At 39.1% G+C, this 72,089-nt stretch overlaps 3 protein-coding genes across 5 annotated transcripts; 1 reads left to right on the top strand and 2 right to left on the bottom strand.

Moving 5' to 3' along the window:
- Positions 1 to 7,687: 7,687 nt before the first annotated feature.
- LOC140233022 (uncharacterized) lies at positions 7,688 to 15,968 on the bottom strand. 3 transcript variants are annotated; one of them, XM_072313130.1, is made up of 6 exons: positions 15,789 to 15,968; positions 14,007 to 14,215; positions 13,034 to 13,208; positions 11,948 to 12,144; positions 10,502 to 10,670; positions 7,688 to 9,192 (listed from the first exon to the last, which is right to left on the bottom strand). In XM_072313130.1, the coding sequence occupies exons 1-6, from the start codon at positions 15,874 to 15,876 to the stop codon at positions 8,540 to 8,542; spliced, it is 1,491 nt and encodes a 496-aa protein (XP_072169231.1). In that variant the 5' UTR covers positions 15,877 to 15,968; the 3' UTR covers positions 7,688 to 8,539. The 3 variants fall into 3 exon arrangements, with proteins under 3 accessions (XP_072169231.1, XP_072169230.1, XP_072169232.1); XM_072313129.1 differs by having other exon boundaries at positions 7,689 to 9,192; positions 10,502 to 10,673; XM_072313131.1 differs by lacking the exon at positions 14,007 to 14,215 and having other exon boundaries at positions 7,690 to 9,192; positions 10,502 to 10,673.
- A 6,816-nt stretch (positions 15,969 to 22,784) lies between these two features.
- LOC140233183 (acyl-coenzyme A diphosphatase FITM2-like) lies at positions 22,785 to 24,140 on the top strand. The gene has a single exon (XM_072313299.1). It carries the CDS (start codon positions 23,112 to 23,114, stop codon positions 24,015 to 24,017), a length of 906 nt encoding a protein of 301 aa, XP_072169400.1. The 5' UTR covers positions 22,785 to 23,111; the 3' UTR covers positions 24,018 to 24,140.
- Positions 24,141 to 32,054: 7,914 nt separating this feature from the next.
- Positions 32,055 to 56,734, bottom strand: LOC140232622 (cytochrome b5-like). The gene is given in 6 exon segments (XM_072312722.1): positions 32,055 to 34,757; positions 38,023 to 38,063; positions 39,449 to 39,478; positions 52,147 to 52,238; positions 55,228 to 55,264; positions 56,569 to 56,734. Coding segments are annotated over 6 exon segments (423 nt in total). The 5' UTR covers positions 56,707 to 56,734; the 3' UTR covers positions 32,055 to 34,672.
- Between the last annotated feature and the right edge of the window lie 15,355 nt (positions 56,735 to 72,089).

Raw genomic sequence — 72,089 nt, 5'->3', positions numbered from 1 at the left:
ACTATTGCTACACTACACAGGCTATAGATACCGTCTACGGGTAGGGCCCATAGGGGTCTAATAAAAGGGTTACATTGCCCAACTAACGTTACTGGATACTGCGTTCTTATATCAAAACCTGACATGATGGAAGAATATCTATTCCAACGTTAAAAAATGGTAACTTTCTAGTTCTAACAAACAGTTCGTCTATCTATTAACGTTTAGTACACAGCCCAGTCGCTGTAATGTTACTGTCGTTAGTACAATAGGCCGTCTACTTCGCACAGCGTCTGGTCGGGCTAATCTAACGTTGCAAATGGCAAATGCAGCTCTTTTGAAATACAGAATGATAGAAACTCACATGATCCTGACACACTGCATTCAATGGCAGGGAAAAGAAGCAAACACCTTAGAAGATGAAGGATATCCATGTTTGTTGAACCCTTCTCTTTCAGCACAAGGCATTTTACGACCACAGTTAGCATAACTCGACTCGACTCGACTCGGATCGACGCGAAACACGTCAAGTTACGAAATGCGCCATGCCAGCCGTGTGCCGCCGGGCGTGCGCCGGCCCTGGCCCTCAGTAGCTTGCACTAGTATAGCTAGACCGATTCAAGCAACTGTTCATGGAAGTGCGCCCTCTCAAGGCGACGCCATAATTGTGATAACTGGGGGCCAAACCACCGAACTAAAACATAGTGGAATGCGTGTCCCTATTCCCAACATACACGAGACCGTGCAGCCAAATTACCGTGTTGCGTCGCCATCTTGTTCGGGCAATTTTTCCTTATATGGAGTGCACGCTTTGGCGCGGTCAGACTGGGCCACTGGTACGCGCGCAAGCAAGAGTACGCCGTCCAGTGGCTAGTGATTATGACGTAACAATGCACGTTTGTACATGACAATGGTCAATTGCGCTTCGCCGCACTCCATATAAGGAAAAATTGCCCGAACAAAATGGCGGTGGTAGCAAGTTTTGGTGGCTGCGTATTTCCTGGGTGAACACGCATTCCACTATGTTTTAGTTCGGTGGGCCAAACAGGCCGGGTCGGCAAGCACCCTGCGTGCGTGGCAAGGGTGCCAGCGGCAGCCAGTGCTTTTACCACCCGGCGCCAGCCGGCCAGCTAGCTATCTCTGGCGCTGGCAGCGATCGACGCATCTGGCTTTGTGACAACTAGAGTCTACAATTTTTTTTTCACTAGCTAATTAAAAATAAATGAAATTAAACAACTTATACCGACTATGAGCGAATGGGTAGACGACATACGGCTGTAGCCAAAACTTGAATTTCAAGGTAAATATTGGTACGATCCGTGAATGTTTGTAGACTCTATTTCTTTGGCGATGACTTGGGTACTCGCGTGTAAGCCCCGTATATTCACATTTGTGTAAGAGAATAAAAACCGCTGGGGAGAATTATTGCTAGGCGCTGGCAGACGTCTTGCTAATAAGCCTAGGCTGTTGACAAGTTAACTGATATACTTAAATACAAATAATGAATAAGAATCTTGAGCTAGATATGGCGCAATAAATTGCAAGTTATCAGTTAACTTAACCTTTTTAGGGCAGGCTTTTGCCTTTACTCGGGAGTGTCGGGCCAGCAGGGTAGAATCTGTCTAACGTTAGATCTTGTCTAGAAATCTAGGCAAGAGTCCAGACTAGATCTAGACCTATTAACTTCTAGAACCCTACATCCTATATCATTTTCGCGTCGCACCAGGCAAGCCTAACTAAGTAAACCAAAAGGAATACAAATCTAGGCGTTTCTAAGCCGTATAAACTTAATTTACGTTGCCTGATGTCAACAACCAAAACTACTCCGTAGGGCCTACTATTTTAAGTCTAAGTAACCTTGCGTAACATCACGCTAATGCCTATTATGATCTACAAAAGTGATTTTCAAATCATACTTTGTTAATTATGATTATGAAACGGATGTTTGCCACCATCCATGGTTTAATATTCAATAAGTATCACTTTATCAAAAGTCAAATTCAGAGTTCCAGGCCAAAATTGAATAGGCCTATATATGGTCAATTGAATATTCAGTGCTGGACATTGAAAAAGTGAAAACAATATAAGAATTTAACGCATCTTGAAACATTTCATTTAGCTGTAGTGTATGCTGTAAAAAATTATGTTTGTCATAATAATAAAGTCTAGCCAGGAAGTGTAAACTTTGGCAAGTAGGACGCCAAGGATAAAAAAAAAAATAATAATAATAATAATAATAATAAATCAGTGAATTATCAAATTCTTTTGATCTAAACTTGTCTTCTAAGATGAACAACATACCTGTATTTTCCGAATATGCAGTGATAACCTAATTGAATAGAGAATCTAGTAGACACTCTAGTTCGTTTCGAAATCTGTGCATTTTTATACCGTTGTATTTCACTTGTCTTTAAATGTTGCCTTATTTTATCGTGCGTCAGCGGTGTCTGAATTTCACACACTGCCGTGAAGCTTCCATTTCCATTTTTTTCTGTTGTTTGTACACCCAACAACTGCACAATGTGTTTTCCTGATCCTTCCTTTGAAGCTTTCAAAGTAGATCAATATGTCTGAATCACTCAATTTGTCCAAAAGAAAGGCATTAAAAGCCGCTGAATGACTTTTCCAGAGTGAGTAAACAATCACAATACTAGTATTAGCGCGGCGCCGGCGGTCAGCGGCCGCGCCCGGCTAACTATGCGCGATGGGTACGCAAGGCTGCTGAGCTGCAAGTGCAACTCGCTGGGTAGCTAGCTCGCTGGAAGCCCTCGTTGGCCCCCATTGGCCCAGTTATGGCGACCGTTATAGCGCCGCTAGCGGCGGTAGGTGAATAGGTCATCGAAATTGAATCGTAGAGCACTGTATTATGTACATGTAGGTTGTACTTTGGTTGCACGATCGATCCCAAGCTATATTGACCGATTCGGGTTCGTTGAGGGCAGCAGACATTTTATGGCACTGGGCGCAGCCATGAGCTCAAATTGCGGTGTCTCAGCCGACCCCCCCTGCTCTCCCCCACCCCCAGGGCCGGTATTCCATAAACTAGATAAGCATGCTTAAGTCAGAAAATCTAAGCAATTTTGCTTATTTTCTGGCTAAGATAAAATTCTTAGCTTAAGTTCGTATTCCATAAAATTTGGCTAAGAATTTGTCTTAGCATTTTGCTAAGAATTTTGCTAAGAATTTTGTCTTACCTAAGACAGATTTCGGCTTGCTGGCTAAGCATATTTTCTTAAAAATGTGCCGTCGGTATTCCAAAACGACATTTGTCTAAGAAATTTACCCTAAATCTAAGACAGCTATTGAGCTGTCTTAACTTGGGTTCCAGTAAGAAAAAATTATGGGTGTAGCATAACAATGTAGAAAAGATGGCGGCTTTAGCTCATGATTTTTCATCTTTTTGCTAAATAAAGAAGTTCATCAGTAATCAGTAATGTAAATGAAATGAGTTCAGGGTTTGACGAAGCGTCTCGTTTGCGTCTCGTGGGAACTTGCACAGTAACAATACGGTAGAAACTCGGTGGGCCATGGCCACGGGGAATCGGGGGGGGGGGGGTATGTGTTGCGCGTATACTACGCGTGCCCTCGACCTCCTTCTCAGCGCGCATTAGCGGCGGAGTGGAGCGCGCAGCTAGAGGAACGCACATAGCCGCCCGGATATAAAGTCTACGTTTATGCCACAACCCACTACATTACGTAGACGTATGCCCTAGCTTGCTTATACACGTGCGGCTATCACAGTTTGTGTATCGAGACAGGCGAGTACTGTCACAAAGCGTCCTCTCCGGCTCCGTGGTACGTTATACCGGATCGGTGAGTACGGACTAATTATCTGGGCCTAGTAACTACGTTAGGGTGTAAACATAAGTACTCGCTTTGATTTTGATTCTCGTGATTTCATGATGTTTCTTTTTTCACTCGGTGTCGTACTTGAAATGTGGTGTGATGTGATTGCGGTGTGAGTCTCACTTATAAGGCCGTAACTTTGGCCGAAAAGATCCAAAACAACACGTAACTGTTAGGTCTATGTTGCCTACTACTAAATAAGTAGGCCGTTTACTGACATTCTAGACACTGTGAGACCTAGAGTAATATGGAGACGTTGCTCCTATATAAAAAAAAAAGCCTCTGAAAAAGTGTGCATTAGGCCTAGGTATCTTCTTCCATGGGTGGCTAGGTAGTTGCGATTGTTGCTTAAACACGTAAAATACATAGACTTTCACCGCGGGGCAGCTGTTCGCGAACAGTGATGACATGAATATCTTGCTTATGTCAAATGACGTCATCAGAATTTAAGATTTTTGCTTAGCCAAATCGCCCGACTTAAGAAAAATGCCTTACAGTTTATGGAATACCGTTAGGGCGATTTTCTTAGCTAAGCAAAAATCTAAGACATATTGCTTACACTTAAGCAATTTGTCTTAGAAGTTTATGGAATACCGGCCCAGGGCAACATGTTTATCGCGTACTTGCAACAAAGGTTCGCGCACTAAGCAAGCATTCGCGCACTCAGTACGAGACGTCCATTGGCTAAAGCAACCATGCATCAGTTTTTCATTCTGCGCGCGTGCTAATGTAGGGAGAGGGGTGGGGGAGTGGGAAGGGGGGGGGGGTGGGGTCGGCTGAGACACCGCGTAATGGCGCTGCCCATGCCAAAAATCAAAGATAGTAGAGATATAAGATACGAAGGCGCGCGATAAAGATGGACACAAAATGGCTACCCTACATGACGATACAAAAGAGAGCTAAGTACAAACTCAGTACACCTAGAAACATCATTCATTTCCAAAGGTAGTGGTATTCTTGTCATCTTAAAAAGATTTAAAAATTATAGTCGTAGCTTTTTATCGATTAAGGGGATTATTTTGAAGAACGAGATTTTAGAGTAATAAGGATTATTTCGTGGAGGTAAAAATTTGGCAACAACATGATCTCACAATCAAAAACGCTTGATAAACAACAACAACATCTGCAAAGACAGCGCGTCTCAGGCAAAGACACACATCACCTGAGACGCGCTGTCCCTGAAGCCGCTGCTGTTGTTTATCAAGCGTCAAGGCAGCGCGTCTCAGGTGATGTGCGTATACGCTTGAAGACCGCGCGCTGTCCATTTGTTTTGTACAGGATTAGCGCGCACTTTCGTGTCTTATTTATTAAGCGTCTTTGCCAAAAATACACATAGCGCGTCACAGAATCGGTCAATAACCATATACATTGTACGTACACTCATCTGGCGTGTTAATGATGGCACGCGCCATGATGCATTGCGCATTGGCATCACCGAACTAAAACATAGTGGAATGCGTGTCCCTATTCCCAACATACACGAGACCGTGCAGCCAAATTACCGTGTTGCGTCGCCATCTTGTTCGGGCAATTTTTCCTTATATGGAGTGCACGCTTTGGCGCGGTCAGACTGGGCCACTGGTACGCGCGCAAGCAAGAGTACGCCGTCCAGTGGCTAGTGATTATGACGTAACAATGCACGTTTGTACATGACAATGGTCAATTGCGCTTCGCCGCACTCCATATAAGGAAAAATTGCCCGAACAAAATGGCGGTGGTAGCAAGATTTGGTGGCTGCGTATTTCCTGGGTGAACACGCATTCCACTATGTTTTAGTTCGGTGATTGGCATCCGGGTATCCGTGTGTACGTACGTCCGTGCTTGGCTCAAAAGTGCTCGTACAGCAGGCAGGAAGTGTATGGTAGGGGTCCAACCCACCGACCGGGTCCATAACGACCGGCCGCGCATTATAATGGCATTGCGCGTACAGAAAGAAAATGTACGCATGGGACTACGCGCAACGGTGTTCGATTCTTCACTGGGCTACGCTACCGAGTAAAATGTGGCGAAAACAACTAAGTATTCCCTCTAAATTACCGAAATTTAGCAAAATCGAATAAGGTTTATCGTGTAACTACATATAACTAGGCCTACCTTTGCTGACTCGTTGTTAGATGTAGAGGCGTATCCTTCCGTAATAAATTTGACGATTTTGACCGCAAAATTGTCACCGCCGCTTGTACGATCGTGCACAGTACGTTACACATACACATGACATAAACATTTTGTCGCCCGCTTGCGCTACGACCGTACGAGTTGATGCAGAAACGAGAAATGAATACCGTGAAAAAACAAACCGACTCATCTAATTTATTTCAATTACGATGAAAAGTTTCCTAATGAAAATCAAGTCAAATTCATCAAACAGTCCTTCAAAAGTAATATCGAAGGATTCAAAATATATTCAAATATTATTGGGGAAAAAATTACGACTAGAAAAAAACAGCAGCTTGTCGATAAAACGCGTTTAAGTACGCTTTATACGTATTGTCAATAGAGGGCGGGGTGGTCGGTCGATATGAGCCGGGCAACTGAGTGCGGAAAAAATGACACCCCACGCGTTCGAAGCCGCCATCTAGAGCGCGTACCTCAGATCGCATTTTCAGTGCGCGCTTGTGAATCCGGAGTATTTTCTCCACACGTGAGTAAAATTTCAGGCAAATTGTGAGATTTTTCACGTTTCTATTGATAGAAAAACGTTAGGTGTCCGATATCATGGACACCCAACCATACTATAGATAATAATTATCTAGTAGGCCTACTAGAATGAAAAACAAACAAAATCACAGCGTACAATCAATATACGGTTGTACGTGTACTCAGTATACTAGTACAAATTGTACTACGAGTAGTAGTCGCACTGTATTATCATAAAATGTCTTTAAAAAGTGGAAATTTACAGGTATGAACATGATTTTGTAAATAAAAGTTTGTCGTTTTTAAAGAGGAATGTCGTGTAGTAAACTTTGATGGACTACTATTACCAGTATATGTCACGTATACAGCGAAAGAAGTGTACTGCATTGTTTGAAGATCGTGTGCACCATCTCCACATCTGAAATATAGGTCCTAGGCCTACAATCGGCTTGAAAACACCAATGGTTGTTGTAAGATCCAAAGCGTACATGAGCCTTGTTCGACCACAGCTGGAGTACGCTTCTGAAGCCTGGAATCCCTACACTTCCAGTACTGCTGAAGGCTTAGAAAAAGTGCAGAAAGCAGCTGCTCGCTTTGTCACCATGTTCTATAGAATACATCATCAGCTATAGTCAACTTCCATCTTCCTCACTTCATAACCCAAGCTCCTATGTCAGCAGAAGAGATCATGTACTCAAGCTCACCGTCCCCATGTTCTTATAAATTCTCATTTTTATCACTGAACCACTCGCATCTTATTCTGGAACCAGTTGCCAACCATGGCAGTGAGTAAGCATGCCCCAACAGTAGCTGCCTTCCAGAAGGCTGCCCTTCCTGTCGTCAGAGGGCTGAAACCTCCTGTGGGTTCCATGTTGCTGTAAATCGTACAGAATTTGTAGTATGCACATCGCTATTTTAATTGTAAATATGCTACGACTGCACCATCACCTACTGTCACAGCACATCCCATCCCAGTTTAGTTCGGAAATAGCTGCTTCAGGGATTATCTCATCAAGGTTCAAGGTATGGGTGCAGTGTCAGGTATGCCCTATGTTCCTTTTCCATACAACTTGTATACATCTCCTAAATTAAGTTCTTTCTAGGATTTTCCCTAGTAACCACTGCGCATTAAAACATATAGGCATAGTGTAAATTGAAGAGAGATTACAAAATTCCTCGTTTTGTTAGCAACAGCGTGTAGGATTGGTTTGCATTGCATTCAGACACCTGCTAGAAAAGTCACGTGACAGATGATACAATTTATGACATGGAAAAAAAAAATTGACAAGGATGTCCTCAATAGTTATTTGGTATCGTGATGTTCGCATTCATTGGGAAGGAAGATTCTTCGAAACTCCCGCGCGGAGAAAACGTAAATTTTATATTTCCCACCCCCATGTAAAGGTATGTTTCCCAGCTCTCTCCCTGTCTGGATATTCAGGGTTCGGCTTGTTGGCCAGCGAGGGTCACTAAAATGAATGTCGGGTCGCAAAATTTCAAGAAAGATTATCTTTTGGTGGCCCGATTGGGCAACGATATACTAGGCCCTATGCCTATGTTTGCGAGCCACCAAAATATTGTCGAGCCCTGATATCGTCAAACCGCCAATCATATAGGCCCATTCATGTTCAGTGATCGCCATCTTTTATTCTAAACACCACAGCAATTCGTTAGAAATATAGTCAAATATTATTCTGTGTAAGATACACAGTCGGCATCGCCAGGTTTATTTTCTATGATATTCAAGTCCTATTAATTTTATTCATGTTCGATGTCCAATTTTACAGGCCGAAAAAATCAGCTTTACAAAACATGGACGTCGTGAGTCAATCCTGTATCATGTGGTCATTGTTCATAATGATCTGACATCTGCTCGGAGTACTCGGTCTAGACAATCCAAAAGGGTCATTACAAGCACGTGGTTTTCGTACGTTAAAGTTGGAATGTCGCCTACAAGACGTATCGCACGCGTCCGCCATTAGGCAACCTGCTTCTATTTCATCTACCAAAAATTGGACAGTGCCTGTGTAAATTTTGATTAGATCATGGTGACTCTATAGGACTCATTCACGTTCCATCATGATTGGCTGCTGTTTAAAGCCTCGTCATAGCTCGGAGGTGGAGGCAAGTCGCTCATTGGCTGGTATTGCGTGGGAGCGGTGACTCCGTTAACACTCGGTACACCTGAAGAAGGAGGTGGAATCGTCGTTGGCAACCCTGACAGATATGTGACATTGGCAGGTGGCATACTGGCGACGATTGTAGGTACAGTAAATATTGGTTGACTGTGAGCATCGTTTGGTGAGTGATACGTTGTTGAATAGGTAAAGTTGTCCCCTTGAGCGGCGTCTGTTGCATCACATCCATCTCTCCCCATCTCGCTTTGTTCCTGGAAGTCGCTCCGCCCAGTCTGTGGCGCGGGATTTTGGTACGGAGGTGGTTTCGGCGATACCACTGGACTGTGGCTGACCGTGAACGGAGTAAGAGATGCCGGATGGAGCGAGGCACCTGCCACTGGAGGAAGTGCAACTTGTTCACCGTCTGCCTGAGCTGAAGGAGGAGTGTGTATCAGCTCTGGATCTGAATGTGATCTGCTTGCACTTTGCTGCTGGAGACGGAAAGTCAAATCGGCATGCCGTGCGGCGCGCCAGTGCTTAAACCTGTAAACCACGGCGCCGCAAACAAACAAAATTATTACGGAATAATACCACTCGTAAGAAAACCCGTGGTCTGCTTGTTCACGTTAAATCGGTTTGTGTTTATAAGCATATTCATAATTCATCAGTGTAAATGTTATGCAATAATGCATCATCAATTTTGGGCATATTCAAGATGACAAATTTTATGTGTGTTTGTGTATGTGTGTATGTGTGAGAGAGAGAAAGAGAGAGAGAGAGAGAGAGAGGGAGAGAGAAAGAGATGATTACTGACATTGATGCACCACAATGTCATGACCAAGACAAAATAATAATAATGATCTGTATCACACGATTGATTCGGGGATTATATTTAAGCCTTAATGGGAGTTCATAATTATGATAGTGATTTTTCAGGACCTTTCACAATAATAATAATGATAATAATGATTATGATAATAATAATAATGATAATAATAATGATAATAATGATAATAATGGATAATGTTAATAATGATAATAACACCAATAACAATAATATTAATAATAATTTTATGCTAAAACATTGGTATATAATTATGTCGTGTTATCATAAGCATCATGGCTGTACATGGGACACAACAATCACTATGACGATGCACTCGAACACAACATATATTAATGATGGGTATAATGATTAAATTCTCGTACAGATCAAGTCCATAATAATAATAAGGTCCTGAAAAAACATTTAGTATACTAGTATACAATATAGCGACGAAGTGTAATACTCTGTTTACTTCACAAATCACAATAATGGAGGATGGAACAATTGGGGCATTTTAGCTTGTTTTGCTATAGGCATGCACTGGCATAATCCAAGCTTCTTATTTCATGCTCTTCGTCTCTCTCTCTCTTTCTCTCTCTCTCTCTTTGTACTCTCTGTTTCTCTCTCTCTCTCTCAAAAAAAAAAAAAAACCCACAACAAATATATATATATCTTATATATATATATATATATATATATATTTATATAATAATGAAATAACATTATTATATATATGTATATAACTATCCATATATAATAAAAAAAAATTGATCACCAAACGGGATAAGCGTCACTTTAAACATTTTTAGGCAATTTCACCATCAGATACAGCGAAATGAAACTATTCCAATGATGCCTCACGAATTTGTAAAGAAGGAATATTTTTGAAGTTATGTATTGATTGATATATATTATGATTGAAATATCAAATATTTTCTTTTTTCTTTTTTAAAGCAGGTTAACTCGAAAATATCTCAAATTGACCCAAAGAATGGAGTTAACTCATTTTGCCAAATTATATCACATTATTGCACATAATATGAGAATAACATTATACATTTTTATTGTGTGTGTGTATGTATACCTTGTCACTCACCTTCCGAACCATAAATTTTGCATTTGACTCCAGCCAGCTTCCCGCTCTCACAGACAGAATTGGGGTTGCCAAAACCGGAGTGATGGCAGTCCAGTAGTCTCGACTCCCAGCCCTCACAATTGACGTCATCCAGTAGAATCAGCCACGGGTTGGCGTCCACGTCGACGCTCTTCTGTCAGTGTTGAGGGTATGAGTAAAACAGATCGTTAGATATAACGGGCAGACATCGGGTATTACAAATTGTCAGCAATGTTTTTGATCAGGAGAACATGTTGATCTTGTAATATAGAAACCATGGATGAGAGGGAAATGAAACCGCAGTATATTCATGTGGATTATAGGTGAACGCTGTAATATGAGAAGATCACATTAGCTAAAGTTTTGAAGAAAATTGGACAATCGTTCAAAAGTTATTAATAAGTTTTAGTGTCGTCATCGCTTGATTAAGACTACTACAGTTCGTGACATCACATACGGAAAATGATATAACGAAGATATAAAGAGAATTACGCATATTTTTTAAATGAAAAATACACATTCAACCTGGCATGTTACTAATTTATTTTTTTTTAAATGTTAAGCGTAGTATCATTCATCTGCTGTAAGTGTAAGAGGTATAATATTAAGTGCTCTTTCATTTTGGTAGGGACGTATTATATAGAAAAATGAAAATAATATGTTGAATTTTCTTTTAAAATTCAATTAGCAACCGTGTGACGTAGATGTTGAGAAGCTCTCCATGATTTACAGTAACAAATTTTCATCATTTTTTTTTTCATGAGAAAAAAATCTTCAGATTTTTTCTTGCATCATAAAGAGTAGTTATAGTTTTTGCATGTTCTCAGCATATGACTTCTGCAACCATGTATGTGCCAAAATATTTTGAAAAAAAAATAGAATTAGTAAAATCTTGTGTACAACACATGGAGAGCTGCTCATCACCTACTAAGTACATCATCAATTTGCCAATTTTTCTAACTTTCTAATCTTCATCAGTTCATATATTTTTTTTTTGTGTGCCTAATTTTCCTTAAATTTTCACTGATCTATACTTCTCTGATTTTTTCTGTTTATACAATACAGCATAATTACTATCAGAATGGACTTTCCCTTTAATAGTTTTTTTTTTTTTAATCTTGGGTCCGTTTTATCAAAAGATGTAATCGATTCTAAATTTCCTTAACACACAGGCTGTCATGAGACTTATGCTAGAAATAAATTATATAATCAATTATAACTCTTCATAAAACAGGGCCCGGTCTATAGTAAAGTGCATGCAAAAGCAGGGATTTAGACGTTTCAAGTGCCTTTATGCTAGGGTTAGTGCACGGATGGAAGTGCACGGATCCGTATCCGAGTCATCCATTCATTTTAATTGGAATTGTGATGGTGATATACGGTAAATTATCAATCATCTCATACGGCCTAATAAATGGGAGATTATACCGGAGCAGTTTTGGAAGAGGCGCCATCGAAGCCCAGCTGCATGCAGACAACATCAGCATTGGTCCAGGTCCAGCCATCGCTGCAGACACCAGCCCACCCCACTCCTCTCTTCAAGATTTGCACTGTTCCAAAGCTGGCTTCGTCCTTGTCGTTCGGACCAGGTTCAAGACGTATGTCCCCATTATGATCCCAAAAGCCTTCACGGATGAAAGCATGGGATTAGTATAGAGAATACAACGTGGTAAGAAAACAGATAAACAAAAGCAAAAACGATATATTCTGTCATTTCTATGTGCAACGCAAGATAATGAAGATTTGTTATCATTACTTAGAGCGATAATCGGGCAGCATAATGTAAACTGAATCATAATCATTGAGGATATTTTGCTTGACCTAATCTTTTTTGTGGGTCCCTGTAGCAGCTACTAATAATACAGAGATATTTGGCAGAAAAAAAGAACGCGTAGGCCTATACTATTCAGATTTTAAAGTCTTTCTCAAGATTGCTAATGCTGTGATCTATTGCATATACATCGATAATGGTGTCATTCCACTAATTGATAAAGCAGAAATTATAATAAAGTGCCATAAAACCCGCATTAAAGAAGCGAGGCTTTATAAGACCATGGGATAAAATAGTGCAATCCCATCATTATTGTCAGTTTGAATATTTTGGTACTTTAGTGTTCAAAAAGAGCTTAATCCATTCGTTGAGTAGATTCCCCGTGTAATTTTCGATGAAGATTGCCAATCGGATTCGGTTTTGATGAATGACTTCTCTGGGCCATACAATCAATAAGCCTATCAGTTTAGTTCATCGTATCAGCTGCCACAGAATAATTAGTTTAAAGATTCAGTGATCATGGAGATGACAACTACTGATCACTGTTGAGACATACTTGTAGCTTTTTGATTTCATGAAGCGAATCGAATATACATCAATTTGACAAAGATTGACTGACCATATAGGTTGATATGAGGGTTATACTTTATCAATAATGTCCGCTCTTTCTCATTCTTTATATACAAAGGGGAAGTATGACGTGCAAACGATTGCTACAACAGAGTTTGTTTCAAACCACACACTGATGTATTGTTGATCCACTTTGGCTTCGAAGCAAGTAACCCCTGCAGCTTTCCGCGTTTCGCAGTCGGCATTCCGTTGCAAGCTCGAGTGTACGCAGTCGATCAGTTTTGTCTCGTCCCCGTTACACTGGACATCCTCGAGGTAAAACGACCACGAGCTTGGGTTGATATCATTCTGTCCGCAACCACAAAATACAAAACAAAAACGTGAATATCTTTTGCTGCGAAAACGGCTACGATTAAGAATTCTATACTGGCATGCGCCTGCGGAAGACAATCTTTTTCTTTTATAGTCGCCAACACTGCAATAAAAATGTCTGAAATGTTGTCCGTGACTGTTTTCACCTGCAGTAGAAATTTAATTGTGATTTTCTCTTTTTTTTTTATTAGATACTAAAAAGTAAACTTGATTTTTTTTTTCTTGATATAGGTCCTATAGAGATGACAACTGCAATTTACTTATTAATTGATTTACTTTTTGTCATTTTTGATTTAGCAACGACTGCTCTCTGTTGATGTTAGCTATACGAAAACAACAACAACAACAACAACAACAACAACAACAACAACAACAAAACGGCTAAACTTTGGAGCGTGACTATTTAGCTGAAAACGGGAAACAACTTAAAAGTCAGTGGTTGTATGGGAGTGTATAATGTTAATGGGATACACAGGTACCTACAACTGTACAAGGTGTGGTATGACTGTCACGACTGTGTACAATAGCAGAAACTGCATGTGAACCACGGTTGGTGCTGTAATAAATAGCTCCAATCATTAAGAACAGCAGGTGATGTCTCCGTATTATCAACACCCTCTTCTCAACAACTACAATACTTGCTATACAAGTGATAATTTAAAGTGTAGTTTTGTTACAGCAAGTGAAGAGTACTAGCTTAGCGTCCCAATATCAGCTTTGCTGATTATGGCATGTGATGATGGACACGACAGCGAAAAAGACGTATGATAATACCAGTGCCGAGGTTGAAGTCGCTTGACCGTGGTGGAAGCCGAGCTCCTTGCAAGTCACTCGCGCCTCCGTCATAGACCAGTCGTCGCCGCATACCGCCCCCAACGTCCTGTTATATGCAATAAGAACCACCTCCTCCTCCGGTGTCGATGACGAGGAGGGCGTTGGCGAGAACGTTGTGATATCGCCGTCGGTGAGGTTTGTGGCAAATTCTACGCGAATAATAATCAAATAAGGAAATCACGGGAGTTTTGCAAGGTAGGTGAGAAGTCCATTTTGCGCCACTACGCTATTTCTCTGAATTTCAGTACGGCCCTCTGAATGAGATATTTAGTATCTAGAGACAGCAATTATCACAATATATGACATTAAGGTTGTTGTTGTTCTTCTTCTTCTTCTTCTTCCTCTTCTTCTTCTGGTTAAGTCTGCCCCTTAAATAATCAGCTGAAGATTCTTGCAGACTGTGTTATTTATGTTACCGTTTATTTACAGATATAACGAGCACATCAGCATAGATAGCAAATATGAAGAACAAAGACTATCCAGTCACTGTTATCAACCGCCAGAAATGCTCCCACAGATAGCGCCGCAACAATTTCCTAGACTGTCTAGGATACGGAGTCCAGCTCCTACTGTTCTCGGAGAGAACGAATGACGGTGCAATTCAGTTCTCGAGTAATATGGTATATACGCTCATCATTTCGTTTAATCAGTTCCAGTAAAGACCTACATTTCCGTACTCCTATAATTTCACCAAAAACAAAAAACAAAAAAAAAACGGTCTCCAATGAATGAACGAACATTAAAGAAAAATCATCACTTCATGGGATTTAAGTTTATTAAAATTAACAACAAAGAAAGTCATAGAAAGACAATAACACAGCTTCGTATAATACTAGTATGGTAGGGGTCCAACCCACCGACCGGGTCCATAACGACCGGCCGCGCATTATAATGGGATTGCGCGTACAGAAAGAAAATGTACGCATGGGACTACGCGCAACGGTGTTCGATTCTTCACTGGGCTACGCTACCGAGTAAAATGTGGCGAAAACAACTAAGTATTTCCTCTAAATTACCGAAATTTAGCAAAATCGAATAAGGTTTATCGTGTAACTACATATAACTAGGCCTACCTTTGCTGACTCGTTGTTAATGTTAGATGTAGAGGCGTATCCTTCCGTAATAAATTTGACGATTTTGACCGCAAAATTGTCACCGCCGCTTGTACGATCGTGCACAGTACGTTACACATACACATGGCATAAACATTTTGTCGCCCGCTTGCGCTACGACCGTACGAGTTGATGCAGAAACGAGAAATGAATACCGTGAAAAAACAAACCGACTCATCTAATTTATTTCAATTACGATGAAAAGTTTCCTAATGAAAATCAAGTCAAATTCATCAAACAGTCCTTCAAAAGTAATATCGAAGGATTCAAAATATATTCAAATATTATTGGGGAAAAAATTACGACTAGAAAAAAACAGCAGCTTGTCGAAAAAACGCGTTTAAGTACGCTTTATACGTATTGTCAATAGAGGGCGGGGTGGTCGGTCGATATGAGCCGGGCAACTGAGTGCGGAAAAAATGACACCCCACGCGTTCGAAGCCGCCATCTAGAGCGCGTACCTCAGATCGCATTTTCAGTGCGCGCTTGTGAATCCGGAGTATTTTCTCCACACGTGAGTAAAATTTCAGGCAAATTGTGAGATTTTTCACGTTTCTATTGATAGAAAAACGTTAGGTGTCCGATATTATGGACACCCAACCATACTCACGGTTGCCGACCAGTGATGTTGTGCTTGTCGCAATCCATGTCGAAACGAAAAGCCACATGAATTCGTATTTCCCCCCATTCATCAGCATATTTGGATATCACGAATACAAAGATGACTTAACATTACATGAGAATCCTTTTGATCATACCGCATTTCAAGCTGGGAACAAGCTGTTCGACCTCAAGCAAGCCATGCAATGCGTCAAAAGCGGTGACATTAACATGACGCAGTGGTGGTAAAAGCATCCAGCGCGCAAAGGAATGCCAACACTGCGCACTTTTCTGTGCGCTTGCTGTAGACGGGACGCTCATCAAAAGTTTTGTGACGTCACTAATTGATGCAGACAGGTGATGCATTCACAGCAAGCAATGCATACTACTGTACTACTTCGATCGTCTGCAACCCCCTTTTCACACTATACAGAAAGTTAAAGAGCATGTTTTGCGTGTGCCGTACAGGATATGCATGATATCGTATGGATTTTGATGACAGTATATTACAAATAACTGCGTCTTGTGACTAGGGTCTCATGTGAACGTGGGGTATTGGCCAACGAGTCTGTTATCAGGGTTATGTAACGGTTTGGATTGTAACGGTCTTGGTCTCGCTTTACCTTCCCCCATCTGCTACTAGTATTCTATTTACTCTTGAAAACACTCTCTCCCTTCTAAATCTTTTCCGTCTACCCAACTTTTGCTTCCGTTATCTTCTCCTTCGGGACCACTCTCCTTGATCCACTGACCTGACCTGACCGTGTCCTCAAGTTGCCCTCAGCGGATTATAGGTCAAGGACGAAGTTCTTAGGTCCAGCCTTGTGGCCAATTCTGTACTCTCTTGGGGCCTGGTCGCGTGCCGCCAAGGCCAGGCCGAGGGAAGTACTGTATATCACAATAGTCATGTTAAACAGGGAGATGCAAACCCTGAAGGGTATTGGCTCCTTGTATAGATCTAAAGCGTGCGAGTCTACAGAGGGACTAGATTTGGCCCAGATAATTCCGAACAGAGATTATCTTCTGAGTTGTAACGCTGCAATAAAAGTTGGGATTAGACAATTTGCTGTCACGTCCGGAAGACATTGTGTCCCCTCTTATACCTACTATAAGCCGTTCTTCGGAGTGTCAGGCTGAACTGCATGCTGTGTGTGGTGCCATGCTTTGCAATACATCTACCTATACGGGTGCTGTTCGTTATTCCGAAGGTTCGCTATTCCGAAGGTTCGTTATTCCGAAGGGTTGTTTATCCGAAACGCACAAATTCCCTATACCTAGAGATTCGTTGATCCGAAAATGAAAAAGGGGTTGTTAATCCGAACATTTTGTGGCGTTATTCCGAAGGTTCCTTATTCCGAAGATTCGTTAATCCGAAAATGAAATTCGGAACAATGAACCTTCGGAATAACGAATCTTCGGACTAAAGAGCCTTCGGAATAACGAACCTTCGGAATAACGAGCTGTAACCATATACACTAACATCCAGCTGATAACGAAGGTTCCCATGCATCCCCGTCCCCATCAGAAGCGGAATAACCCGACCCTTTCGCTACAATCAGATCGTATACTTGAGGACCTACTGAGTACTAGTATATCGAAGCGATGGTTTGAGCAGCGTTTTTGTATGGCTTATATCATGGAACATTATTTGATTCGTGTCTGTGCTTTCATAGTCCATACGGCGTGTATTCACACGACGTTTATTATTATATTTTTGTTTTAATTAATACTCTCGTAGCCATCATTGCATACGAGACATGATTCTTAATAATCTCTATGTCTGAAAGCGCCCTTAAGAGAGATAGTGCTACTATATAGGCAAATGACGTCACAGTGGCATCACTATTAAGACTATAGAAATATCCCTTAGGAGCCCAATAATATAAGTTCGTCTTCTCTTGCATGTCTTCTGGATGGATAAGTCAATTTCTTTTAGCAGCAGAAGATTCTCGTAAACTTAGTGTGTGTGTGTGTGTGTTCGCAATTTCCCCCATTCGAGTACTATTTACGTTATGATAAATTCATCTACAAAATTTGTAAATTTACACAACTTGTAAAATAATGCTCTAGCACGTGCACAGCATGGATGACCAACTTGTAGGTCCATGTGCCATTGTTTAATATCAACCGTCAGTCGATTACTGTATAAGCTTCCAACATCAGGGGGGCATTATGAAGGAACTTGTCGGATAAAATGTCCCACAAGTCAATTATATCCGACAAGTTTTGAGAAATCAGCCAATCAGACTAAAGAATTTCTCAAAACTTGTCGGATATAATTGACTTGTCAGATATTTTATCCGACAAGTTCCTTCATGAAATGCCCCCCAGATGGCGCTGCAACAATTTCCGCGGACAGGTTATTCGAGTTCGGTCACTGTTCTCGCGAAGAATCGAGTGTTGATGCAACTCAGTTCTCGACGAGTATGGTACAGTGTATACTGCATGGGCGTAAATCCCGGGGGGGATGGGGGGGATATATCCCCCCCTGAAATGGAGGAGGGGGGGATGGCCTGTACAATCATCCCCCCCTGAATTTTGAGGGGAAAAAATGGAGGAAGCAGAAATGTGATTGTATAAATTTTGGCATATTGCATGACGTTTGTACGCCGGCCTTCAGACAGGTAACAGAGCTGAACAGTATTCTTTCTTGTAGGAAAATGTATAATTTTCTCAAGCGCTCGCTCGCTTCGCTCGCTCGCGAAGAAAGTAACATCGACATACACTGTAAGGTATGGCTCAGGCGTTGACAACGTCAAATAGTATAGGTCTACATATAAACATGCTATGACGCGAGTAACTGGGGACCATCTGCAAAATATGTACGAACACATACAAACAAACAATAACAACAACTTTATCGCCATAATTGAATCCCCTCCATTTCCTGAATCATTCCTGAGAAACGACAGTGACTCAGTCAGGGTATACCAAGGGAAGATCAGGGACGTCGAATCTATGGGGGGCAAAGGGGCATTTGCCCCGCCCCAAAGGAAGTGTTTAGACAGACAAATCATTTATCCCCCAAGCAATTCCCGAGATGAGGACAAATCTCGAACTTTCTTAATGGAAAATTGTCCAAATATCGCCAGAACTATGCACCAGATCGTTGTATTGCAATCATGAACATGCAAAAGGTCCGCTATACAGGATAAGGGATAAACTTTGTACACTTTTGACATAGACGTATATTCCCTAATTTATGAAAGAGTGTGCAGCAGATCTTTCACTTAACAAAAGCAACCTAATATGTATAGAGGCGTCGATGGGGGGGGGGGGGGATGGTTCTCAAATAAAAGTGGGACAAACAAAGGCGAAAAATATAGCTGCAAACGGCAGTTTTTGGAGTGTAAAATGTTAAAATTTTAAAGCTCACTCGCTCCGCTCGCTCGCATTTAACCGCTATGCCATTCTCCTGATGTTGCTGCCAGTGATTGACAGCAGGTGCACCCGGTGCGCCCCCCTTAATTTCTAATGCGAAAATATAGCTACAAACGACAATTTTGAGGACTGGAAAATGTCAAAATTTTCAAGCTCACTCGCTTCGCTCGCTAGCATTTAATCAGTATGCCATTATCCTGATGTTGCTGCCAGTAATTGCCGGCAGTTGCGCCCGGTGTGCCCCCTTAATTTCCAAAGCGAAAAAATACAGCCACAAATGGCAGTCTTTGGACTGTAAAAATGTCAAAATTTTCAAGCTCGCTCGCTTCGCTCGCTCGCATTTAATCGCTATGCCATTCTCCTGATGTTGCTGCCAGTGATTGTGAGCAGGTGCGCCCCCCTTAATTTCCAAAGCGAAAAATATAGCTACAAACGGCAGTTTGGGGACTGTAAAATGTCAAATTTTTGAAGCTCGCTCGCTTCGCTCGCTCGCATTTAATTATTATTCCATTCTCCTGATGTTGCTGCCAGTAATTGCCAGCAGTTTTCGCCTGGTGCGCCCCCTTAATTTCCAAAGCGAAAAATATAGCTACAAACGGCAGTTTTGGGACTGTCAAATGGCAAAATTTTGAAGCTCGCTCGCTTCGCTCGCTCGCATTTAATCATTATGCCATTCTCCTGATGTTGCTGCCAGTAATTGCCAACAGTTTTTGCCCGGTGCGCCCCCTTAATTTCCAAAGCGAAAAAATACAGCCACAAACGACAGTTTTTTGGACTGGAAAATGTCAAAATTTTCAAGCTCATTCGCTTCGCTCGCTCGCATTTAATCATTATGCCATTCTCCTGATGTTGCTGCCAGTAATTGCCAGCAGTTTTCGCCCGGTGCGCCCCCCCCCCCCCTTAATTTCCAAAGCGAAAAAATACTAGTACAGCCACAAAGGACATGTGGGACTGTAAAATATCAAAATTTTCAAGCTCACTCGCTTTGCTCGCTCGCATTTAATCGTTATGCCATTCTGATGTTGCTGCCCGATTGCCGGCAGTTGCGCCCGGTGTGCCCCCATAATTTCCAAAGCGAAAAAATACAGCCACAAACGGCAGTCTTTGGACTGTAAAATGTCAAAATTTTCAAGCTCGCTCGCCCCGCTCGCTCGCATTTAACTGCTATGCCATTCTCCTGATGTTGCTGCCAGTAATTGCCAGCAGTTGCGCCTGATGCGGCCCCCCTTAATTTCCAAAGCGAAAAAAGTATAGCTACAAACGGCAGTTTTTAGACTGTAAAATGTTAAAATTTTCATGCTCGCTCGCTCCGCTCGCTCGCATTTAATCGCTATGCCATTCTCCTGACGTTGCTGCCAGTGATTGACAGCAGTTGCGCCTGGTGTGCCCCCCTTAATTTCCAAAGCGAAGAATATAGCTACAAACGGCAGTTTTTGGACTGAAAAATGTCAAAATTTTCAACGCAAAGAGATTTCACCGTAGGAGGGGGAAACCCCCCTACCATACCCTCCTCCCTCGCTTGATTCGTTCCCTCACATAACCGCTCCTCCTAAGATCAAATCCTGTCTACGCCGATGATAGGCCCCATTAGATTTTAGTAGGCCTTCACAGTGATGTCGGACAGCAAGAGCTGAAATACCACGATTTTGTCATTCAATAATATTTTGTGAATATTTCATTTTCTTGTTTTTTTTTCAAGAAAAGAAAACAAAATTTTCACCACAAGTGAGCACCAGATCGCTGAATTTCAGGTCTGAAAATGCAAAATCTTCCTCGTGTGGGAGAGGGATACCCCCCCCCCCCCCCCATACACACCCTTCCCCCGTTCGGTCGTTCCGCTCCCTTTCACAGATATTTCCCAAAAAAAAAAAAATGTTTTCATACTTTTAAGGTCTGATTTTCCGCCGAAAGTCGTCTGACAAGCAAAAAAAAAAAAAAGCAACAAGAACAAAAAGTCTTTATGTTGTTGCTGCCACTTTTCTCCCACTTTATATTTCATGCAAAAGAGTGGGGCATCCGATCCCTGTTAAGTGTGTGTGTGTGGGGGGGGGGGCACAAAGCTTCTCCCCCCACCCCCCCCCCCCCCCAAAAAAAAAGGCTGCGCCGGTCCGGTTATGGGCTTGTAATCGTGGTGATGGTGACCATCCCCCCCACTCCTCAGTATGGATTTACGCCGTTGGTGTATAGGATTGTGAGTTGTGACTGAGTGGTTCTCGTCGACTGGGTAACCTGTGTGATATTATAGTCTTGTGCCGGAAGATGAGCAAGATTGCTCTTTATTTTGTAGATCATGGTTTTTTAGCCTGTCATTTTCTTTGCGTTGCAGCCAATTCTTGCAGCGTTCTGTTGACAGTACAAGTAGTTCATCCGCTGTCACCGATGTTGTTACTCGTCCTATCTCGATGAATATGTTTTATCGACCAGAAGCGTCCAGTGCTTTAGGACCAATGATGGCTTACGGAGAGCCATGCATCATAGCTCTTTTGAAGATTTATCATAGTTTATTAGGCAGGAATAATGGATATGATTGTGTGCTTATAAGGTCTTCGTTTTAATCTTTAAAAGGGCCCCATCAACCCTCTGCTTTCTAATATCTCGTGAGATTCGAACACGAATTGTAATTTTGAGGGCAATAATTATGTAAAGAGCATACTGAAAAAGAACGATGTAGGCCTTACTGTTTGGAAAATGTTTTTGATATCGCTGTGCATTCATAAAAGGAACAGCAGGTTTTATATCCTGTTTTGCGACCACTCCTTCGTTTCAAGTGCGTCTGGGCGTATCTGATTGATGTTATTCATCTTGGCATTTTTAGTAATTTGACACTGAAATTCATTCTCGTAGTAAAGTGTTTAAGCATTAGTTAATTCGATTAATATCCTTACCTTCCATGAGGAAGGTCAAGATATATTATATGGAAAAAAAAAAGAGAATATTGTCAAAACTAACATCTTCCTCATGCCCCAATAACCGTTTCGTATATTATTCTCTAAAATGTTATGGTCACCACAATTTTCATCACAGTGCTAAAAAAAAAAAAAAAAAAAAAATGCTCCATGTTTTCAGGCTATAACTACTTTTTAGAATCACCCTTTAGTTTCCAGGAACCCCGGCCAGATAGAATCTTATTGACTACTAGTATTTTGGCCCCCTCTCGGAGTGTATAAGAGTACAAACAAAAATGGAATATAAATAACAGTATAACAGACATTTCAATACAATTCTTGTAGATTTTACGTATTGACACAAAGATATAAAAGATATGAGTACGAGGGCACAGCTCATCGCTGGCTGCCGATCGATCGCTGCTTGGTCCAAGGCGTGGGATGGTCCGTCCCTCGAGCTAGCTCCACAAAAGCAACGTTAACTACGCCATCATCGTCAGAAGGCGAAAAGTGGAATCAGTCTGAATTCCGCTCCAGCTGGTACACGTGTGTAACGTGGTACCGGTACTACATGTACGCTGTGCGTAACTGTGTCAGTGCCTGATTGCGTAATGCGCGGTAGGAGTGAGTGAACACTACTGGATACTACTACGTGTTCAAAGAGGAGAGGCCGAGGCGGATCGTACATGATTCAAGACATGATCAAACTTCTTTGGATGTACTGTGTCTGTAACTGATAACTGTAAGTTTCTAGCGTTTGCCTGATCGCGAGTAAGTAGTAGTTACAACTACATCGGATCGCATGCGTACCGTACCACTGAAGCACTGTATGTAACATACGTAAAACTCTTGCTCATAAAGTCATAAAAGAAGAAGAAACCAAACTGCTCTCTCATACAGTCTCACATTACACTGCACTTTGTGCACGTCTGATCAAGTGGGGTAGTGTACTAGAGTAATAAGTGGAGGGTCTTTTACTGAATAGTACACTACAGAACCAGCAAACAAGGTACAGCATACAATTGTACTATAATATCATCGTTATCCCCTTTCCACATTCCAACGACATGGCGATGGACTCGAGACAATGTGGCGGAACGAATGCAAGCAGACGAAAAAATGTGTTGTCATCTAGTACAGATAGGAGCGAAAATAACGTGTCTTCTGAAAAAGGAACAGAAGTGATACCCACTCCTAAAGGTAACAGTGGAGGTCAAATGAAGAGATTGATTTCGTCGCAAAATGTTGCTGTTTTGATATCTCTCGCCATCCTCGTCGGCTCTGTGTTAAGAGAAAATGGGATGATTCTCGACTCGTACTTTTCAAACAAGCGCAACGTACTGAACCAGAAATTTGTGAAGTGGTCATGGGGTTGGACATTGTGCTTCATGACGCCGTATTTAATCCTACTATCTTGGGCGAGATTTCCTGGACAAATCATTCCAGCAGTCAGATCTTTGCTTCGTCTTGCTGTTCTGACGGCATCGTGGTATTTTTGGGTTGAAATCGTCATGTTCCACGTGCATGAGAACACGGGTACATGCAGCATTGACCCCAAGACGCACAGTGCATCGCTCGCCTGCCGACAGGCCGGGGGAGTGTGGGATGGTTTCGATATCTCCGGCCATTCTTTCCTGCTGGTGCTGATCATTCTGACCATCCATGAGGAACTAGCTCCCTTCTGGCAGCACCACGAGTCTCAAGGGGTAAAGTTCGTCTTCCCAAATAGAAGCAGCACGGAAATGGAGGAACACCCAATTCTCAGTGTCGTCTTCAAACTTGGTCTCTACGCCACAACCATTGTTATATCGCTGATGCAATCTCTGAGTGTTATAATGGTTATTGCCACAAGTCTGTACTTCCACACAATGAGTCATAAAGTGCTTGGTACTGCAATAGCACTGCTCACATGGTTTGCAACATACAGAGTTTGGTTCATTTCTGATTCATTATTTGCATTACCTCTGTCCTGATGATTGCATCACATTGTTTAATGCTGTTTACCAGATGTATGAGAAAGAAATTCTTTGCAATGTACACTGTATTGTTACTCTAATTTAACCATAGGTATGAGGGTCAACATACCCCGTGAACGACTGCGGGTTAATGAAGTGATTTGAATTCTCTTTTTTCACCTTGTCATCTACCAAGGAAAGAAAAAAAAGGACAATGAAACTTGGAATGGACAATCAGTGATCAATACCAATGCAGTTCTCCAGTATCAGCCTAGCTAAGCTCATGGATTATACAGATAATTTGTTCTGTGCTTTTGTTTTCTGTTTTTTTTTTCCTCCATCAGGATGATGTAATGTAGATTGGCATATCAAGAATAGTTAGACAACAGTTGTATCTCACTGTAAGAAAAGTGAGACTTGGGTTTGTATTTACAGTATTACTACTTATATGACTCTTGTCATTCATTCATCATTTCATAAATGTTAGAAATTGCTGCAGTATGAAGAAAAATACATGTATGTACAATGTACATGGGTAATATGTTTTTGTGCCATCCTGTGCAAGTCTTGAATGCCATTCAGTGTGTACATTTCACACCCAATATGCAAATTTTGTATGAATTGTGGGAAAATGCATGGGATTGTACATGCGTTAGTTACAGACACTTTGCCAAAAATTATATTTAGTGTAAGTGACGAAGCATTATAACAAAGAAAAACAATACAGTGTGCATGTACCTACAATGTACCTTGCTACAGTAAACAGAACGGAAGGGATTCCAAGGAGATTTGCATACATGTACATACGTACAATGTAGTTTGATTTCCTCTTTCTGTATTAACTTTAAACTATTTGTGAAGCAACGAGGAGAAGAGCAGGAGCACAGAGAATGCTCACTGGTACTTACTGTAATAAAAGCTGTTCTTTTTGCGAGGGATTTTTGCGAATCACAGTTGGACCACGAATTTAACAACACACGAAAATGTCACCATGCGCTAAGGTAATAGTATGCCTATGAAGGCCTCTGTGTAAATTTGCGAAAACAACATCTCGCGAAAATGTCTGTGACCTCATTTGCGAAAATATCTGTACGCGAAAATAACAGCGTATACAGTACCCATTTATGTCTTTATCCACTGTTCATAGCTATGTAGGAATCTGCTGTGCTTTTTTGATACTCCACATCACTGAAGGCATACTTCAGCACCTTCCTTTTTAACATCTCTTTCATAGTTTTGTGACTGAGCAAATATAAACCACTTATTTGACTTTTAGTCTCCTCCATCCAGCCCCCCCCCCAAAAAAAGGTTTAAATACAGAAGTTGCTAATGGGACACTTTAATTTTTCTTTACATACAGTGCATCTTCAGAAAATTGATATAACATTGGTTAATATCCTAAGTTCTGTAATACTAAAGACTGGAAATAATTAAAAGACATACTGTAGTACAAAAGACAAAACAATTTAAGCTTGTAAAAAATTCTCTAGAATGACATGACAATTATAAAGCTATTTGCCCAGTATCATACAATGTTTTACGGTTCAACCAAATACTGACTGATTATTTACCAGGAGGACTTTGGAAACTGAATCTTAAAAACCTCTTTAGATCGGTTTAATTAAACTCCAAACAAGATTGACACAGCACGGTAAATAGGGAGGGCATTATTTTGATCTCTGCTACACAATGAGTGATGAGTGATAAAAGATTTAAAAGGAATTAAATCTAATGTAAATTTTACAATGTAGTGGTCACAATATGCCAAGGACCCCGTTTACAGTGCGAGGCTCGGCCGCGGCTCGGCCGCGGCCGAGTCCAGCCCCGCTTCAGTGTAAACGCGCAAAAGGCCAAATGCGAGGCCAAAATTGGCCTCGCATTTGGCCTCGCTCTGGAGGTGGTCTCGGCCGCGGCCGAGCCGCGGCCTCTTCTTGGTGTAAACGCAAACTGGGCCAAATGCGCGGCCAATTGCGCGGCCAATTTTAGTCTGGCTTCCAAACCCTCTGCCTGTATCTTTCGCTATTCAGGATATTAACCCCCTCAACGTCGAAAACTAGTATAGTTTAAGGTAGTTTTGTCCTGCAAAGGATTTTTTCCTTCGGCAAAGGCCTTTGCCCGAACGGCGACTTCGTCGCCACGGAATTCATTTGGCAAAGGGTCTGAAAACCAGACAATACCAAATTGCGTTTGTTTACAAGCAGAGCGCCACTACGACAAAATATTGAAAGGTTTGAATCAAAAGCGCGGCCGAGCCCAGCAGTGTAAACGGACAAAATTGCGAGGCTCGGCCGCGCAATTGAGGCCGGACTCGGCCGCGGCCGAGCCGCGGCCGAGCCCGGCCCTGCACTGTAAACGGGGTCAAGGTTGTGTTGATATGTTGCATAGTGAAATACGATTATGAAGATAAACAAAATGTACCATTATGCATTTCTTTTTTTGTGTATGTTTACATGTACAGGTACACTGTGTGTACATTTGTTTTTGAAATTCTATACTATAGTGTAGATTGTAGATCCCGAGTTTAAGACACCAATAGCTAGCTCAGACACGGGTAGATATTGCAGTGCAGTGAATCTGTAATACATGTACGTCAGTTACCTCATACATAATGTTGTGGCCAGTGTGTCTATCCCAAGTGCATGTACAAGTATTATGAAACCTGCATCTGATGCTTTGCAACCTGTTGCAATTCCTTGGTTTCTGAGAAGCGGTAGCTGTGAAGAGAAGTCTGAAAGTTGATTCAGCCATCAAGTCCTCAATACCAAATCAGTGGTTCAATGATTTATCTTTTAATCATTTGTTCATCATTCATTGCTAGTACCATGTCTTATACATGTAACGTCGAACAAATACTTGTTTATTTGTCGAGTCGTATTCTGGTCAGGGGAACCTTGATACATGTATGAAGATCTGAAAACCATGACCATTATCTTGTTATATGAGGTCTCTCACTATTTCAGGGTACAAAATCAAAGAAATGCAGCGAGGCCCTGTAAAATCACCTTTTAAGAGCATTTTGTTAAATGCAACCTCTCTGTACCATTGCCTATTTCAGGTGATTTATCAGAGGCCTCAAAACACTACTCCCAATAGTGAACAATTATACCTTAGAAAAAAAAAAGGCCATCTTTCGGCGGCCCAAATAGCAAATGGATTTGTGTCCTTTTAGTCCAGGCAGCCACATTTCTTTTTTGGGCCACCCAAATTTCAGATTTCAAAATTTCAGTGGCCCATTTGGGCCACCAGAGAGAGAACAATTTAAATAGTGTCAGGCCATGGGAAATGTGTTAAAATTCAGGACTGCCAATTTAGTGGTGAGTACAGTGGACTCCCGTTATAACGCAGTACTTGGGACGAGCAATTTTCTTTCGTTATATCAAAATTTAATTATAACCGAACAAATTAACAGTAGAAAACATAGAGCCGATAAGTATTTGCAACCTTGATTTTTATTTTGTCGTAACTGGAATTTTGTTTTAACGATGTTTGTTATAACGGGAGTGCACTGTAGTCGACAGTTTCTCACAGCAGTATTCCCCCTGGACTTGATGGGCGAGATGGCAGGATTTGCAAGTTCTCACTGCCCTCGCATCATTCTTTGATGAAGTGCTAGTGTGTGCGTGTGTGCGTGTCTTTTTTTATTAAAGGCCAGTGACTAGAAATGTGTGTTTTATTACCTTAGTGTTGCTGCATTAAGTCATATTTTCAATGGAAATTTCTCTTTGGTTTTTTGAATGATTCTGAAAATACATGTAGTTGAATACACTATTCTTGAGTACATTCGTACTAGAATAAATTGTTTTTACATGGGATATCTACCCTAATGATATTACTGTGTGTTCAGTGTGCCTTCATTTGGTTTGCCTGAAAATGGAGAGTTAATGGAGAAAGTTTGTTGGATAAAGGCTGTATTATATCAAAAGGAACAAATTATTTAAAATGTACACAATGTGTGATGAACACTGAAAAGTACATAACCATTTCATGGTCAGTTTGTGGAAATGGAGTTCTCTGGATTAACTCGAGTTGACATGGTCTCATGACTCGCATTATTTGCATAGAAAATATTGTCTCCTTATTCAAATATTGCTTATTTCATCTTTCTTCTGAGAAAGAGTTTCCTCTCATCTTCACTTAAGATTGGTCAAAGATGCATTTTTAAAATCTAATAACTTAATGTCTATTCCTTGCTCTTAATTACAGGATAAATTCACTTGTTTCCTGTCTTAAACTCTCTTGCAGTTCTTCAATACTTACAGCTGTACATATTATCACTACATGATATACAGTGTCAACCAGAAGCCACATAAAATGATTTTACGAGCACACTGGCCATAGCACCTTAGTTTGCTAGATTTCCATTGTACATTCACTGATCTGTTGCTTTTATTGCACCGAAATCATTACAAAGCTCTTTACTATACAGTGCTTTGTCCTAATTTATCGAAATGCTAGTTCCTGAATATTAGCACAGAACTTTGCAATACTTCTGTCCTCAGTTACATACTGTACGTATAAGGCGCGGTCAGACTGGCAAAAGATCGAGAAGTTTAAGATCGCGAAGTTTGGTCCATTCGTACGCGCGCAAGAAAGAGTGCGCCGTCCGATGGCTAGTGATTGTGATGTAACAATGCACGTCTGAACATGACAATGGCCTCGCGCTTCGGAGACTACGCCCGCAAACAGATCGAGAAGTTTTGCGAGAAGTTTTGCGGGAAGTTTGCGGTCACAGTGGCAAAACTTCGAGATCTTAAAGATCGCGATACTAAACTTCGCGATCTTTTGCCAGTCTGACCGCGCCTATACAGTAGTACATGTAAACAAGCTACATGTATGTAGCTTCCATTCCAAAAAAAAAGAGAAAAAAAGAAAACACAAAACAAAAACAAAAAACCTCTAAAATATGAGATGATATGTAAATGACACAAATAAGTGATGTTAAAGCATGCACGTAGGCCCCATTTGTATGTGAGTGCATGAGTACATCCATAAGCATGTACATGGTAAAATGTACTGTGTTGCAGTATCTTATGCATGGGATACAGTGGAAACTCAATATGAATAGATCTGATACACCAAAATGCCTGATACATGTATAACAAAGTAATTTCTCCTGTCCAAATTAATTCATTTCCTTTGTTTTGTATTGTTTATTGACAACTGATATAACAAAATATTTGATATAAAGAACAAAGTGTCATGGTCCCAAGGATCTCATTATACCAAGCTTCCACTGCACTTTCTACCAGCACACTGAAAACAAAGACAGTTAAAATAGTTTCCATGCAAGTGAAGTGTTGTGTTGGACTACCTGCATTGGGTGGAGCTAATAAGCCAGTTCAGGATTCCACTTTGAGCATGAGCAGAAAAAGGTCATCTGCACTAGCAGAGCATGTTGTTTTTAAATTCAGCGAGATAAGCATCTGTGATGTAATGATTATTCAAGTGATCCTTATATGCGGTGCTTGCCAGCACATCCACCTGACAGCAAAAGCAGGTTCTGACAATATCAATAGAAAGAGATTGTTAGTTCATTCAATGCAAAATAATGAAATGGATGCTTTCCAAAATGCCAATGGAAGGATCATTCTAGTCACCTGGTCTACGCAAGTTCATCCTTTGTTTGAACATGACTGATGAATTCTGTAAATTGTTACGTTGGGCAAGCTTATGCCTTCTGTCACTTGAAACTAGTGGAGTACCTTATCAACTGAGAAAGAAGAAAGGTCATTTGTGCCCATGTGCCCATGAGCTAACCCCGAACTGGCTTATTGTTAAACCATGTTTTCATTCTACAGTGTATGTCATTGCTCTGGCTACATAAAGAAAATCACTATTTCCCATTCGCATCATCAGATAATTGTAAACCAAAACTCAGTTACTTTTCTCTTTCTCTCACGGGCACACACACACTCGATCACACACGATTAATGCTCATTCGTGTACTGTACACTGCTTTTAATGTTGCTTTCATCTTATAATTTTTTGTATCATTTTATTTTCATACTTTCATTTCAAATGAATGTAACAGCATGATATCCATGTCAATTATCAGAGCCTTGTGCTTACTAGCTTAGTCAAATGACCTGTACATGTACCAGTAAGTTATGTATCATCTCAAGTAGTGTGTCCTTTTGCCACCACACTGTCTACAAGATAGAACCAAAGTAACAAATTTCAACTTTATATTCAAGATAATCCATATATTGGCTTAATTCTTTGTCAAGATCAACCTTGTTCTAATTTGCCATTTGAGCCTAACTCTCAGGTACACAGGTTGAACCATTTGAGAGAGAGAAAGAAAAAATATATACGTACAATGTACAATGTACATGCATGATAAAATGATGCTTGTATTTTAACCAGTGGATTTGTCAAACACATCTCAATACAGTACACACATACAGCTGTATTCTCGAGGACACTGAAGGGTAAGCAAAGAGGAAAAAATGTCCGAGACCACAGGTGTTGATGGATAAAGTGAATGCCTTTTTGGCGTATGGGCACACAGCACAAGCATTAAAACACCCTTTGAAAACAAACACTATGCTCAACACCCATATCACGTCATTTTGTGCTGGCAGTTTTAAGAGTGTAGATTCTGTTACATGTACAGGTATGTGGGTTCATCCAGCCCTACAAATTATATCCAGCAATGTCGTATTAGGCATGATCCATTCAGAAAGACCAATTTCTCTTTTTCTCTCCTTTTCTCTCAATGAAAGCCACAGAAACTACCACTGGGGTTTGTGCATATTCATTCTTTTTCTCCCACTCCCATATTTCTTGTCTGTCTGTCTGTATGTCTGTCAGTCTGTTTTTCTCTCTTTCTTGCTCTGATCATGTTTTCAGCGCAAAAGGTACACTTGTAGTCATTATTGTACAGTACTAGACAAGTACATGTACACTAGCTGTACCAGGTAACCGTTCAGCATGTACACTTGAGTCATACATACATGAATGTACTGTAATAGACAAGTACACTGTACCAGCTAACAACTCAATACAGTGGACTCCCATTATAACGAAGTCCTCGGGACTAGCAGTTTTCTTTTGCTATATTGAAATTTTGTTAGAACCGAACAAATAAACAATAAAAATACATAGAGCCGATAATGCTGCGGCCTGACTTTTTATTTCGTTATACAGTGTTAACCCTAAAAAGACTGGGGGGGGGGGGCCTAAAAGGCCCCCCCCTCGACATTTCGCGCGATTACTCAGCAACACGCAATGCTCTCGCCGCGATGCTCTGTGACTTTTTTCTTTCGAGTTTCCCGCACATTTTGACACCAAATTTGTGACGCCCGGGGGTACGGTTCTGAAGTTACATAACTTTTTGTACATGCACGTGAGACCGAAAATGGCTCAAAAATGCGATTTTGTGTACAAAGTCAATACAAATTGAGTTTTATCACATGGTTCATATAAATATGCTTATTTTTACTCTCAATGGCTAAAATCAATTTGTTTTAGTAGTATTATGCTTCAAAAAGGGTCTGCCACAAATTTTGCTGAAAAAACAACAAAAACAAAAGGTCGAAAAAACAATGAAATACATAAGAAATTCATAAAACAATAAAATAAATAAGAAATTAATTTTGATACCGAATTTTTTTTCAAGTACATTTGCTAAGAGTGCTACAAAGAATATCTAGACCAAAAATGAGCACTTTTGGAGCTTTATTTACTGATTTAGATAAAAAGGTCTGATTTCTCGCATAAATTAGCATAATTAATCAAAATAAAATAAAAGAAGACTATTTTGGAAAATTTAGATATACGATCTTGTAGATTACATCGCACACTACCATTGTGCAAATTTCCGCGGCGATCGCGCGATCCACGGCCGAGATCTTAAGGGGGGGCCCTTTAGGCCCCCCCCCCCCCCCCCCAGTCTTTCGAGCTACCAAAATAGCCCAGTCTTTTTAGGGTTAACCGGACTTTCGATATAACCGCGTTCATGGGAGTGCACTGTACCGGACATCTTCTGGCTACTCAAACACTTGCTCACTCTCTGATCACACAATGAATGACGCAACATGACATCTAGGTGTATACAGGATTACTTTGCTGCATTTAATGAAGAACCGCAAACATATGAGACATCGTCACATCTGAATGATGACTCCTTCCGGCTGATCAAGTGAAACAAGCTGACACTAGTGTGTAAAACTTTATGGAGACTTTGTCTGACGTGCATAATTTGCAGGGGAGCCTGGGGCACATGGCCGAGTACACTCTGTTCATAGACTAGATAAGTAACAGCTTTGCTGACAATTAACTGAAGTGGGTTCTGTGCTCTACGTGTTGAGCAGTTGTCTAGCTCAATCCAGCAATTTTGATATAAAACATAAATGCAGACATAACCCATGTACAGATTGTATTTGTACTCCAATGATTTGTACCAATGATACAAAAGAAATTATATATGTACCATAATTCTTTAAATATACAGTAATGTTGAGAGAATGATACAAATGCATACCAAAAAGTAAATGTTAGTAAAAGCAGGTAGTGTAACACAATCTCATAGTGTAGAAACACTATCTTCTTCTCTGAAGGAGCAAAAGACACGAAATTGAAATACATGTACAGTGTATTTCAAACTATTGAATATAATCAATCATCGGTATCTTCACCGTCAGCGCGTAAAGAGCATTGGAAAAAAAAAAATCTTCTGGAAATAATTTTGCAATTAACCTGAAGAAAATAGTTTCTTTTTCTCAGGAACACTTCAGAATTCCAGTCTCCAGAACATACTGCAAAACCAGAAACAGTCGCAGCATGAAACTTTCATGAATCGCCACGGGCATTCAATCCATTTTGTAAACAAAAACTTTCATGAATCTCTGCTCCTTGTGCAATTCGTGAATGTTTCAAGCAAGGAAAATTTCTCATTTTACAGTACCATATCTCATGACTTGCACCAGTATCTATCCTCTGCAAATTGCAGCTCGACAGCTATTGTAAAGGAGATATCACAGCCAGATAATACATGTGTCCATTACAAATTTTACAGTCACTATCCTTCCCTTAAAGGGAAAATGCGATAAAATGAAAAGTCTTGATCAAGACTACTTCAAGAATGCTTGTATACTGTATACGGCATGTATTTTAGCGAGTCTTACTTGTCACATATCGGGACTTCCTAATGATATCACAAGTGGTCAATTTGTGATCATGAAGTTCAGAAATGAAAGCAGAAATGTATGCATGTTTGTTGCATTCATGTTGGGAATCAGAGTTAATATTTTTGTGGGTTGTTAAATTCACGAATAGCATCCGACTCGCAAAATATATGGCGCATGCAGTACACTGAATCCACACAGAGCATTCTCAGACCCCGTTCATTTCGGTTCTGAGCTGTGTCTTATATTGCATGGATTGTGCATCGATATTTGGGCAGGGTTGATATGTGCTTGAAAAGCCAATGCGACATAATCCAAGTCCAGTTTTTTAAGGGAATCTTACGTCCTGACTTCTTGGTTCTCGGAACCTACACAACCCAGACTGACCAAGTGTAGCCTAGAAAGATTGGTTCTAAGAACCAATACAGCCTATTGAAAAGTGACCAAGAGTATCCCCCAAAAAGTTAGAACTTTATTTTCTCGGGCACGATGCATTACTTGTATGGAATGCTTTTCCACTCTCAAGTTAAGAATTTAAGAAAAAAAAAAGAAGAAAGTATTTGAACACAGTGATACTGAGAAAGAAAACGCAAGTTATTTATTAAGATTGACTGACCTGTCATTTCTTGTAAAGTATCTTCATATATACATAAAATTTTGTGTCATATCAATATTTTATTTGAAACAGTTTTAATATCATCTCTACTTGTGATCCAAGTCTATACAACTCATTTCCGTGCAATATGAGTCACATCTTAGGAGGACACATAACCAGCATTTGAATCAACACAATCACACGATAGTTGCCCAGCTGTTATGTCCTGCAATGAGCAAATATCTTCTTTTTTTTTTAATGTTTTCCCACAGAAGATGTCAAACTGCACCGCACTGTTGAAGTCATTCTGTTCTTTTTCATTTTGATATGAATGATTGTTGGCTTTGCAAATATCAATGAATCCAATTGCTTCCTCTTCTAAGACACTTTTCACCTTACAAAACTGATATAATACAGCAAGGCTGTGAGCATAGTATTCAAGCAGAAATATTGACTGACAAGAAGCAAAGCCTTCAAGTAATCATCTACCAGTGATTGGATTCACCAAATTTCTCCTCAACTGAAGCTGACGACTTCAGCACTTGGTATTTCTAAGCAAAATATATTCTTTCAAAATGAGATTCTCTTCTAACCACGGGCGATGCTGCAGCAACATCCATGGTTTGTAATTCTACATGGTATCAAAACCATCTCTGGATTTGGTCTCTACGGCAATGACAACTGACAAAATTGAGGTCCAATGGTCTTGGATGGTCATTGAGGGTATCACTGCATTGGCCCCAGGTAAAACGTTTAGAGGAAACGTGGCCAGCTGAAATCAAATGATATGATCTGCTCCCGGTTTACGCCTACGTTCACCCTGGGTATGAAGCTGAATCAATTATGGTTCATCTCAGTGCAGCAGCCACGAAAATGGATTTTTAAAAAAAGAGAGAGAAAAAAAAAAGAAATAAGAAATGGAAACGACGTTGGTCACTCGGATTCTTGCATCAATTATTGCCTGCGAAGAAGACGCGATAGATGACTGCCACACCAATCCCCACAACCGCAGGAAGTACCCAGTTGAGAAGAAAACTGCACGGGAGGAAAAAAAACATATGAAGGATAAGGGCACATAATCTGAAACCATAATCAGCATCTCTCTCCCATTAGTAAATTAACAAAACAAAAAAACAATGCAAAAAACAATGCAAAAAACAAAAACAAGTAAAAGAAACATGAGAGAGTTATGCTGCCTCCCTGACTTGTTTCTTCCAACAAAAATAAGATCTGTGCTGAAAACTGCAATGCCGTGTTATGTAAATTGCATGACATGAATAACTGATACAGGCTGGAAGAGAAATGAAATTAGCCGCATGTCTCAATAATGAACTTGAAAATGGAATAGATTGATGACAACAAATTAGGCCACTACTGATGGTGTACTCTTCCAGAAAGCGAAGGGATGAAAATGAGGCTACATTGTGTGAAAGTACGAAAAAGAAAACATCACAAAGACCCAAAGAAATCATGCTTTATTTTTCTCCGAATCCAAACGTCAAGTAGAAGTCACATGACATATATAAAAAATTATCTGTTCTGAGGTTTAACTCTGCAAATCATGATCAAATGAGTAGCAAAGATAAATCACACACAAAAAAAAAACATGCTTTTCTTGGTGATGTCTGAAAAGCCGATTTTGGCACAGTAGCTTACAACTTTTCATAATCTCTTACTGTCGCAATTTGCCACTGTCAGTGTAAGTGGCCCAACTGCAATGTTGGATTGCAAAGTTTCCACAAAAGAAGTTCTTTTGGACACAAGACTGGTACTGAGTATGTTTAAACATTTAATCAGGGAACAGGTAAAACAATGAAAACAACATAAAAACACAGCACACTTTAGTCTTGTACAGAAAAATAATATGGAAATACAAAATACGATTCACTGATAGTTTTCACTTCTAAGAGGCCACTTTTTGATAGAATTCATGTGAAATACTTTGGAGCTTGCCATGAGCTCAAAAAAAAAAAAAAAACTCGACCAGGCAAGAAGTGACCATGACTTAAAATCATGTACTAACTCACTGACAAAAGTTTGCTTGGTTATTTGATTCTTTGTTGTTGTCTTTAAACTTGTATGGGTGATTCTATCACAAACCCCAAACAAATACAGATTCTTCAGAAATCTGTCCCATCTACTACTACTACTACTACTACTATAGAAAACTCTGCAATAGTCAAACCATCTGAAAGACAATCAATGAGCACAAGTCAAAGACTGCACAAGAAGTCTTTCTAGAAGTGCAGCTACAGATGTCGATATCAATCTTTTTTTTTGAAAAAAAAAATTTTTTGCAAGAGGATGGAATGAGGTCTATGTAGTGATGAGCAGAATATGTTAGAATGAAAGCTACACTTGCCCACAATGGAATGGATATGAATGAATCCATCCAGCCCGGATACTGTGCATTTAAGATTGGGAGCAACCGCTGAATGTGAAGTATAAAATGAGAGTGAAAATGAGAGGTAGAAAAGCGACTTTACTTTAGTTTAGAAATGCCTTGGTTACTTGAAGCTGCAGTATAGGTGCGGTATTGAATCTGCCTACATTGTACATCATACAGTTGTACTTTGAAAGGATTCTTTTAGAATTTCTTGTTTAGTCCAGATATGTCAACCAGCCAAAGTGTCATCAAATTCAAAATGCTTGCTGCAAGTCATACACGATAAATTACTTTGCTTTTAAAAAATTTAATCTTGACGTAAAAACATAGACTTGATGATAAATCACATCTGATGATTTCCTTGAACCTTCTGGAGGCTATGTAGAAGTTCATCAAATGATTCAATGAATGAATTCTGCCAACACCGACTAACACAGGATCTTGTCTCATGAACAACTTCATCTAATGCAACAGAATTGACTTGAAAGGGCAGCAGTGGTCACGATAATGTCTTATTAGCTGAAGAAGAGAAGGCAAAGAATAACAAAGGATTGTCATATGATGGACTAGAGTCAATCAAAATGTCAAGACTGCACACAGGATTCACTAACCTGGGTCTTGAGAGAGAAATGAATCAACATCATTTTGTAGCAATTTCTACAAAGTAACTGAATCTGAGTAAATGAACCAGTTGATATTTCAAATTTGTAAAAGGTGTAATGACACTTAATTTCAAGAAAAGAAAAGTAAAGAAAAATCCATAAGAATGGAAAATGGTTAGCTCACTGGATTAAGTAAATGGTCATTATTTTCTGCAAGGGTGTTCAATGATGCATATCAATACATGGCATATAAATCTCCCACACCTAATAAGCTCTGTAAGTACCTCTTGCCCTACAAGCAACACTTTCTTTCCTGACATTAAAGATGAGACTTTTTTTTTTTTCTGACCTAAGACACAGGTTTGTTCATAAAGTGACCCTTATCCAAATTAAAACACTTTTTATCTCCACTACAGAACAGGTAGAGCTCAATGACAAAAACATCACAAATAATATGTAAGGCTTCAAATTACAGCTGTAGAAAGATTGGATATTTAGAGGTCAGTAGAATCACTGAAAATGATGCCTATCTGACGAAATGAAGATCAAGTGCATGACAGAAAGGTTAAAAAAGAAAAAGCGTGAACCAAAATGGATGACCCATTTCTATGGTAAGCTGAATGATGCTATAGTATGAAATGAGCTGGTCACTAATTTTTCACCAGTAATACACAATGGAAAATTGCACTTATCTTTCTGTTACGTTCTTCTTCTTTATGTGTTACATTCTTCTTCTTCTTTTTTTATCAAAACTATTTTTTAATTTATTTTCTTTTTACATGCCTCTCTTCCATCATGAAAAATATCTACCACTTCAGAGGAAAATACATTACTTTGAATATAAAGTAAAGTAACCTAAATTTTGCCACTCTGTATGCAGTAAATGTAGAGACGAGAATTAAATGGATCACTGAGTAGTATCTGATGTTCTTATGGGGAAGAGAAGGTGGGAGGGGGGTATGAAACAAACCGAGCTCCTCTACGGTCCAACTAGTCATTTTCCTTTCTACCCTGGTGTCTCGATCTATTTTTGCCACAGATGCACTTACCTGGTACATACAACAATTTCATGATTCTTAAATATACATTCTTGACCACAGGGTACTTGTATACAAAGTATTAGTCTACTGTAACCACTAGTCTTCTTCTTCTTCTTCTGATTAAGTCTGCCTCCTTCAATAGACTCACGCTTCTATATTTGCAGTATTAGAGTATGTGTGTATATCAACTCAATAAGCAATTAATGCTACCATACAACACGTCCCAAACCAAAGGGTTGAATCAAACATGGCCACAATTGCTCTAATCTTACCTTCCTTGGGATTCAGAAGAATTACCAATGGCAGCAGATACCTGAGGAATAGAAAAAATGGCGGTAGAGAGATCTCAGCTTGTCAAAAGACATGGTATACGACATGTCTATTGCAGAGTGTGACTGAATGCAAGACAAGGCCACATGAGTGGCAATACCCACGTAAGGGTTAGCACAACACAGGATGGACCATTCATTCATCCAACCATTGGTATTTCTGACTGCAATGCATTCATTTTTTCCAGTTTAAGATTCTCAAATGCCTTATTCAGTAATCCCCCCCTCCCCCCCCCCCCCCCCCCGAAAAAGACAAAGAACCATTAAAATGCCTTCTGTAAGTCTGCCCCAAGATTTACCATCTTATTCAAAGGAATCCAATGACAAAACTCCAGTAACTAAGAGCACTCTTATTGTTGATACAACAATAACACAATTATCTGTTTAAATCTTAATTTCTTCAGACTGTGTAATCACATCATCGACTAATCTGCCCTAGGTTATTTGAAAGACACTATTTCTTGTTGCAGGCTTATCATGTGTTTTGCAAGACACCATATATAAGCTTATATGTGCCATCTTTGCTCAATGGGAAAGCTAATTGTTCACATATCACAAGCAGATCACGCTTTCTCTGTCACAAGCAAAAAACTACAGGGAACAACTCCCCCTCACACTATACTAATTATCATTTTCAACAATTTTTTCTTCTCTCTTCTCTCTGTAATGATAAATCAAAGTGTCACGAGTGGCAGACGACAGACTTAAGCACTTCAACACATTGTATTTAAGTTGCTACTATCATCATTTTTTTATGGCCACAGCTGATTTACAATGCACTCACAAGATCTACACTGTGAGACATGATTTGGATTTCAAGTGTTGGATGCAAGGGCCACTAATATGAGTACATTATGAAACATAATGAAACATCAATTTCCATAACATGTTTGACGTCATAAGAATTAAATGAGTTCCAATGTGTGAAGAAAAAACAACAACATACGTACACTTATGTAGCTTTAGTACGGGTTGTATTATCCATACGAGAATATTTCAAGTTGCATTATATCGTGCTGCTATAAGGATTGGGCACAAGTTTTGTACATCTATGGGGACCCAGGAAATGAAATTTTGCTGCATTACAGACCAGCTACTTCATATTGCTGTATTTCTAACTCATACAGCATAAACAACTTCTTTTTGTATTTGTCTGCACTTTAATAGTCACATTTTCTATGTTCACCAAATGGCAAACATTAGGCACGTATGTTCATAACATGATATGTTAATGATCTACCATGATACAAAGCAGCTATACAACTGCCATGCTTATGATACAAATAAAATTGTGCCGGGTGTCACATTAAGTTTTAGGTTGCATGTACCAGGAGTTTTCTAGTGTTTAATAGTCAACTGCAAATCATACTCACTCTTGTATGGGTTTGAATTTATCCTCCTGAGGGAAAAGATAACAGGGAAAAGAAAGAGCAGAAGATAAGCATTAGCACTTCACTCATAAAATCAATTATTTGAGTAAATGGCATTCAGTGTTCTAGGAAACTTAAAGAAAACTGCCCATTATAACTGTAGAAATACAACGGGGAAATTTGATGTATTATTACCCGTATCAAGGCATCTGAGCTGTGGTCTTCGAAATTGTATTCCCTCGTCTTACATGCGGGGTTACGCCTCAACAGGGAGAAGAGGAGCAAATTTTCCATATTCCCCGCTTTGACAAACGCCTATATGGGATTTGCGTGTTAAAAACGAGGGGAATATAGCATCCAGGAAAATTTGCTGTTGATAACTACAGTTTCTCGTGGAGTAGTTTCGTGACGAAGGGCAAATTCCCATAGGTTAACAAGTAAACTAAACGACGATCGCCATTACTGTGTGAGCCTTGCTGTTTCTACGCGCGCCGCATACCCAAGTTTCGCAACAGAGGGCAAATTCCCATAGGTTAACAAGTAAAACTAAACGACGATCGCCATTACTGTGTGAGCCTTGCTGTTTCTACGCGCGCCGCATACCCAAGTTTCGCAACAGAGGGCAAATTCCCATAGGTTAACACGTAAAAATAGGGGACGATCCCTGCACCTGTGTAAGTTAGATGTTATACGTGCCGCATACCTGAGCTGTGTAGAGGGATGCAGCACGCAGTGTGGTGTAGAGCTTGAGCTGCCTTCGAGTGGAAAATTGTTAAAATTTACATTGTAATGATTTATTTTCAGGGTTCGAAATTGGCGATGGTCCGCTGGCCATTGGCCACCCAAAATCACGTCGGACTAGCTAAAAATCATAAAATTCTGAAGTTACTAGTCCATCTGGCTAGCCAAAATATTGCTTCAGTGTCAAAATTGATTCTAAGTAGTCCGCCTGGCTAGTTTAAAAAAAAAGTTAAGTGCAATCCCTGATTTTGCTGCTCAATGCCTGAAATGGGTAATAATAATGATATGGACTGTCTACTTTCGGGAGATACAACATTAATTGCCCTCACTAGAATTGTATTGCCCTCATCTTCGACTCCGGCAATACATTCTAGTTCAGGCAATAAATGTTGTATCCCCCTCAAGGCCAGTCCATATTACATAATAAACCACTGACACGAGTGCTTTGACAAACTCAACAAATGAACATTCCAATTTCATCATCAGTCCACTTGAAGAATTTGTAACTTTAGTGCCTAATTTTAACGATGCTCAACAAATCATCCTCTCTTTATTTGTTCTTCACTGTATATCAGTTTGGTTAAATGTAAAAATTCAATACAGAAGCTAAATAGGCATCAAAAATAAGGGACCTACTAATCACACCATCACATGCCACTGATAGACCGGGGGCCCAGAAGATTTATTCAGCTGAAAAGGGTCACACTTTTTAATGGTCTCATCATATAGGGATGTGTCCAAGGGTCAATAAAATGCATTGCTGGCAAGTCACATCCTGTACCGTAAGCCTAGGGACCACAAAAAGGACCCCGAAAATGGATTTATTCAGCCGAAGGGGGTCACGGACAAAAGTTGGTGGATATTGTTCCTTTGGGTGTACTTATCATGAAAACAGCAATGCCAGCTATTTTATCCTGTACGGGCCCCAGACAGTAGCCCCAAAGGACCCCAGAAATATGGTGTTATTCAGCTGAAAAGGGTCACGGCTAATTTCTTTTGCAATGGAAGTAGTTCCCATCAGAGATATCCAAAACACCAATGCCAGCTATTTTATCCTGTACGGGGCCCTAGACAGTAGCCCCAAAGGGCCCCACCCCCCATAGGCCTACGTACAAACACACACAAACATTGATTTTATTCAGTTGAAAAGAGTCACGGCTAATTTCTTTTGCAATTGAAGTAGTTCCCATCAGAGATATTCAAAACACCAATACCAGCTATTTTATCCTGTACAGGGCCCCAGACAGTAGCCCCAAAGTACCCCACCCCCATAGGCCATACGTACAAACACACACAAACATTGATTCATTCGTGCAGCTGAGAAGAGTCACGGCTAATTTCATTTGCAATGGAAGGAGTACCCATCAGAGATATCAAAAACACCAAAGTCAGCTATGTTATCCAGTACGGGGCCCCGGACAGTAGCCCCAAAGGAGCTCCCCCCCCCCCGACACACACACCCACGCTAGTTTCATTCAGCTGAAAAGAGTCACGGCTAATTTCTTTTGCAATGGAAGTAGTACCCATCAGAGATATCTAAAATACCAAAACCAGCTATTTTATCCTGCACGGGGCCCCAGTCAGTAGCCCCATATTGCTCCCTCGCCCCCCCCCCCCCCCACACACACACATTGATTTTGTTCAGCTGAAAGGGTCATGGCTACTTTCTTTTGCAATTGGTAGTAGGCATACTCATCAGAGATATCCAAAACACTAAAGCCAGTTATTTTATCCTGTACAGGGTCCCAGACAGTAGCCCCGAAGTGCACCCCCAACACACACACACACACACACACACACACACGCACACACACACACACGCACACACGCACACACACACACATTAGTTTCATTCAGCCAAAATGGGTCACGGCTAATTTCTGTTGCAATGGAAGTATACCCATCAGAGATATCCAAAGCACCAAAGCCAGTATTTTATCCTGAACGGGGCCCCAGACAGTAGCCCCAAAGTGCCCCCCCCCTCTCCACATACACACACATACACACACTCACACACACACACACACACACACACACACACACAACACACATACTAGTTTCATTCAGCTGAAAAGGGTCACGGCTTATTTCTTTTGCAATGGAAGTAGTACCCATCAGAATATCCAAAATACCAAAGCTAGTTATTTCATCCTGCACAGAGCCCTAGACAGTAGCTCCACAGTAACCCATCCATTATACATGTACTGTGAATCAGCTGAAAATGGTCTTACAAATTCTTTTGTAACGTTAATATCAGGGCCTACTGAACAGAGATATCACAAACACTAAAGCAAGTCATCTTATCCTGTATACGGGGTCCCATAGGTTACAGTAGCAAAACACTCAAGAAATTTGCAAAGGAAGCATACTTCTGTATAGTGCACGACCAAGATGACCATATTACGAAAACCAGTCATTTCATCTTGTACTGGGCCCAGGTTACAGTAGCCATAAGTGCCCCTCCCCCACATAATTATTATGACATCATTTAGCTGAAAAGAGTCATAGTTGTTTTTCTTTTACAATCGAAGTAGCCTTAGTTTACATCATAGATACCAAAAACATCAAAGCAGTTAGGTTTTCCCAGCCAATTCGCACTTTTGTTCATTAATTTTGATAGAAGGTTCGAATTCGTAAAATGGGTATTCAAATTGGCTGGTACCCTACGTTCATTCAAATTCGCCTTGACTTGCCGAAAAGTGTATTTCAGTCATTAAATTTCGCGAAAGACAGTCAAATTCCAAACGTGTTCATTCAAATTCAAATCATGCTATTTCTTTGTTTCAGATCTTTTTAACATGTCTTTCTATGTGTGTTTTCGTTTCATCTATAAATTACTGTTATAAAGCAGTAAAAGTGTCATATTTCTTATCTAGTATAACTGGATTTGGTTGTTCTGTAACCAGACTGGTAACGCTCCTTCTCCTTCATATACATGTAATTATAGGCCTATACGTGTACCAGTAATGCAGCTTAACTTCATTTTTTATAGTCATGACAGCACAATATATAAAGACGTATATCTCTAGAAGACATAGAAAGAATTATATAAAAAAAGCAAACATTTGAGGATCATAACCTTGACTTCTTGTAACTGGCCGAGCGCTCGTAATAAAGCGCTTGTAACGGCCAGATAATTTGTGGCTTCTTACTTCTTTGGATTCAAAAAGCACGTTAAAAAATGGTGTCAAAGTCTCTTAAACGAATACGAAAACATGAAATGCTATGATGCTTACAAAACAATAACTACGACGAAAGAAAATAAGGAAAGAGGCCAAGCATGAACATATCTGTTTAATTGATTTGCAGAACATGTTAAATTAGATGGCCAGAAATCAATTTGAATGAATGAGCGCAGCATGTAATCACGTGACTATATCATTATGAATTTATGAATGAACGGATAGTGGAATGGTACTTGTCTTATATATGGATTTCAGTTGAAAAAGTGTTATTTAGAATAAGGTTAGAGGTAATGTGAATGTTTCAAAATAAATTTGAATGAAGAGATTAATATGACATTGAACTACCATGTCATCTAGGCGAAATTTTTGCTAAATTTAATTCAACATTAAAGAATTCGATTAAAAGAGGTGCGATATTGGCTCGGATGCAGGGCCCTTGACAGGTATAGCCCCAAGGTATTCCCTCCCCATATGAATTAATTGTTTTTAGGTGAAAACAGTCATGTATGCCTATTTTCCTTGGCAGTGGAATTAACAGCTGAGATACGTAAAACACAAACCCATCCAGTTAAGGGGCCCCCAGCCAGTAGCTGGAAAGTGCTCTCGTATTATTTCATTCTAAGTGAAAAGAATCATTGCTATAATTTCTTTTGCAATGGAAGTAGTACTCAAGGAGGTATCAAAAACACCGAAACCAGTTATATAGCTGTACGGGGCCCCACGGAGTGTTCCTAAAGTGTCCCCACATGTAATTCCACTATCAAGATCTGCATCCCGATCTATTCAATCTGTCAGATCGGGAGAGAGCGGCAAAAGTGTACGGGGACCGGGAGCATCGTAGCAGCAGCGTTTGGGTGATGGGGTTGGATCTGGCAATTTTACAGATCGGGAAGAAATTTTGAACTGGTTCAAAATTTCTTCCTCATCTCCCCATCAAGATTGACCTATTTTGAATCGTAGCTCAAACGGGAGAGAGCAGTGACAGTGTAAATACCGCGGGATGAGCGTAACAATTCCAGGTTTTTCTGACCGTAGTAACAGCGGCACAAGAACGGGAAATATAGTCTAAACTAGACACCGACGACATGGTCCCACTGCTACGCCGCTTTCTTGATCAAAGCACGACCTTCCCGCTTTAACGACGCTCTCACTAAGTTCTCTACTCTCGTATAAAATCAAGGCCTGTTCCTACGACGCTTCATTCCTGCTTCGATAACGCTGTTGGCCGCTTTAGCTACGCTGTTCCTACGCTTTCCAGACTCAATTATGCACGTCCTTCCGCTCTCGCCGCTCTAAAATCGAACGTAGCCGATACGCTGGAAAATGTTTGCCAGAACAGCAAAACTGATGATGATGAGGAGGGCGCGTTGTCGTTGTCGCGAAATGAAGACGAAGGAGCGCATATTTAAGAAGAAGAGATGCACACAATAAAGAGAATAAAGCAAAACACTTTGGAGCTACTGTACGGGACCCCGTGCAGGATAAGATATCTGACTTTGGTATTTTGATATCCGATGGATACTACTTCCATTGCAAAAGAAATTAGCCGTGACCCTTTTCGGCTGAATGAAACCAATATATATATATATGTGTGTGTGTGTGTGTGTGTGTGGTGTGTAGGGGGCACTTTGGGCCTACTGTCTGGGGCCCCGTACAGGATAACATAACTGGCTTTAGTGCTTTGGGTATCTCTGATGAGTACTACTTCCGATTGCAAAGAAAGTAGCCGTGACCCTTTTCAGCTGAATAAAATCAGTGTGTGTGTTGGGGGGGGGGGAGGGGGAGGGGGATAAGGGGACAATTTGGGGCTACTGTCTGGGGCTACTGTCTGGGGCCCCATGCAGGATTAAATAACTGGCTTTGGTATTTTGGATTTCTCTGATGGGTACTAATTCCATTGCAAAAGAAATTAGCCGTGACCCTTTTTCAGGTGAATGAAACTATTGTGTGAGTATGTGTGTTGGGGGGGGGGGGCACTTTGGGGCTACTGTCTGGGGCCCCGTACAGGACAAAATAACTGGCTTTGGTGTTTTGTATGTCTCTGATGGGTACTACTTCCATTGCAAATGGAATTATCCGTTACTCTATCAGCTGAATAAAGTCAATGTGTGTGTAAAAGAATCACTGCTATAATTTCTTTTGCAATGGAAGTAGTACTCAAGGAGGTATCAAAAACACCGAAACCAGTTATATAGCTGTACGGGGCCCCACGGAGTGTTCCTAAAGTGTCCCCACATGTAATTCCACTATCAAGATCTGCATCCCGATCTATTCAATCTGTCAGATCGGGAGAGAGCGGCACAAGTGTACGGGGACCGGGAGCATCATAGCAGCAGCGTTTGGGTGATGGGGTTGGATCTGGCAATTCAGATCGGGAAGAAATTTTGAACTGGTTCAAAATTTCTTCCTCATCTCCCCATCAAGATTGACCTATTTTGAATCGTAGCTCAAACGGGGAGAGAGCAGTGACAGTGTAAATACCGCGGGATGAGCGTAACAATTCCAGGTTTTTCTGACCGTAGTAACAGCGGCACAAGAACGGGAAATATAGTCTAAACTAGACACCGACGACATGGTCCCGCTGCTGCGCCGCTTTCTTGATCAAAGCACGACCTTCCCGCTTTAACGACGCTCTCACTAAGTTCTCTACTCTCGTATAAAATCAAGGCCTGTTCCTACGACGCTTCATTCCTGCTTCGATAACGCTGTTGGTCGCTTTAGCTACGCTGTTCCTACGCTTTCCCAGACTCAATTATGCACGTCTTCCGCACTCGCCGCTCTAAAATCGAACGTAGCCTATACGCTGGAAAATGTTTGCCAGAACAGCAAAACTGATGATGATGAGGAGGACGCGTTGTCGTTGTCGCGAAAATGAAGACGAAGGAGCGCATATTTAAGAAGAAGAGATGCAAACAATAAAGAGAATAAAGCAAAACACTGTGCAGGATAAGATATCTGACTTTGGTATTTTGATATCCGATGGATACTACTTCCATTGCAAAAGAAATTAGCCGTGACCCTTTTCGGCTGAATGAAACCAATATATGTGTGTGTGTGTGTGTGTGTGTGTATGTGTGTGTGTGTGTGTGTGTGTGTAGGGGGCACTTTGGGGCTACTGTCTGGGGCCCCGTACAGGATGAAATAACTGGCTTTAGTGCTTTGGATATCTCTCATGAGTACTACTTCCGATTGCAAAAGCAAGTAGCCGTGACCCTTTTCAGCTGAATAAAATCAATGTGTGTGTGTGTGGGGGGGGGGGGGGGGGGGGGAGGGGGAGGGGGTAAGGGGGCAATTTGGGGCTACTATCTGGGGCTACTGTCTGGGGCCCCATGCAGGATAAAATAACTGGCTTTGGTATTTTAGATTTCTCTGATGGGTACTAATTCCATCGCAAAAGAAATTAGCCATGACCCTTTTTCAGGTGAATGAAACTATTGTGTGAGTATGTGTGTTGGGGGGGGGGGGGGCACTTTGAGGCTACTGTCTAGGGCTCCGTACAGGACAAAATAACTGGCTTTGGTGTTTTGTATGTCTCTGATTGGTACTACTTCCATTGCAAATGAAATTAGCCGTTACTCTTATCAGCTGAATAAAGTCAATGTGTGTGTGTGTGTTTGTACGTAGGGCTTATAGGGGGTGGGCACTTTGGGGCTACTGTCTGGGGCCCCGTGCAGGATAAAATAGCTGGCTTTGGTGTTTTGGATATCTCTGATTGGTACTCCTTCCATTGCAAAAGAAATTAGCCCTGACTCTTTTTAATTGAATAAAATCAATGTTTGTGTGTGTTTATACGTAGGCCTATGGGGGGTGGGGCCCTTTGGGGCTACTGTCTAGGGCCCCGTACAGGATAAAATAGCTGGCATTGGTGTTTTGGATATCTCTGATGGGAACTACTTCCATTGCAAAAGAAATTAGCCGTGACCCTTTTCAGCTGAATAACACCATATTTCTGGGGCCCTTTGGGGCTGCTGTCTGGGGCCCCGTACAGGATAAAATAGCTGGCATTGCTGTTTTCATGATAAGTACACCCAAAGGAACAATATCCACCAACTTTTGTCCGTGACCCCCTTCGGCTGAATAAATCCATTTTTCGGGGTCCCTTTTTGTGGTCCCTAGGCTTACGGTACAGGATGTGACTTGCCAGCAATGCATTTTATTGACCCTTGGACACATCCCTATATGATGAGACCATTAAAAAGTGTGACCCTTTTCAGCTGAATAAATGCTCTGGGCCCCCGGTCTATGACTGCAGATGAGCTGCGTTCTTCACATTATGATGTTAGCAAATCTACTTTACTGAATAATGACAAACATAACACTGAAGAACCTGCAAACAAGGTAAATTCATCACATATTAAGGCCCTTTTATGGACATGATACTAGAGTGCCTTAATCAAATTCAAACATTTGATTTACACTGGTTCAACAAATCAGCCATCATGGTCTTAGTCAATGAATCAAGAGCAAACAGCATTGAACTTTGACCTGCCCTCTGCTCTTGAAATTGTCAGTCTATATCACAGACTCGGGTATGAAGACCTTAATCTACTACTATAGTACCTTTAGAGACAAAAACTTTTTACATATATCCTCTATTAAGCAGCCTGTGTTTACTCCAACATCACCTAAAACTATCTGCACACAAGGCAAATTAACAGATAGCTACTGTTAGGGTGTGTACAGTTCTGGTCGAGGTGAGGATTTAGCTTTTAACGTTTTGTGAGATATTCAGGAACCACTCTATGAGATGTCAAAGAGCATGCAATTCTAAGGGGTATCAAAAGTTTATTTGATGAAAATCGGTTTTGAAATGGCTGAGATATCCAAAAACAAGGTGAAACAAAGAGATCCTTATAAAAGGCGTGGCCTGTCGCCTTTTATTATTATCACTTTTTTGGATATCTCAGCCATTTGAAAACTAATTTTCATCAAATAAATGTTGAATCCTTCGTAAAATTACATTCTCTTTCATAATTCATAAGAGGTTTCTCATTATCTCACTTAGGAATGTTCAAAACATGAATCCCCACCTCAACCAGTACTGTACAGTCCCTTTCAACCACAATTTGGTCTCCACATCCATCAAGTGTTTCTCTTTTCCAAAAAATTGTGGTTACAATACCCCCCCCCCCTTACAAAAAAAAAAAAAGAAAGCAATTTCAAATCATGACATGTATGCGATATAGATACAATGTATACATGTATGTACAGTATGTATCATAGTATACCAGACTACTGTATACGCCATATATTTCGCGAGTCTAAATTTTTGCGAATCGGGAATTCCCGACGATTTCGCGAGTGCATGGTTAAATTCGCGATCGTGGAGTGCTGTACTGAACAGAGAAGAGTACTTTCTGCATATGTGGCATTCACATCGGGAACAGAGTCAATATTTTCGCATGTCTTTGATTTCGCGAATAGCACCTGACTTGCGAAATTTGCGAAAATACAAACCTAGCGAAATATTCAGCGTATACAGTATATCATTTTTGAAGGAATAGATTGTGGAAAACTACATTGAAGAAAAGGCTGAATTAGTGATTTAACATTTGATATCACTCAAATGACCTTTTGATCCAAAGACCCACACGAATGTGAGAGGAGTGTGGAGGTTTGTGTCATGTTTCTTGTTATGTACAGAGCATACCTTCTAACACAGTTTTTGTACTACTACTAGGTGCCTACGGAATATACCAAGTACTGGACATTTATGGTTGCAAATTCAGAATATCCATTGCATGGAATGCCTCTTTTCTTAGAAGGTAGCAGTGTCTAACAAACTTTGCTACCCTCCATAGACTGTGGTAATACCAGTTTAATGTAATTTATACTGTTCACATTTTTGCTGCAAATCTCCTGTTTATAAGAGATGAAAATCTATCCAGATCACACCTACCCTTAAAGAGATGTACTGTATTACCAGGGAGGTGGAAAGAGATGTACCTCCCTGGTATTACAATTTGTATCTGCCAGTGTGTGGAAGGTTCCAAAGCAAGCTTTTATAGCTGACTACCAAACTTATCAATGGCATTCCCTTTCATTTCCTAACTCAGTCTTATTACAGGGTATCAACAGACAAGAACATTTAATTCTGCTGGCAGGGGCATGCCGACACCGTACAAACCCTTTCCTTCCATGGACAAAAAAACAACAACATTTGTGTGTCCAAGTATCAATGGATCTTATTGCCAAACACAGTACAAATGCAGGGTCTCACCATGGACCTAAATGGTCTCACCAAACATTCCAAGTTCACCCTCAAGACATTTTGGAGACCTTTCTATACCAATTTCCCTCTTTTTTTTTCTGCTTCTTCTTTTGTGTTTTGTACCCGTCAAGAGTGATAAACACAATGTAGTAGATAGATAGTTAACATGTACAAGTGATTACATTTTCAAAATATAATATTATACATACATGTACATATATAAGAAAAATGAAAAGAATTCAATATATTTTCATACTTCTATCAAAATGAAAAAGCATTCAGAAGGAATGTGTACTTTTCATTTAAAAAAATGAATATTTCTGGAATTCTCTTTATATTTTCTTTATATTATTGTCCAACTGTGACATGATGAATTTTGTAATCTTCTTATCCTGCGACAGCAGTACCAAAACTTTTAAAATTCATTTAAAAAACTTTTGAACAGATTGTCCGATGTTCCTCAAACTTTGCTGATCTGCTCCACACATACTAATAATTCTGCATTCACTCAATCCACATACATTAAGGTTTAATTCCCCTTTCAGGTCTTAACTCTGTAACATGCTGAACTCACTTTTATTGGGATCAATTGGTACTTTGATTTCATGATCTATTATTTCAACCAAGAAAAAAAAAATGGGAAAGAGTCAGCATACTCCACTGATAACAGATGATCACCAAAAAGTTAAAAGTAGGAATGCTCCTTTGAAGACTTGAACAGCTGGTAATTTCTATGCACCTGTGTTGGCATGCGAATCACTTCTCATAGCCAAGGGGGCAAGTAAAAAGTTTGCCATGGGCAAGAGGGCAACAAGGAATTGCAAGCTCTCAAGTAGTAAAGGACATATTATGCAATGCAAATGCATGTTGACTTATGTCTTAATTCACAATACCTTACCCTGATCATGACTTATATGGTGAAACTGATACATGTATTTGAATACAAATGTAGAATATGTGTCATATATTTCTTTTTCTTCTTTCTTCTGTAGATTACTTGAATCTGCCCTCAAAGAAGCTTGTACACATGAATGAATTTTGTTGGTAGATTTCTATGCTATCCACAGCAAATCCTTACATTACAACTGAAAGACAACATCATAGATACTGGAACTTCCCTACACCTCCAAGGCTGCATGTAACTCAAGAATAAGAACTACTGCAAGTCTTCAGCAGTCCTTAAAAGTGTGTTGGCCTAAAATGAAGGCACGCCTCCTAGACTATCACATCCATCCAGCTCTTTGAACAAAATCAAGTGTTTATCCAAGTAATGTACTTTGCACCTCTGGAGGGAACTGCACAGTTGCCTAGATCCATTGCAGAGGCATAGCTATGCACGTATACAGACACTCTCAAATTCTACCATGGCCTACACTGTAGCACGCCATCAAACCTCTAGGCACGAAAGAAGATATAGCTCCCACTTGCCCAAAAAGGCAATTTGGGCAAGAGACCCTCCCCTACATTTGAACTAACTAGACTATTTACTATACTTGCAAAACAGTGTTGCTGAGTTAACAACAGAGTTTGTAGCATCCCGTGTGCCACATGGACAGACTATTCCCACAGTGCACATGTTTACTAAAAATGCCAAGTCATGCCAAAGTGTCACACATGCACGACCTTTGTGGTACCTGCTCAGTTGACCTTGTTTCTCTCATCATAAACTAGCTGATGCATTAAACTGCTTCCAGGCGTCTTAAACCAAGACTAGACATAGATGACAAGTGCTATGGTTTTGTATCAACGCAATTGAAAAAAGGTTTAATATTGAATTCACTCCACATGCTATCTGAAATGAGACTTTTCATCATATTTGACAATTCATGTAAATGCTAATTTTCAGAGTATTTCTTAATAAAGACATAAATTAACCCTATGTTATTTTGTTTGTTTTTTTCTAAATTTTGCCTAACATAACATGCTCTTTCAAAAGTATACAACAAAAGCAAACACTAATAAACAATGCAGGAATACTGTCCATCATCTGTGATTCAGTTCATCACTAAAGAAAAATCCTTGAAAAGTGTTTTCATCATACAGATACAGCCCCCTATGTTTGGGGGCTACCTTTGAAACTAGTCATATGGCTTTGATTGGAATTCTTACTTACTATTTCAAAGGGGTTAAAGGTCATGTTTGTCTAATAAACTCAAGGCCCCTGGCAAATTTTCTCTGCATGCAAAATTTGTGCCTATGATTCATTCCCCCAACATCCCTTCTCTGGAGGAGAATTTTTTTTTTTAGCAGTTTGTTCTATGAACTGACAAGACTTCACAGTTGTGACTTGCAATATTTAGAAAAAAGGGTATCCATAGATGAAAAGATATTTCCAATTTTTGTATTATACAGTCAAACCTGTCTACAGCGGCCACCTGCTGCATGTGACACTAAACACAACTCCCCCCAAGAGAAAAGTCAGGTTATTACCTATAGTGGCCACCTGTCTATAATGGCCACTTTTTTCATTTCCCCTGGGTGGCTGCTATAGACAGGTATGACTGTACAGTACTTTTAAAATCATGACAGATCAGTCCTGAGAACAGAGAAACAATCTTACATCTGCTAGTTCTCCAATGTGATAGTCTTTCATGAGTTCCCGTGCATCTGATGAATGTCCCACATCTTCAAATGACTCAGAGCCATCACCACCTTCAAAGACATTGACAGAAAATATCAGACATGATAAACATTCAATTTCTTGGATCACATACATATTCAAATACACGTAAGTATATACACTAATACTATTTTCTCATCTGTCCAACTCTGATTTACAGAAATAAGTGAAAATGAAATTAAACAGGCATTTTAAGTTGAACACAAGGCAAGTGCCAAATTGTGTCTCGCCCATTCGCGTAGAAGAAATTAATGTTTTATAAATCCCGGAAGTTCATTGACCCACCAATAACCTTTGACCTTGAGATGACCTTCAACTCCCCAATGGACATTTACCATCCAAGTTTGGTCACAAACAGACAAACGGACAAAGGGATCAAAAGTTATGAGTCATAATCGAAACGCACCGTAAAAACTTAAAGGACAAGTCCACCTTCATATACATATGATTGAGAGAATGCAGCAATATTAGTAGAACACACCAGTGAAGGTTTGAGGAAAATTGAACAATCCATTCAAAAGTTATGAATTTTTAAAGTATCTGCGCAGTCACTGCTGGATAAGAAGACTACTACAGTGTATGATGTCACATGCATACAACAATATAAGGAAAATAAAAACAGAATTTCACAAAACTTTACTTTTTGAATAAAGTGCAAATTTCTTTGACTTGTTACTGAATTATGTTAAGGGTAATATTATTCCCCCTGCCTTCTGAAAGAGAGAAGTCGAGTGTTCTTTTGTTATGCAAAAAAAATTGAAATATGTTGAATTTTCTTTATTCTTTCTTTATAACGTTGTACACATGTGACATCACAAGCTACATTGTACAGTAGTCTTTTCATCCAGCCATGACTGAGCAGAAACTTCAAAAATTCATAACTTTTGAACGGATTGTCCGATTTTCCTCAAACTCTCACTGATGTGTTCTTCTAATATTGCTGCATTCACTCAATCCACATGTCTATGAAGGTGAACTTGTCCGTTCAGATTGGGCCCTGAAAGTTTGTTGACCCCTGTCTGTGACCTTTGACCTTGTGATGACCTTCAACTACCCAAGGGACATTTACCATCCAAGTTTGGTCACAAACAGACATACAATGTAGGGATCAAAAGTTATGAGCCATAATCGAAACGCGCCATAAAAACTTAACATTGGGCCATAAAGTTCATTGACCTCTGCCTGTGACCTTTGACCTTGAGGTGCTCTTGAACATGTTTGGTAAAATGTGTAACTTTGTATATGACAGACGGACGGACGGACGGACGGACGACGGACAGACAGACGCCGCAGGCGATCCCTTAGTCTCCCCACACCTCCGGTGGGCTCGACAAAAATGTTAAGCCTTGATTGATCAGACAATTACAGAATAGAACATTAGCATTCTAAACCCCTGGCAAGCTGTACGTTGTACTCATTGATATACAAAACCAACTACTTAATAGGGAGGTGAGAGCAAAAGTGAAACAATATTTTCTTTTTTACAGTATTATGTCCCTAAAGATGAGAAGCTGCTATTGCCACCAGGGACTTTGATAAAGATCTTATACTATTACCTGAGCACTTAAAAACTACTCCTTTACTTTTGGCCATTATGCATTGGTGATAGAAAAAGAAACCATCATGGCAATAATGTGACTTACAGCATTAATGTTGTATTTGATATCTATACAACTTTTTAATAATGAAAGAACAATCATCTGTAACAATATGTTTCACAGGGTTCTGCCGGTAGGATATTCTATTCCTCATCTCACTCAAGTGTGTGAATCTCATTTCAAATATGATCCATAGTTCTACAATTGTAGGAGCATGACATACAATTTTGTATTCAACCTTTCCTATTAGGGACTATAACACACCAACTGGACAGTTTACTGCTTGGTCGTACGTTTCACTCCACTTTGGCAAGTCTGAGCACTTCATAAGTTCTAGTCAACATGTGGTTAACCATCATTACTATCACACATGCACGGGTATGTATCCACTCTGTTGGGCTCAAGTACTAACAATCATTCACACTCTATTTAATATTTTATAACAAACAGTCAGAGAGGCATCTGATTACCAACTGTGAAGTTTACAATACATTCTGTAATGTGAGAAATACACATATCTGCCATATTATTGTTGCTAATTATCCAACACGTGTGTGTGTTTTCTGTTTTGCTTGCCTTTTTATTTTTGCTGTTTGGAGGCCTGCATATGGCTGCAGAAGTACAGCTTCATGAAAACATGTATATGTGATAAAAAAGAATACAAGGACATCTTTTATACACCAAACAAAAAAAAAAAAAAACCCCAATGAAAACAAAGATATTTTTTCGACACCAAATCAAACATGCAATTGTAATTTGTATGTGGAGTTTCTTATCTATTGTTTCTTTGTTCAATTGTTTGTTTTTTGTTTTGTTTTGTTTTGTTGTTTTTGTTGTTGTTGTTGTTGCTTTTTTGTTGCATCAGAATGCTCTCATCCAATGGTGGAGGTAGGGTTGGGGAGGGAGGATGTTACCAACTCGTGGTGGCCTTGTTCAGTTCGAAAATAAAGTTGAAATCTTAAAACTACAGTTTGCACATCACGTTCTTGCCAAACCATGCTTCTAGTTTGCACTGTAAATATGAAGCTTCCATAATTGGCAAAGTGGCAACCTTGCTGCCCCACAGACTAAATGAGAAAATGAATTTGTATTCCTATGGTCCATGTCTTTGTTTTCACCCACGACCTCTGACTACATGGGTCATTATATCAGAGTGGCATCATTTATCTGATGAAATCTCTGTATCTTTTGACCGAGTAGTTTCCCATACAACTTACAAAGTATGTACAGCTGTATTGTAAGTTGAAATTCCCAAAGTTCCTTGTACTTTACTGTTTTGACTTAGATGTGCTTTCCATAAGTTGTTCTATGTACCATTTCCAAATATACATTGTACACTACATGTATGATAAATACTTTCACAGTAGGATACTGTGGTGTAAAAGGTACCCCTTCAGTGACTTAAAAGAGTGAGGTTACTCACCAGCTTGTTCTATGAGAACCTCCTCCCCGCCTGGATGCTATATCAGAAAAAAAAATGAAACAAAACAAACACAACACAGACACAAAAGAAATGAAATCAGAATGTGAATGATGATCAAATTAACCACATGTCTACACACTTAACATTAATTAACATTAATGCGATTCCCTACAACTCATAGCCAAATAAATTCACCCTGGAGACTTATCAATATCACCCAGGAAAAATATGATACCAGTCACTATTATCAAGGACTGCAACTAGAAGTGACATAAATACTGTAGATGTCTAGGTATCAATGATTCACCTCAATCTTGTGATAATCATCTTCTTCTTCTTCTTCTTCTTTTCTTCTTCTTCTATGCATACAAAGGTACAATTGTACAGGGTATGGCACTATGTGCATACTGCAGTTGATACTGTTCCCAACAATATCATTCATAACCACACCCACAGATTCTAACTTTAACCCTAAGCTTCTCTGAAACAACTCACTAGCAGGCCAGGTAGAAAACTGGAAAGTCTGCTTGCACAAACATTTTACCTTGAGCAATATCTAACATGTCCAAGTGCATGTTTATACTTTGTAGCACAACATCCCTTGTAACTTGGGTCCAGGGCCCGCCTGTATGAGCCTTGAAGAAGTATAAATCCCTGTTGCAGCTTTTCATACTCATATAGGAAGCTACATTGTATTTACTGGGTAGCCCAACCAAACACCGTGCGTGCGGAGCCTGTCACATTTTTACAGCAACTGGGCTGTCTGTGTATAGTTATTTACTGGGATGGTACACAGTGACATCAAAGGCCAACTAAGCAGATGGAGTGTATTTACAGACATTGAAGGTGAAGCTCTTGGGTAACACATACCTGGTCTACACATACCTGGTCTACACATGCTCTTTGTTGTTGCTACCTTCTTGGCCTCATTTTTTTTTAACATACACCCGACAACATTTATGTTGGGCTGGAGAAAGAAAGCTGCATTCGTGATTCGCACAGTGCTTTATAGACAAAAATGCATCTATTAAAACACACAGCTAGAGATTTTGAGAAAATGGCCTAAAAAGCAGGAGATATCCTATTGGGTAAGTATTATCATCATGCGCTCAACTTGCTCAAGTTAACCCAGTCAACATGACACACATACGGTCTGACAAGGAATGCAGTGCCAGTGCAGTAGAAACAGAAATATAAAATCCACAGAGTTCTGAACATAAAAAAGGTTGGGAGTGTAGTCTTTCATGTCTCTGATGTTGTTTATCACCTACACTCTGGGAACCCCTTAATTATTTTCATGAAGTCAAATGGTCGGGGCTATCTGAAGTCATTTAAATTTACCTCGTCAAGGAATTTTGTAACGTCATACACTTGGTTGTGTATCACCAGCCACAGGGAACTCCCGGACTTGTGTTTTTGAACCTCTTCTAATCTGTAAATTGTTGGCTTTGGCGATTCTTTCTTCTCGGCTTCCGACATATTGTCAGTTCGATCTCACGAATATGGCAAATAAGCTCGCGATCTGGAGGTGAAACAGCACCCAGTAAGTCCAGTTTGTTCTACCGCAGCTTGCCTGACGTCGTGACGATGCTAAAAACACAGATCCCTCTGCCGAGTGCGATGGCCAACCCGCTTGTCAATGACACGGTGTTCCTCAGCCCGGAGTGTGGCACAAATTATTGAGCCTTGTCCTTGAACGGTCAAAATTCCACAGATGAACAGAGATCAACACTCGTTCAAGCTGACCGACAATGCTGCAAAACTCTTCAAAGTTACGGGCCTGCTGTAAATTTGAAAGGCAAGCGTGTTCTAGAGAGACTAAATTGAGAAAACTTCCAGTCTCACTACGACTCAAGTCACTTCGCCACACTCCTACGCCTACCGTATACCGTATATAAAAGCTATGCTAGAAGCTTTACGTACGTACGTGCTGTGGTATCATGTGTATGGTCGGTCCAACCGGCAAATCATACCATCAGCTAGCTCACATCACTCATTTTCTGTCACGCGCACACCATCACCATTGAATGGAGTTCAATGACACACACATAGCATAGCACATCACATCAAAGAGTATAGAAGCGCACGCAGTGCGCTCGTGCGCTTCTACGCTCTGTGGTACACACGCCACACGGTATGCATGTCAATAGTCCCGTCTATCGGTGAATGTGTAACGTTTCCGCAAGCAAAATGGACAATGTGCGATCGAAGTCAGATAAACGTAGTCAAAAGGACACCACTACATGTCACTCTAGTTTCATCATGGAACTCCTGTAGCTCCATGGTTTCATCATGTCATTAGTTTGCGAGCCGTTATAGGGCCATGCTGTTATGATCGGGTATTAATATCTTACTCAAACAAAACATACTACTCCAAAGTACAGGACACACTGTTACAAAAAAGTGTAAAATCATGACATATTTGGGCAAAATTGTGTATCCTAACGTTTTTATTGTAGTTTGATAGGCTTGTAGCTTATTGCGTATGGTGGATACAAATCTGTTTCAATGGCTCAAAATGATTGAAGATAAGGACATTTTGAATACTAAAAAAATCACATTGCGTCCAAACTAAAAACATCAATAAATGGACTTTTTACCAAAGAGTATAGAAGCTCCTATACTCTTTGGAGCTGCTACATATATGTTCCTCGTGTAAGACGAGTGGTTTCCCGAAATAATTCATTGCTTTACCCAACTTACGAGAATGCATGGAATCTGTATAGTACCAATCTACCAAAGATTTTTAGAGAAAATTAATTGGATGAAAAACAACAAACATGAAAAATATGATCTACTTGCAGTGGCGGATCCAGAGAGGGGGCACATCGGGCACACGCCTCTCTTTATTATCATTATTATTTTTTTTTTAAAGCAAAAGAAATAAAAAGAAAAGAGTGGAGAGGGGCGTGGGCCCCCTTTTATTTTGTAATTGAGACACCCCCTCTGTACGGAATTCCTGAATCCGTCCCTGAATTGTAGACGTCAGTCCTTTTCGTTTGTTTGCATGGTTTTTTGTTTTTTTTTTGTGGGTTTGTTTATTTGTTTGTTTGTTTGTGTTTGTGTTTTTTTTTTTTTTTTTTTTTTTTTTGGGGGGGGGGGGAGGGCAAAACTGAGGATATGTGCGAGGTCGGAGCGGCCCAATCGCGGGGGGGGGGGGGGGGCAAGGACAAGGGAGGAGGAGCTGTCAGAGGGGCATACCACGAGAGATTGCATTTCAGCAACTTAAAATCAACGAGGAATTTGGTGCACACTTTTGGTGCCAAATATTCGGATTTTTTTTATCATATTTCATTTGGTATATATGCGAATTATATAACAGACCACAATTTGCAATTGTATTTTAAGAATATGAAAATAGATAGAGTTGTAAGCACAAAATTCTTAAGAGTAATTATAGATGAAAGATTATCTTGGAATTATCATATTGATTACATAGCCAGTATTATATCAAGAAACATTATAGGGGTTTTGTATAAACTACAGTATCATCCTAGAAATGTCCTCAAAATGTTATACCATGCTTTGATTTCACCACATATTAATTACTGCAATATTGTATGGGGATTCACTTTGATCGAATACATAAATTACAAAAACGGGGAGTGCGTTTAATAGCCAATTCAACGTGTGCTGTTCGTTATTCCGAAGGTTCGATATTCCGAAGTTTCGTTATTCCGAAGGTTCGTTAATCCGAAACACGCAAATTCCCTATACCTACAGGTTCATTAATCCGAAAATGAAAAAGGGTTCGTTAATCCGAACATTGTGGCGTTATTCCGAAGGTTCGCTATTCCGAAGATTTGTTCATCCGCAAATGAAATTCGGAAAAACGAACTTCGGAATAACGAATCTTCGGACTAAAGAGCCTTTGGAATAACGAACCTTCGGAATAACGAGCTGTAACCCAATTCAACATATGCTTCCCCCAGTTTACCTCTGTTTTTAGAAACTCAAATATTACCCATTCAAGATTTAATTTCATTATAGAGTCTGCAATATTCATGTTTAAACTTAATAATAGTTTTCTCCCTGATGTATTCTCTGATTATTTTACCCTCAATAGTGCAATTCATGATTATAATACCAGAAATGCTCAGAGTATTCATCCCCCATTAAATTGCACATCTTGTACGCAGTCATCAATATTTTACAAAGGTACAATTTTATGGAATAATTTGAATATAGTTTTCAGGATCAATAAGACCGTAAGACAATTAAAAAGATTACATAAACAACATCTTTTTGATGCAATTAAGTTACAAATTGATGAATAGTTAGATAATGGAGTTTTCTTCTTTTCTTCTCTACTTTCATATCTACACGTATCCGTTTTTTATAGACTCAAGTTGTAAGTCTTATCATATTTTGCATTCATGTTTGTTTCAATTCAGTTACAAACCAATGATTATAAATGATTACATATATTTACATCACAATATTTCTTAAGGGATCATTTTCAATAAGCCTACTTTGTGCTTCTCATGATTCCGCCACTATCATATTTAACACCATGTCTTTTTGTTTGTTTGTTTGTTTGTTTGTCCGTCTGTTAGTTTTTAATGCAAAGTTTGTAAACCAATTATGAAAGTGGAAATAAATGAAATAAAAAAAAATAAATAAATGGAAAAAAAAGTAAGAAAATAAATAGGCCTACTCAGGCTAAATCGCCCATGGCTAAATCGCGTTGTCTGTCACTTCTATTTGCGTGTACTATACGGGTCGGCTTCACTGTGTTTATGGTTGGCTCCCCTCATTCTAGTTTTGAGCATCTTTGATCAGAGGTTTGGCATAACGTAAACTATGAATTTAAAATGTGCAGAGCGCGTATTGTAAGTCATTGTGCAGACAGTAGGCCTATATTTATGTTGTCATGGTGACAGCATTATTGTAATAGAAAATAATACAAATTATTAGCGGATTCACGGATTCATAGTTAATCCACCTAGTTTCTTAATTAGCTGATTCAATTTGAAATGTATAGTATAGCCTATTGTGTCCGATGTGGTATGTAGATAATAATAATAATAATAATAATAATAATAATAATAATAATAATAATAATAATAATAATAATAATAATAATAATAATAATAATAATAATAATAATAATAATAATAATAATAATTGTTTTGGATATAAACTCCAAATTTTATTGTCCAAGAATGGAAATTCATTTTGCCCAATTGATCGTGGGCCCGGCAGCCACTGAGCAGCGCCAGATCGACGTTGCTCTAACCTTTTCAACTGTTGAACGGCAAACAAGGCAGCAGAAACTCCCATCTTTTAACGTCTTTTGGTATGACGCGGCCGGGGTTTGAACCCACGACCTCCCGATTGTGAGGGCAGCCGCTCTACTCACTGAGCCAACACATCGGTACTTTTTTTTTTTTTTTTCAATGTGAAGATTTTATCTTTTTTTTTGGTCATTGTTGAATAGCTTCTACCAAATACGGTGACGAGATTGATTACGTATGAAAATCATACAAAAATTATGGTTGATTTAGTTAACTTTATCAGATTTATCATATTTTTGATTGACGGAAATTTGCTAGGGCATATAGGCCCTATGTGATCTTTATATGAAGTATAGTTCAGACTTCATTCTTTTTTTTTTTTGGTTATGATCGGACGGTGTGTTGCCATGGTAATAAAATGTTTTAAATAGAATTCTCACAAAATGTTGATGTACGCAGAAGGGACCACCGACATTTTTGGGACGTGTGGATAATCGTTCAAGTCAGTAATGAACGGTGCATTGCCACAGTGACCACATTTGTGTGTGTGTGTGTGTGTGTGTATGTGTGTGTGTGTGTGTGTGTGTGTGTGTGTGTGTAAAATGTGCAAACAAAAAATATTGACTGAGTTCACTCCCTCAGTTTTTCAACATTTGACTTGAAGTCTGGCAGGCGTGACTGCTTTATTGTGTATTGTGCAGACTTCATCTCTCTTCAACGCAACAATTTGCTGCTATGGTGACAGTTTCTTTTTTAATGAAAATCATGCAAATTAGCTCACTCGTTAAGCTTGTTAAGTCTTTGAGGATTTGATTTGAGATTTTCATATAATTTTTATGTGGTCGATGTAATATAAATTTCTAAATGAATAGTATATTTTTGGACATATTTTTTTTTGGTCAATGTTGAGCAGCCGGTCACCATATCAAAAGTGGCAGCATTTTTCAATATGGGAAACATATGCAAAAATGTTGTAGATTGAGCTTTCTCCCTCAGGTTTGGGTGGGGTATTGATCACATTCAGTAATAGTTTCAGTTTTTTCCTCATATTTACGAAATTCTTGATTTTATTTTTAAAGATTTCTTTAACGTTTGTCGTTTATTGGCTACAGATGCGTAGTTTTTTGCCCATCATGGTCTTGTCGTTCACTCTTAAAACATCCGGGTCAGAACTGACCCTGAAAGGGTCCGTTGGGGTCACACCCCGTTCCGGATCAGAAATGTCAAGGAATGGGGTCAGATATGACCCCATTCAGAGTCACGAATTGGGTCAGGGTGACCCCATTCCGGGTCTTCATGACCAAATTCCAAGTCATTTTGACCCGAAACGGGGTGTGACCCTATAAACGGACCCGGTTCCGGGTCAGTTCTGACCAGGATTTTTCTAGAGTGTTTGTCTGATTACCTTTTTTTTTTTTTTTTTTTTTTTTTTTAGATAAATGTCATTGTATAGGCCTATGAGAATGAGTTATTTTTGTAATTGTATGTATTCAGGTTCAGTGGAAGAACTGTACACAGTCTGCCCAGGTATGTTGTACTTTATGTAGATGTCATTGTTTTGTGCTGTCTACGTCTTTGTTTTGGGTTTGTGTACCGATCGTTTTGTGCATGTGCGGTAATGCCTGAGCGTGTCTTCGAATGGCCCATGCATCTCAATATTATAGGGCCCACAAGCTGCCTTTACGCTGCCAATAGCGTTTACATATTTTGAACAAAACGGTTCTATATAGATCATAAATTATGCATAATCCATTTCTCCCTTTCAAATGTAAGTCTATATATTTTTACAGTAGGGGACTACATTGATTGTTTTCAGTTGTATTTGAAAGAATGTCTGATATTGGAAATAAAAATAATGTATTAGATCTAAATTGTACTTTCATTAAATATACTCGGAAGGTTATCTTCTGTTTCATTCATTATTCTAATGGTATATAATGCACATTTGATACTTTGTACATAAACCTGTACTGTGTAACATTACATGACTTATTGTATATCCATATCAGGGTTTTTATTGTGCCTTTGTAAATGATTATGGTGTTTTCGTTATACCACTTCGTCTTATCTTTGATATATTTTGTCTGTAGGGGGACTATAGCTACCTACAAGCAGTGCTTCTAAGTATAGTCCCCTCCACATTTGTACATGTAATTTTATCTAAAAATATTACGATATTTTGTTTATATTATATTTCATTTCATTTCATTGCTGTCACTATTTATACATATGTATATGTATATGTGTATGTGTATAATAGAAAAGATGAAAAAGATGAAAAAGTATAAATGTATCGTCGAAAATTTGGTCTGAATAAATAACACTGTTGGACTGTCAAAATGCATTACCACTCTACTTTTTCATCTTTTCTACTCTGGTACCAACACGCGGACTACAAGTATCATATATATAGGCCTATATATATATATATATATATATATATATATATATATATATATATATATATATATATATACATATATACACATATTGAGTAGGTTGTCCACGTGTTGGCAAGATAAAAAGATAATACATGTATTGTTGTTATTGTTCTCTCAGTATCAACACTTGAGAAAGAGCGAGTAGCTCGAAAATTTGTGTAGAGAAATAAACCGTTGGTGAATACAGCATGAACTTTGTTCCAGTTTTGATATATATATATATATATGAAGACTGCAGTTGCCCTGATAAAACATTAGATAAGTGACGTTAGCACACATGAATAAGATTTTTATTTTGAAGATGCCTTAAAATTGAATTTGATCAATTGAACAAAGAAACTCCGTGTTGAAGTATAGGCCTATATACATTTTATCCAAAGATTGTAAATCAAACATAGGCCTATGGATCGCTATTTCATCAAAGTGGTTATCGGACGATGAGACGAAATCGTGTCTTTTTCTGTGCTCAAAAAACTTAGTGAAAAGGGGAGATATATCCGACAACATTATTATATCTTTTTTATTTGTATGTCAATTCCATCGGGTCTATACGTACGGATCAAACTGATTATCAGACTATAAGATCGCGTGCAAGAGTTATATCTTGAATAAAGCAAAATAAGTAAGCACGATTTACCTAGTGTCTGGGGGTATGGTATGTTTACCCAGTATGACAAACAAATACTGACGTCATAGTTATTATACTTGGTTAAGGTGGTTCGACCTTTCTATAGAGTAGTTTGATTTAGTCACGAGCATGGTTGCAGGCTTGAAGTGTGAGTGTAAACTTGTGAGCAGCTCTTGAAAACTATAACTTGAGAATATTGCTCTTAAAGGGATCGTATAGCTTTGGTTGAGACCTAACCTCGGGTTTCTAACATTTTGGGGTGAGATTATGAGAAACCTCTTATGAAATATGAAAGAGCATGTAATTCCAGAAAGAATTCAACGTTTATTTGATGAAAATTCAGGGGCGGATCCAGGAATTCTGTAAAGGGGGGGGGGCGTGACTAATTATTTCTGGTGCCATTTCCGGGTTTCATTTCATTTTTCCTTTTTATTTCTTTTGTTTTTAACGAAAAATAAAGGGGGGGGGGCGTGCGTCGGTTGCGCCCCCCTCTGGATCCGCCACTGAAATTGCTTTTGAAATGGCTGAGATACCAAAAACAGAGCCATTCTAATAAAATGTGGGACCAAGCTTTTATTACGATCGCCTTGTTTGACTTTATTTTTAAATGTCTCAGCCATTCCCAAACCAATTTTCATCAAACAAACTTTGAATTCCTCTCAGAAAGTATACGCTCTGTTCCTTTTTACAAACGGTTTCTTGATATTGCGCAAAACGCCCAAATCTCACCTCTACCAATACTGTACCATCCCTTTCACCCGTTGAGGACGAGTCCCGAGTGCCGAGTATACTCGGGCAGGTGTCTAAATGGGAAATGCATGTTAATTGTAGCAAAATCAGTCCGTCCTAACGTTAAATCTTTGCATTGAAATTCGTTAATGTATAAGGAAGTGTGCATGAATGATGATGGACTGACGATGAACTTTAGAGGTTACAGTTCGTTATTCCGAAGATTCGTTATTCCGAAGGCTCGTTAATCCGAAACACACAAATTCCCTATACCTAGAGGTTCGTTAATCCGAAAATGAAAAAGGGTTCGTTAATCCAAAAATGAAATAGGGTTCGCTATTCCGAAGGCTCGTTTATTCGAAAATGAAATAGGGTTTGCTATTCCGAAGGTTCATTAATCCGAAAATGAAATAAAGTTCGTTATTCCGAAGGTTCGTTAATCCGAAAATGAAACAAAGCTCTTTACGGACCCTATTTCATTTTGAATCAACGAACCTTCGGAATAGCGAACCCTATTTTATTTTCGGATTAACGAACCCTTTTTCATTTTCGGATTAACGAACCTCTAGGAAAAGGGAATTTGTGTGTTTCGGATTAACGAACCTTCAGAATAACGAACCTTCGGAATAACGAATCTTCGGAATAACGAACCTCCGGAATGACAAACCTTTGGAATAACGAACAACACCCACTTTAGATAGCCATAGGTTGATTACACCCCCCTCGAACACTTTCTTTCTTCTTTCTCTTTTGTTTTCATATTCTTTTGTTTTTCTTCCCTCCTTTGTTCATATGCTTCATCGTGTACTACTGTCTTGTTCTCTTTTTCTTCTTCATTTTTTTTTCAGTCTCTTTTCCTTCTTAAAGGGATCGTATAATTTTGGTTGAGACCTAATTTCAGGTTTCTAATATTTTTGGTAAGATAATGAGAAACCTCCTATGAAATATGAAAGAGTATGTAATTCTATGAGGAATTCAACGTTTATTTGATGAAAATTGGTTTTGAAATGGCTAAGATATCCAAAAAAAGAGTGATTCTAATAAAGTGTGGGACCCACACTTTATTCGATTCGAATAAAGTGTGGGACCCACCCTTTATTACAATCGCTTTATTTTACTTTGTCTTTGGATGTTTCAGTCATTCTAAACTCGATTATCATCAAATAAACTTTGAATTCCTCTTAGAATGGTATGTTCTGTACTATATCATAAGTGTTTTCTTGGTATCTCGCAAAAAGTTAAAAACCCAATTCTCATCTCCACCAATACTGTACCATCCCTTTAATATGTTTTCCCGTCTCCTTGCTTCTCTAAAACTATCATTATTTTCTTCTGCTACTATTTCATCTTCTCCCCTTCTATATCTCCTATACCCATTTCGGGACGCCAGCTCTGAGGACTTCCTTGTTTTCCTATATAGTATCCAATAAACGTACATACGCTTTATTAATACATGTACTTCAATCAAGACACAAATGCAGGCACAATGCATGCACACACACACACATGCACACACACATCTCCCAGAACATCAACACGGTATTAATAGTGATGAGAATAACAATGTGATGATGATGATGATTATTATTATCATTATTATTATTGTTATTATTATTATTATTATTATTATTGTTATCATTATTATTACTATTACTATTACTGATAATAATAGCACTTGCACCGGTCACTTCATCTATGCTTTATCATCACATTTCATTTGGGGTATACACGTACTTTTAATCATTTAATCTGACAGGATCATGACAAATATAGACCTGTAAGTAAAGCAAAAGAAAAAAAAAAGTTCCCATTTAGAGGACTGCACAAACAATGGGAGAAGAAATAAAGATTATTTGTCACAATTTGATCGCTATGATACTTGTTCAGGTGCCGCATTAACAAGCAACCATTCACCTCATTTCACATCAAAGATACACATCAGACAAATGAGCTCCAAGAAAAATAATAACCATTGCTTCAAATACTGGGTATCACTAAGGAGATCAGTTTATTCCCCTATACATCCACGACTGGTGCAATACTGCTCAAGATTCAATTCCATGCCAAGAATAGCAAGACACTAAAAAAATATAGTATGCAAACCACAAGCAAACCTCAACACATCTTTAATCTATTCATGACTGAAGACCGACACCACTTCTAATATCATTTCAATGATATACAAACAGCCTGTCCACTCTCAGAACATATGAATACCTCAATAAATGTATACAACTTACCACTATCCAACAGGGGATCGTGATGATTGATATAGACAAATTAACAACTTGTACTTTATTGCTTTGATTCTTATCTAATTCTGTTATGGCGGACAGTAACATATAGCCTCTGGTATCTAACTACAAAATGTCAAGAAAGAATAATTTTCCTTCTTTTTTCATTTGTGTCTCTTGAGAGTATTGTGACTACCGCTACTAGTTAAAGTAAAGAATACATAAGTGAGGAAACTTAGTGTCTATACTGCATTGAGAGGAGTGAGTGGATGTGTGTGCGTCTGTCTGTCTGTCTGTGGGTAGGTGCATTTTACCTATAGAGCTTTAGAGTAGACTAGACATCGCTCTGAACTTGAAAAGGTTGATTCAACATGTGGTTTCGCCATGCCACTTCAATCCCCTATCAGACTCTCTTAGCTGTTTACTTGAAATTACATGCTTTACTTGAAATTACATGACTTATCTCTTGTAACAAAGATCACAGAGTTCAATGAGCAAACTTCCAGTTATCATAAGATAGGTTTGTTCAATGCCATTAAACTCATGGTCTGCACACTTGAATAGGGGGCATGCAACCTTTCTAGTGATTCGTTTACCATTCATAGATTTGTCAGTGTGATTAATAAACTTGCCTGTAGGTAGGACAAATATAAGGAAAGAAAAAAAAATCTTATTCACAAAATATTATATTGTAGAAGTGGTGAGCATCTTTTAAAGGGATCGTATAGTTTTGGTTGATAGTTACTTCAGGTTTTTATCATTTTTTGGTGAGATAGTGAGAAACCTCTTATGAAATATGAAAGAGCATGTAATTCCAAGAGGAATTCAATGTTTATTAGATGAAAATTGGTTTTGAAATGGCCGAGATATCCAAAACAGAGCAATCCTAATAAAGTGTGGGACCCACATTTTATCGCGATCGTTTTGTTTTACTTTGTTTTTATATGTTTCAGCTATTCCAAACCCGATTTTTATCAAATAAACTTCGAATTCCTCTGAAAATGGTATGCTCTGTAATATTTCATATGTGTTTTCTTGGTATCTGGCAAAAAAAGTTAAAGCCCAATTTTCATCTCCACCAATACTGTACCATCCCTTTAAAAGTCAACATATTTGCAAATCTTGGGACTCCTTTTTTCCAACAATTTTCAGTATAAATGATGAACATGAGGTCCATGTTTACAGTGTCCAGTAACAACACACAACTAAATGCACAATACCTTTATCACTTCCTGTGCCAATGAGTAAAACAAATTTACACTCAAACCTATATGCAGGGAATATAATGTGGCGTGCCAAGGGTTAAGGGGCTTCTTGGTATAGTGAAGATTATGACAAACAGAAAACAAAGAATATATATTAAAAGAATGAATTACAATTGTGTGTCAAAATACATTGCTGTGCACTTTAGTGTGATTTCCTTTCCTCGACTTTTCCAGATTATTACGTTTCACCTGCATCCCAGAAATATTTTGTTTCCTTAAAATATATAATGTGTTTTGGTCACAAGGGAATAATGCTGTGCCAGCTTATCAGCTTCATGACAGGATAAGAAGCAAAGCCTAGGTATGTGTATATATCGATAAAACTTTGCACCACTCACATGTTGACGATTAAGTTTAAATGACACTACAGGAAGAATAAATGGTATTTTTATCTCAGCCATTAATGTCTTCACCTGTACTCCATTTGTGCTGAAAGAGATTATGACATGCTTATTGTCAGGTTCTTTGCCTTTAAACACTTACATAATTCATCTTTATTTACATGACAAAGAAAAAAAAATTACATCATCCACGTTTGCCATCTTGATTACCACTTGACGTAAAAGTATAACACTAAGGTTTCCGGTCATCTATTCACTAACATCCTAAATTATCTTTATGCTTCAAACTAATTCTACTTTACAGCATATACATGCAGCAAAATAAGTTAAAAATCAATGCATTTCTTGCACAAGTACACTAAAAGAGGACCCAGCCATCATGTTCAAATTTAAGGCTCTGATTATTCCTAATGATTTTTTTTTTCTGCTTAATTATGAAACATGATACAAGTCTGTACTAATGTCACTACAAGATGAGGAACCATTTCCCCACCATGCAACTCAAAATACTTAAAATGGACAGAATTTCCGTAATGGCTATAGTATACATGCACACTCACTTGATATTGCACAAAACAAAAAATAGGGGCACACCTACAAACTCACAAAAGAAGCTATAAATTATCTTCTAAGACATACCAACAGGTCTGGTTTGTGCAATTCTATGTTTTCATTTCTCTTTCTTTTAAAAGAGTTCTTTCAAAATGGCGCTCACTATTCTATCCCTACAACAGACTATAAAGCAAGGCACTTTACAGCAAAGAAGCACAAAATAAAAGCTACTCCTCAACTGGGAATAACATAATATCTACAGGGTCACCATCAGCTTTGATATGCCACACTTCACACAAAGACAATCAGACTCAGCACATCGACATGTTTTGAACATTCAATGCTGCCGTCATAATTCAATGTCAGAATCATTTCTCTGTATTTTAGAGTTAACAAGCAATATTTTGTCAACTGAGACAAGATTAGCTGCGCAATTGAACAAGCCACACAGGGTCCCAAATCTGAATTTGTATTTACAGTTAAAGAAGATAAATATTCAAACCTATGATAAATGTTACACAAAGAATCTGAGTACGATAATGGAAAATAAAATTTCTGGATTTCAAACACACACTGCCATTTCAGTTGCTAGCATTTGCAAGTTGACAGCATAGAGCAAAATACTCATATACAGCCATTTCTGTTCTGCCATTCTACAGTAAATGTATAACTTTCAACTTCAACTCTTCTTTGAAATGAATGCAATCTTCTTGAAAAAGATAACATGTGCCTGCTAACAATTTGATAGAATGGATACAGGAGAGGCATTTAAGAACACAAATGCAAATACAATTTAAAGGGAACACAATTCCCCTTTTTTCACACATTATAACCCTAGCATCCATAGCAGACCTCCCAACCTTTCTGACTAAAAAATAGGGATGATTTGAGTCGAAAGTGGGAAAGAATGTGTAGTTCCCATAGGAGCGTGTAGTAAAATTATCTAGAAAAATGGGAAATTCCTTTTGAAACATGAGCAGGAAATGGTCAAAATTCAAATTTTTTCCTCCAAATTCAGTATGGTTGGGAGGTCTGCTCTAGTATTAATAAAGCAGAGTTAAATCCATTATACATCACTCTCGCTTATCTGTCTTTGCAACAATTTCACATCGTACAAAATTATATGATCAGTGTTCAGTCATATTATATTGCGACATTCCTGAACCAGTATCTATAGGTGAAATCATTTTTTTTTTTTATTTTAATCCAGTTACTTCTTATCAAACCTGATAATTGCAGATACAAGGATATTGTCACGTTTAATATTCAGTGAAAGTGCAAAGTGCAGAGTGCACTAAGATATAAGATTACTAATGATGCACAATGTAATATGATACATTCTAATATTCAATATACCATCAACTTGTATAGCTGTCCAGATATTGCTAAATTTGTCAATTTACTTCATGACAGTACAGTTAACACTCATGAGTATGCTATTGCAATAACAAACAAACACACAAACAAAAACAATTCGTCAGCTGAGAACCAGAAGGGCGTTATCACAATTTTTGGGGGTAGTGAATTACTGGTATCATGTTGTAGAGCTTAATCTCCTCCACATTATTGTGTCAATTTCAAATTAATTTTCATCTTTGATTAAATGTTAAAAATCAAAAGCACGAGGGTGTTATTTTAACCGATATTTTTAACAATGCTTATCAATCTACCCATTTTGACTAAATTAGCTTTTTATTTCATAAAATTTGACTGTTTTGATTTCATTTATGCTCAAATCTTATAACGTAATAGCACCCTTCTGGTTCTCAGCTGATGAAATGTATATTGCATCTGCATAAATGACTATAATAATGTAACAGCGACATACCTCATGTACTTCAGACAGCAAAGACCAAAATGGGCCAACTAGAATCTATTACAAAAGTGATACAAACTCTTTGTTGAATGACTCCTTTAATAACTTCCATGATATTTATCATAAACTATTTCAGCAACATGACTTTCAGTGAAACACATTTCCCTATAATAAAAGTACTTTCAGCTGAAATGGAGTAGTACATTATAGAATCTGCCCTGTAAACAATTATGAACATTGACTTGATCACTGCTGTACAGTGATGACACATAGTTTGAAAAAAAAAAGTAACACACCTCAGAATGCTGGGATGTATGGGACAATACAATAAGCCTCAGGTTAGGGTGAAAATAACAAGAAAAGGTAGTCTTGATATCTAGATAAGCTCAACACTCATGTACTCAATACTGCATGCTGTGAATAAACCTACAACTAAACGGTAGTGTTAACAGGCTTGCATGGCAATCAACATAAGAAAGGAAAACTTTGGAACACTTAACCAAACACATGATCAACTGAACACAAGAGAAATGCTGATGTATCATGATGCTATTTCAGTCAAAAATGACTTACTAAAACTTATAACTACCCTGTTACTCACTTTGTTGCCAATTTGAAGCACAAGCAATAGGACTTTATTTGTTGGCTTTTGACAAAATGCTGTAACTGAACATGAGAAATGCTGATGTATGATGATTCTATTTCAGTCAATAATGACCTTAAAAATGACCGACTAAAACTTGTAACTACTCTGGTAGTCACTTAGTTGGCAACTGGAAGCACACACCACAGGATTGCTTTTGTTGGCTTTCCATCAAGTGCCCTGCACACAGCCTAAGAAGAAAGACCCTGCTACCTTCATGTTGTTTGACTACAGAGCACACACAGTCTCACTATAAATAATCTTAATAATAATGATGATGATGATGGTGACAATAATGATAAAAAAATAACAATAATCTTAATAATGATGATAATGAATAAGAAACATTAAAGAATGAAATATTTTCAGCCAATATTTTGACAAACAAAAAAATGTGATACGACACATTCATATCTAGCTTGGATGAAACCTAAATCTTGACAGAAGATTACTGACCTGGACAAGACTGAAATCTTGAATGAGATATTCTTATATTTTTCCTATCTTCTGCAGACTCAACAGGCTTTGGAAGTCAAGCAGACAACAGCCAAAATTTTAGTCTCTCTATACTGTGATCCACATTACTGTATACGCCATATATTTAGCGAGTCTAATTTTTTGTGAATCAGAACTTTCCACCAATTTCGCAAGTGGTTAAATTTGCAATTGTGGAGCACAGTACTGAATGGAGAAATGTATGCATGCATGTCGCATTCATATCGGGATCAGAGTTGATATTTTTGGGTGTTTTTAAATTTGAGAAATTCGCAAAAATATACACCTCACAAAATATTCAGTGTATGCAGTAGTTTGAACTGATGGACAGCCTTGCAACATTCTATAATCTAGTTTGAGATGTGATCACAAGTATTGAATCACAAATAAAACCACAAATAAATTTGTGAAAACCAAATTGATAAAAGTGTCAGATATTTGCTTAATGTTACCTGTCTATAGTCCTGCAACCTGACGGTCA

This window comes from Diadema setosum, chromosome 9 (genome assembly GCF_964275005.1).
Source record: "Diadema setosum chromosome 9, eeDiaSeto1, whole genome shotgun sequence".
NCBI classification, from domain to species: Eukaryota; Metazoa; Echinodermata; class Echinoidea; order Diadematoida; family Diadematidae; genus Diadema; species Diadema setosum.
The sequence above is the reverse complement of the archived record's forward strand: the minus strand, read 5'-3'. Positions and strand labels throughout refer to the sequence as shown.

Excerpts from the sequence above, each read along its gene's own strand:
- LOC140233022 (XM_072313129.1), bottom strand. The coding sequence starts at position 15,876 with ATGCTGATGAATGGGGGGAAATACGAATTCATGTGGCTTTTCGTTTCG. Across the intron at positions 13,209-14,006 it reads CGACTTCAACCTCGGCACTG|AATGATATCAACCCAAGCTC; the intron begins GTATTATCATAC and ends GGTTGCGGACAG. Across the intron at positions 12,145-13,033 it reads AGTGGATCAACAATACATCA|GCTTTTGGGATCATAATGGG; the intron begins GTGTGTGGTTTG and ends TCATCCGTGAAG.
- LOC140233183 (XM_072313299.1), top strand. The coding sequence starts at position 23,112 with ATGGCGATGGACTCGAGACAATGTGGCGGAACGAATGCAAGCAGACGA.